The sequence below is a fragment of the Hemiscyllium ocellatum genome, chromosome 44, assembly GCF_020745735.1.
Source record: "Hemiscyllium ocellatum isolate sHemOce1 chromosome 44, sHemOce1.pat.X.cur, whole genome shotgun sequence".
NCBI classification, from domain to species: domain Eukaryota; kingdom Metazoa; phylum Chordata; class Chondrichthyes; order Orectolobiformes; family Hemiscylliidae; genus Hemiscyllium; species Hemiscyllium ocellatum.
Window position 1 is genome coordinate 26,341,919 of NC_083444.1, and position 72,089 is coordinate 26,414,007.

The following is a 72,089-nucleotide window of genomic DNA, read 5'->3' on the forward strand; positions in this document are numbered from 1 at the left end:
CCAGAAAGAAGAATGTCCCATAATCTATCACATCCATTACAGAGAATGCCGGGACCCTTAATTGCGATCCCAAAAACTACATTCGAATGTCACCAATTAATTTTAATCATGCCAAGGGTACCAGAAACCACGAGAAGCTGAACTTCATTAACACCAATCAAACTATGAGAATTTAATGTGTTATGGGGAGTATATATACACGGTATTTTGAAAATTATTGGGAAAATTAGACAAAAAGTTCTATCCCATGTAATTTTTTTTCATGTAAATCCTACTTACAGTAAAAAAAACAGAAAGAAGGTGACCCAGGGAGATCAGTAGCTGGAAGACTGAAGACAGCGGTGAAGACAGAGAGTGTGCAGTGTTGAGATTAAGTTAGTATAACGTTTAATGAGTGTGTTAATGGAATAGCGTATTTCCAGAGTTGTAGTCAGATAGTAAGCAGTTAAGAAAAGGGTATGTTGTACTTGTGAATAGTTGTTATTTAGTGTTTACTGTTCAGGTTCATAAAATATATTGTTATTTTTCTTTGAATGGTGGATTTTGAAAGTTCTGTGTCCCTCATGTTTTAACAGATTACGAGGTTAGGTGAGCTTCTTTTTGGCGTTTGTTTTTTATGAACATAGGTATTCGACATCGATGTCCTAACAGTTTGGGGCTTGTCATTCAGGATTTGGACAGATGTGAACAGATTAGGGGTACAAAAGGTCCCAGCGGATTCCAATACTTGCAATTACTGTCCTAGATCTTCAAATAAAACTTAGGTCAGAAAATTAGTTTCATTTTGGTTACTTATGAATGATTAAATGAAAAGTTAAAGAAATGGTCTTAACATACTAAAGAGGTTTTGGGGTTGGAAAATGATTCCCAATTTGTCAAGAAAGTTTATAAAGACAGAGGAAGGGCATACATTTAGAATTAGCAAATATGTCAGAATTGGGTTTAACCAGGGACAAAAGGGAAGCTGAAATTGCAATGGTGTTGGTCAAGCACTTCAGTGTATCGGAGAAACTGACATTGAGTGTAGCAGAGTTCGAAAAAAAAGACTGCAAATGCAGTAACTGGAGTTAGAAGATTAAAACGTGAGACAAAAAGAAAGAGAGAAGGAAGAAGAAGCGAGGTGGAAGAGAAAGAGAAAGAGAGAGGAAAAAGAGAGAGAGAATTTGAACGTGAGAAGTTGCTCATTTGTCAGTAAATTCAAGTTAACAGCATAGAGATTAAACTAAAATGTAGGGATATATATATATATAATATATATATATATATACATATACACACACACACATACACACACACACACACACACACACACGCACACACAGATGGGTAGACAGATGGAGTGGTCAGAGAACATGTGGGTAATGCTACTTCAGACTAAGCTGGTAGGCAGAGCTAGTGATGTATGTGCAGCATTGTCAGATGAGGGGTCAAAAGATTATGCAGATGTCAAACAGGCTATTTTACATCTGAAACATGTGTTGCTGGAAAAGCGCAGCAGGTCAGGCAACATCCAATGAGCAGGAGAATCGACGTTTCGGGCATAAGCCCTTCTTTTAAATGCCTATGTGTTGGTACCAGAAGTATATAGAGCGAGGTTTAGAAATATAATGATGGAACCAGTCAGAATTATGTTGAGTTTGAAAGAGTTAAACATAGTAATTTTGATAGATGGGCATGGGCCTTAAAAATAGACAAGACATATAAGGCTCTGAGACAGATCATTCTGCTAGAGGAATTTAAAAACTAACTTCCAGAGATGATCAGAGTTCATGCAGATGGACAGGAAGTTCAAGAAATGAGAAGCACGGCAGAGATGGCAGGTCAATATGCAGTGGTGCATGAGCTGCAGTTTCGCTTCTGATAGGATCTCCCTCCTGTGAGGGATAGAAATTGGGAAAAGCGGAGATCCTACTCTACAAAATAAAGATTGAGTACACATTGGGAATACTTTATTTAAGTTAATATTGAACCCAAGAGATTTGAAAGGAGGTGAAAGACCTCAGGTGTTTTCACAATACCGGAGTGGAATATATAGAATTACAGTGCCGGTGGCTTAAGAATGGCACTGGGAAAAGGTATCTTCACTGCCATAAGTGAGATACACAAAGTCACAATGCTAGTCATTGAAGAAAGGCACTGTGGGAAAAGAAGTGATAGAAACGTCTAAGCCAGTGGCATTCGTGTAAGTAGTAAAGGAAACCCCAAGAAAGGTTGAGGAGCTATAGGAGAGTGCAGAGCCTAGGCAGCAGCTGGATATGGAGTTGGTACCTGATCTCTATAAAGAATTCACTTCTGTGGGGAAAATTTAACCAGGATAACAAGGTATAATTTTGCGAGATACGGGATCTGCTCGGTCTCTAATAGTTCAAAAATTCTGGCGCCAGAAAAGCATAATAGGTCAGGCAGCATCTGAACATCGACATATCAGGCACAAGCCCGTCATCTGGAAAGTGGCGAGGAGGGGAGGAGAAGGGGGTAAAGCATAAATAGGAGGAGAGAGATGAGCCACCGAGATCCAGAGGGAAGTGGATGCGATGCTCAATGAAGGTACCATTGAACCTAGTCCAAGTGAGTGGGGTATGCTGATTCTGTTACTTCCCAAACCTGATGGGGCTCAGCGACTTTGTGTGGACTATCAGAAGGTCAACGCTGAAACAAAATCAGGCTCTGATCCAATACCAAGATTCACAGACTGCAAACGTAAAGTTGGACATGCCACACACATCTCAATGTTGGACTTACTGCATGGTTATTGGCATTTAACTTGATCAGAGAAAGTGAAAGACGTTTCTGCATTTGTAACCTTAAATGGGCTACAACAATTCAAAGTGATGTTCTTTGGAATGAATAATGCACCAGCCACATTCCAAACACTCATGAACAGAGTTGTGGCCAGATTAACAAATTGTGCAATTTATCTGTTAGATGCAGTGATCTTTAGCAAGTCATGGAAAGATCACATGTTACAGTTGGCGGAGCTCATGGAAAGATTACAAGAAGGAAAACAGGCAGTAAACGTAAAGAAAACAGAATTTGCGAAAGCAGAGTTGACGTTCTTGGGACATTACATTGGACTTGGAAGATTGACCTGATGGAACACAAAGACGAAGGACATTTAGGAATTTCCACAACCATCCTCGAAAAAAGTGGTGCTTCGATTTTTGGGACTGAGTGGATTCCATTGGAAGTTTGTTCCAGTGTGGAACTGCTGATGGATTTACTGAAGAAGAACACGAAATGTTGGTGTATAGAACAGTTCCAGCAGGCATTTGAGAATGAAAAAGCAGCATTAACTACTGCACCAGTTTTAGCTACACCAAATATTTTGAAAGCCTTCAAAGTTGCGATTGTTGCTCGCAATATAGAAGTTGGAGATGTATTGATGCAGGAACATGAGAATGGAATGGAATGGCCAATTGGCTACCTGTGTCAAAAAAAACTGAACACCTACCGGAAAGAAAATGACCCACTATTTAAAAAGCATTATTGAGTTTGGTACTGGCCTGACAACATTTTTTTGTGTGTGACAAACAGGCTGTCGGAGATGAATGTACCACAATCCCCTTGCATTTTTTGGAAGATTTAAAGACTAATATTTCATTGGAGTCTCATGTATTTTGAGATAACCTGTACATTTTTGGACTGTGCGAGGAAACTGGAGCACCCAGAGCAAAAACACGCAGACACGGGGAGAATGTGCAAACTCCACACAGACTGTTGCCTGAGGCGGGAATTGAACCCGGGTCTCTGGCGCTGTGAGGCATCAGTGCTAACCACCGTGCTGCACTTACAAAATGTGCATGGCGTGAGCCATAAAGATATGACAGCAGATGTGTTATCGCAGATTTAAAGGAAAAAGTTCAGATAAGATTTGCCCCATGAATGTGCACAGTCTATCAGATCTGCTCCATGAATGTTACTGACACTTTAAAAGCACAAGCCTGAATGGTGTCCGGGTCATGCTGCACATGGACACAGACTGGTTCAGGAGCTGAGGGACGGGGAACAAATTATTCTGAACATCGTGGAATCTTCAATGACCATTCCTTCTTCTGATCTTATGGTGGGGAGGATGGGGATGGGGAGGGTGGGGGCGGGGCCACATTGATGAAGCAGCTGAAGATGTTTGTGAAGAGGAAGCTACCCTGAGGATCTCCCACGGAGATGACCCAGGACGGTGATGATTGACATCCACGAACAACAAGCATCTTCCTTTGTGCTATGATTGACTCCAACCAGTGGGGAGTTTACTTGATTCCCACCAAGCCCAGTTTTGTTAAGTACTTTGACGTCAACCTTAGTCAACCACTACCTTGATATCAGGGCCAGTCACTCTTACCTGAACCCTTGTGTTCACATCTTTCGATGGTATCAACAGACCAGGATATAGTAGCAGCAAGTGTTTTCTTCAAGCACATTGTAGTGAATGTAAGGAATTCTCTTATCCCGAGTGTTTGGGGAGCTAGAAGACTAATTACTTAAAGAGGAAGTAGATGGATATTGACCTGCTGGAGAGATAAGGGATATGAAGAATCAGGCATTAAAGAGGATCTGAGACCAAGAGCAGGTCAGCCATGATCTTAGGGCAAGTCAAGCTTGGGGGAGTGGTGAATGAATTAGCCCTGTTTCTGATGTTCTCCCATTCTGTTATTGGAAAGTTAGTTGGCGTTATTTTCCTGAAAGTTCTGTTATTGAATATTGCAGTCAGGGAGACCAGAGGATTCTGTGAGCAATCCCTGGGTGAGGTCTGTGAGCTGTATTCACAGTGAACCTGGGTCTATAACATGACAAACAAATGAAGCATAAGTTGCAGAGGGAAAGCTCTGTAAAGAGAGAGGAGGGGCCTCTTTCATACCCAGCTTGGGTTTTCAAGTCACATTTTCCAAACCACCCCAAACCATGTGGCACAGTCTTGAGGGATTGAATTGTTTCCTCTCTTTCTGTTCACCAGTTTATAGGGGGGAGTAGCCTCTCACTGCTCCCGTCTAGCAGGTTTGAGCGGCTGAACGGAAGACAGAAACCTGGGAATGAGGAGCAGGAATGGGTCATTAGACACTTTGAGCCTTCACTACCAGGCACTAAGATTGTGGCGGATCAGGTTGTGGTCTCAGCCCCACTTTCCTGTCTGTGTCCCATCATCCGTGACTCACTTTTCTGTCAAATATTTAACTCACACAGCTTTGAATCGATGTGAACATAGAGGCACACTAAACTTCCGGTGAAGAGAATTCCCTCTCCAAAGGCCGTTTCAGAATTTCTCCTCACCCCTCTTATAGAATTGGAGAGTCATGCAGAATGGAAACTAACCCGTTAGTCCAATCTGTCCACTCGGAACAGATAATCAAATCTGATCAAGTCCAATTTACTCGTATTTGGTCAATATCCCTCCTGTATCAGACTCATTTTAAATGTGTGATTGTAACCGTCTTCACCACTTCCTCTGACAGCACTTTCCGGACACAAAACTCTCTGAGTGAAACATTTGCTCCTAATGTTTCCTTACTAATCTGCCGTCTAAATCATTCCCCTTCTGCCTTCAGCCTATGCCCTGTTGTTCTAGACTCCCCTATGCTGGGAAGGAAATAGTGGCTATTCACAATATCCATGCCACTGATGATTTTATAAACCTCTATAATGTCACCCCACAGCCTCTGAGTCCAGGGGGAAACACCTCAATCTAATCAGCCTCTCCCTAAAACTGAAACTGTGCAGTCCTGATATATCTTTGTGAATGTTTTCTGGAGAAACCAGAGTTGTACGCAGTATTCTTAAAGTGGCCTTGCCAACTTCCTGTACAGATGCAACATGCCACCACAACTCCTATACTCAATGCTCTGACTGATTAAGGCAAATGTTTCGAATGTGTTCAGCACCACACTGTCTACCTGCGACTCCACTTTCAAGGAACAATGTACCTGCATCCCTAGGTCCCTTTGTTCCACAACACTCACCAGGACCTTACCATTAAGTGTATAATTTCTGCCCTGATTTGCCTTCCCAAAGTACAAAACCTCGTATTTATCTAAATTAAACTTCATTTGTCACTCCTTGCCCCTTTGTCCCATCTATTTGTGGTCTCGTTGTACTCTGAGATAATCCACTACACCACCTTTCTGATGTCATCTGTAAACTTACTAACTATGGCTCCGATGTTCACACTGAAATCCTTGATATCAATGATGAAATGCAGTGAATTCAGTCCTGATACTTGCAGCACACTGCAGGCCACAAGCCTCTTATCCATCTCCCTTCAAGCCAGTTGTGAATCCAATTGACGAGCTTCCTCTGTATCCCATGTAACCTAACCGAACTAATCTGCCTACCAACCGGAATGTCATGAACACCTTGCTGAGGGCCATATAAACAATATCTACCAAACTGCCGCCATCAATCGTCTTTGCCACCTCTTCATAAAACTCAACCAAATTAATGAGACATGATTTTCCATGCAGTCCTTGCCTTCCCAAATGTATGTAAATGCTATCCCTCAGAATCCCCTCCAACAACTTACCCACCACTGACATCAGGCTCACCGGTCTATAGTTCCCCGGCTTTTTGGGTCACTGTTTCCTTTTCTAGTCCCACTTCTCCACTGCTCACAACAAATGTTAAATGTAACCAGGTCGGTGATGTGGCCGATGATATCGGTCTCAGACTGGGTCAGGGTCAGTTTTAGGAACAAGTCAGGCTGGTTTCTTTAATCTGCTCAAATAGCACGTTTATGATCCAGAGCAATGTTATTCAAACTACGAGGGAAAGATGAATGGCAAAGTGTTTGGGTATTGCAAATAAAGAATCGATATTTCCCTTTCTAAAAACACACACACACACACACACACACACACACACACACACACACACACACACACACACACACACACACACACACAATATTAGTGTAACTCATGACAAAGGTAAAAATTGAGAGATTGTCCAAAATGATATTCTGCTTCTGAAAATATTCTACTCACACAAGCTGCTAGCATGACATTTCATCCTGGTAGAGTTAGACTTGGCTGAATTCCCTTCGCATTAGGCAATGAGTAGATTCCAATGAATTCTGGCTCAGAGTCCTTCAATCGTTAGCACAGTGACTCGGTGGCTAGCACTGCTGCCTCACAGCTCTAGGGTCATGGGTTTGATTCCAGCCTCGGGTAACTCTCTGTGTGGGGTTTACATATTCTCCTCTTGTCTGTGTGAGCTTCACATGGGTGCTCCAGGTTCCTACCACAGCTCAAACTGTGTAGGTTAGGTGGATTGGTCACGCTAAATTGTCCAGAGTGTTCGGGGATTTCTAGGTTAGGTGCATTAGTCAGATGTACATGTAGGGGAATGGGCCTGGGAAGGTTGGTATGGACTTGTTAGGTCGAAGGGCCTGTTTCCACACTATGGGGATTCCATAAAAATAAGAATGGTAATGGTGACTATAGGGTTTTTTTGTTTTAGCTCGCACACATTGCTGTGATGAGGAACAATGAAGGAGAGAGAGTGCAATAGGCCGTTCCTACTCAGGCAGATGAGACTTTCTCCCTCTCTGAGTTGAATCACACAATAATGTCATTATCTCCCAAACTGGACCATGTGAGGTCTCCTTGTACATTGTCCAAACTATGTCTCCATCACATTCCCTGTTCCATGTCGGTGCATCATTGCTGCTGTCATACACAGAGCCATACCCTGAGCAGAAAATGGTCTCGGTCGATTTGAAGATATGTTTACTTGTCCCGTCGACATTAAAAAAAAATGTTTAAGGTATTCAGAATGCCTGTGTTAAAATGAATGCATTTTGTAACAAATACAGAAATTGCTGGAAAAGCTCGGCAGCTCTGTCAGCATCCAGATGCCTTTTACATGTTGTAGTTGTACCAGCCTCCACCACTTCCTCTGGCAGCTCATTCCATACACGTACCACCCTCTGTGTGAGAAGATGCCCCTTAGGCCTCTTGAAAATCTTTCCCCTCTCACTTTCCACCAATGGCCTCTAGTTTTTGACGCCCCTAACCTGGTGAATAACCCTGTCTACTCACCCTATCCATGACCGTTCTGATTTAATAAACCTTTGCTGCTGCGAAATGTGACTTCAATCAACACGAATGGCTGTACTTTCAATAATCCCGGGCCGAAATTCTGAAATTCAATACTGACACCTATTCCTTCTCCATCAAGTCACTATTCTAAATCCGTATTAATCAGTTTGTGCAGGTGTATCATGAGACACTTCTGTGGGATTTACACCGAGACCTTTGTGCCCGGAGGTAGGGACATGAGCACCACTCGGCAATACCCATAAAGCTGTAAATTTATTCTCCTGTGGGTTTGTTCATCAGCCTGTTCTGACATGCTGTGACATACCTCTGCAACAGGCAGGAATTGAATTCAGAACTTCCGGTTCAGAGCTAGGAACACTACCACACACGTTCAGGAATTAGACTCAAATCGAGAGCTCTGGCTCAGAGGCAGGGACACTACCACTACACTACCATACCATATGTTAAGTGCCAGCTTTCAGCTTGGTGTGGATTTATTATAATCAGGTTACCATTACTGAACTACACAAAACACTTCGTATTGTTAAACAAATGCAAGATATTTGTCTCAACTGTAGGATGTTGAGTGCATGTGCTGTGCTATCGAAATTAACTATGAACATCTTTAATCGCTATTATCTGTAGTCTGCAATATTAGGGAAAGAAATCCTGCAGGCACACTCTGCCCAATGAAGGGTCTCAAATAGATATTTATTACTGAACATCAGAGACAGAGAAAGAGCATAATTTCTGTTCCCAAAGCACTGACCAGTATTACCCAAGTCTCACGTGTGTCTGCCCTCTGCCTAAAACCATGAAATGATACCAGGCCGCTGATTACTGCCCAGCCTCTCCTCCCCACTGACTGTGTCTGCAATCCGTCCCTCCTCCCTCTAACCACACAAGGCAAACCAAGCTCAGGGTCTCTGTGAAAATCAAGGCCGGAGTGTGCAGGCCTCCTGGAGAGGAGGAAGGAATTTTAATTTGAAGAGGGATGGTGGGGTAGTGGAAATAACACTCACTGGGCTGAGGGGTGGCAGACGGAGTTTAGTTTGGATTAATGCCAGGTATTGGATTTGGTTAATCAAACAAGAGCAAAACCAGTACAATTAAACGTAGGATCTTTGGCGATGTTGTCGAACAGAGAACTCGGCCGTCAGGCAAAATCTTTAAAATTTGCTTCGCATTAAGATAGTGTGGTTAGGAAGGTGTTTTGCACACTTGTCTTCATTGGTCAGACCTTTGAGGAACAAAATTGGGGCGTTATGTTGAGGTTGTACAGGACACTGGTGAGACCTCTTCTGGAATACTGTGTCCAGTCTGGTCATCCTGCCCGCTCATTCCATAGGCACACCACCCTCTGGGTGAAAAAGCTGCCCCTTAGGTCACTTTTAAATATTTCCCCTCTCACCTTGAAACTATTTCCATTAGTTTTGGACTCCTCTACCCTGAGAAAATACCTCCATATCAAATACTTTGATATTTCTGACCTTGATATTATTAAGATGGAGAGGATTGAGAAGAGATTAACCTGGATGTTGATGGGAATGGAGGGATTGAGCTATAAAGAGAGGCTGTGTAGGCTGGGACGTTTTTCACTGGAGATTAAGGGGTAACTTTACAGAGGTTTATAAAATAATGAGGGTACAGATAAGCTGAAGGGCTGATGTCTTTTTCAGAGATTTGGGGATTCAAAACTGAGGGATATTTTAAGGTGTGTGGAAACAAGTCATACAAGGTAAATATTTTAGACAGAAGCTGGGTTGTGTGTGGAATGAACTTCCAGAGGAAGTGGTGAAAGCAGGGACAGTTACAACGTTTAAAGGACATTTAGATCAGTACATGGATAAGACATCAGTTTGGATGGTGCTGGGATCAGCTGCCCTCTCCCTCCCCCTCTCTGAATGAATCCCTGTTGGTTTTCTCCCTCTGCCAATGCCGGTGCAGTGGCGTGGAGAGGCCAGGAGAGGGTGGCATTGCATCACTTTCAGCACCACAGAGACGGCCAGACCTGCCCCACACAGACACACACAGATACACACACGGGAATGGTTAGGAAACGGCGTGAAGCTCATCTTGTATCTTAAACCAAACATAAAGAAACGTTTAATTCGCCTCGCAAACTGTTAAAATATGAGTGACACAGAACTCCCAAATTCCACTGTTAAATAAAAACATCATTTTTTTTTAACTCTGAAAGTGAATGTTTTACATCAACTATTCACAACTCTGAGACCCCATTTCTCTTAACCACTTATTCCCCAATTCTAACTCTATAACAATATACTCTTTCAATAAGATGCTTATTAAAATTTCATCAACTTAATTTCAAAACCACAAGGCACCTGTTTTTTTGTCTCTTTTGCTGTGAGAAGATCTTGCTGGGTCATCTTCTTTCTTTTTACTGTGGATATGTTTCATAGGAAAAGGTACCTTTGATAGAGAGTGTTTCCTAATCTCTTGGATCTGTGTTGCTCTGTCTGCAATTTTCAAAATTCCTGCATTCTTAATATCCATACCATAGGATTATTTCATTGGTTCGATTTTTGAAGAACAATAAATTCAAACTTGATTTGGTTTTAATATTCTGTGTTATTATTTAAACCGATTCAAATTGTTGTCCAAACAGCAACCATCTCAGGGACCTATTTCACAGCCAATTGTGACATATTTTCAGTTGTCCTTGACACTCTGGGTTTGCTATCCTCTCATACACACAGGTACTTGTAAACTCTCAGTTCAGAACAGTTTTCCCTCTCTCTTAAAGGTACAGTACACACTTTCAACTTCATCACATTAATATCCTGATGTCTATACAGATACTTGGAGACAATCCGGATTTCTCTTGCTCGATGGTTTGCCAATATTTCATTCACTCCGTCTGGTTTGTATCAGGAATTTTGTTGCTCCATTGACAGTAAGTCATTATTCAACTCCCTCCGTGGGAATATATCAGTATTTCACTTGCTCACACTCGTGAGTTGGGTAGGATTTCAGTTGTTTCATGGGGACTGTGACTCTATGACTATTTCAATGTTTGTAAATAGCACCAAACCTGGAAGAATTGTAAAGTGTATGGAGGACAGTGCGGAAATCTACCAGAATAATGAGACGTTGGTGTAGTGTTCTGGTGAATGGCAGATGCAGATCAATGCAGAGCAGTGTGAGGTGATGCTCTTTGATAGGAAGGACATTGAAAGACAATATAAAACAGACTGTACCGTTATAAAGGGGTTGCAGGAGCAGGGAGCGCTGCGTGTATATGAGCACAGATTATTGAAGATATCAGGACAGGTGGGGAGAGCAGAAAATTTTACAGATTAATTTCAGTATCTGACCTGTTTACAGAAGGAGGTGTAGGAGGGAGCCTCTGTGCTCCCTTCCTGGGAAGTGGTGGTGACGATGTGTTATGAGCCCACCCTCCTGCCCCCGCGAGACCGTGGGGATTCCATTTGTACCAGCTCGACACAAAAGGGAGATGGCATCAGGGCCACGGCTTCTAAGTTGTGCCGGGGGGGGGGGGGAAACGGAGCTGCCAGTGGGTTTAAAGTGAGAATTGCCCTTCACTGAACATTGCTCCTTACTCGGTCGGTGGGACGTGGATGTTTCAGAATCTCTACACGAGACATCCCGGTCCTCTCCGGCTCATACCAGAGTCCTCCCCACATGGCGGGAGGAGAGTGGGTGAGGGGACTGATTTAGGGCACTCCACCACACGGCTTGGCCCTTTCTGTCCTATTCCAGGCTGTTTCTCCTGGAATAGGAGTAAGAGAGAGAGGGAGGGTGGGGGTGAGTGACTCTGTTGTTGGTGCTGGTGTAGCTGGGGATAGTGGCAAATGGTGAGGGAATCTGTCGACAGTGTTGTATCCATGCAGTGTCATTAATGTGGGGCATAAAGTGGACGGGGTGATAGAGAAAGAGAGAGTGAGAGAAGAGAGAGACCGAGACAGAGAGAGAGAGACAGAGAGAGACAGAGAGAGAGAGACAGAGAGAGATAGAGAGAGAAAGGGGAGAGAGGGAAGGTGCTGCATGCAGCAGTGAGAGTGGTGGAGCAGGAACCAAGTTCGGGGGTAGGTGCTATAACAGATATACAGTGAGTGTGAGGGAGCAGAGAGAATACGGTGACCCTTATCCTGACAGAGCGGGGAAGGTTATTGATGCTTGTCCTGTATTGCTGGACACTTCCTCAGATACTGCACTGAGCTGGGTGGTGAGCTCAGACTATGTGCGGTGGGTCTGGTGGTGTGGCCCCCTCTGGGAAGGGAATGGTTCCCCCTCTGTACTAGCCCATTCACCAGGACCGGTGTGGTGTAATTGTACCTTATACCACATGTTCGGGATAAACTGCACAGGGCAGTTCCAAACTGAGAAAGCTCAACCGTGTGCCCATTGACTTTTAAGTATGGCACCGTGCCAGGGATCACAGAATAACCAGGGGCACCCGGGTGATGGTGAGTCCATCCAGCCATGATGGGTGGGAGAATCGGGCTGGTATTGAATGAGAGGGACACCATGAGTGGGGTGGTTAGTTAATGAGGTGAGCTCAATATGATAGCATCAGGGAACTAGCTCAGCCTAGTGTGGATGATCCCTCTGTTACACTCAATGAAAATGTCACTGAGACAAATTACTGTTAGAATCTGTCCAATGAGTCATAGATTCTGTTGAAACCACTCTCATTTACAAAGCTGTAGAACAAATGCTCATCCAAAACTCGCCACCATCTGGCCTCACACCAGTATATCTTTCCCTAATCTTTCCTGGGAAGACTGGTTCATGTTACAGGATGCTATTGAAGTGTCTACGTTTCGTCATTCTGCAACTTGGGAGCACATCCGTCCATGACACTGTCTCTCAGTCTCCCTCTCTCTGTCCATTTCCCAAACCCTCCCATGTGGTGATATTTAAACTGATTCCCCCGCCATCTCTCTCTGGCAGTGATGTTCACACCCACAGCACCCCCTTGTCATGGCACAATGGAGATATGGAGCTGGAAATGGGTGGGAGCTGTACGGCCTTTCACTTCCAGCATGGGCTGCAACTTTCCTCACACTGGTCAGGGATCTAACACAGTGTTACTGAGCAATGCACTGGGGTGGGGTACACAGTCCTACATGCTGGGAGGGTAACTGCTCCTGGGTTACAGATTAATTCACTGGGGTGGGGTACACAGTCCGATATGCTCTGGGAAGGTAACTGCTCCTGGGGTACAGATTAATTCACGGGTGATTATTGCACAGGTCGCTGTGCTGGTCAGACTGGTTGAGGTTCATAGATAATGCAATGTGTTGTCTGTGCAGCTCCCTGTGCTGGATGGATATTTCTTTCGGATTCACACATTAGTGCCCTGCTGTGGTCTCCACAGCTCCCAGTGCTGGACAGATACCTAGTCTGGGTTTATAGATCAATGCACTGCTGTGGTCTACACAGATAACCGTATTCCTGTGTGGCAGCTTTGAAATGCTGAATGTTCCCTTCCATTTCCTGTGTTACAGGTATGAGAGATGAAAGGATCTGCTCCAATCGCTGAGTGACAGCCTCCAATGGCTGAATGGCCTCATTCTGTTCCTGTTTAAAACTCTTGATGGGCTGAATAGCCTGCCTCAGTATCGGAGCAATTGGGAATGGTGCTGAATATTTTGAAACCATCAGTGAACAGCCCACTTCTGACTTTATAATGCAGGGAAGGCCATTGATGCTGCAGCTGCTGCTAGCCCACAGTCCCTCATGGATGGCCAGCTTCCATGTGCTCGGTCCTTTAGAAGTATGTCCGACTTCACAGGCGGGAGTGCCACATCACACAGTGGGCCGTACATCTAGTATGATTTATCTCTCCATCCCGGAGGGTCTCAGCCTCATTCGTGATGAAGGTCTGCTGCCCGAAACGGTGGTTTTCCTGCTCCTCGGATGCTGCCTGACCTGCTGTGCTTTTCCAGCAGCACACTCATCTTGAGTATGTCAAATATGAGGCTGAGACTGTGTCTCCACCAGGGCTGTGTGCTGGCGACTCCAACAGATACTGTCAGGGACAGATCCCTCTGGGACATGGAGTTTGGTGAGAATGTTTCCCCCAGTCTGGCTGTTGTGTATGTGAGGCCTCTCCGTGCTCAGTCAGCGGGGGGCCCGGGGAGACACAATCCTGGTGATGGACATTGAAGTCCCACACCCAGAGGACGGTCTGTGTCCTTGTCACCCTTAGTGCTTACTCTGATTTGTTTCCAGCATCGAGGGGAACTGAGTTATCTCCGAGAGGTGGGGTGGGGGGCAGGAGTTAACCATCCTCAGGCGTTTCCTTGACCATGTGTGATGCTACCATGAGATTTCCTGGATTCTGGAATCAATGTTGGGGAATTGCAAGGTAACTCCTTCCATGACTGTATCCCAGGGTGCCCCCACCACTGGTGGGCCTGTCCTGCTGGTGGGACAGAGTAACCCCAGGGATGGTGATGGGCCTTTATGAAACATTATGGGTGGCACGGTGGCTCAGTGGTTAGCACTGCTGCCTCAAAGCACCAGAGACCCGGGTTCAATTCCTGCCTCAGGCGACTGTCTGTGTGGAGTTTAAACATTCTCCCTGTGTCTGCGTGAGTTTCCTCCGGGTGCTCCGGTTTCCTCCCACAGTCCAAAGATGTGCAGGTCAAATGGCCAGGCTAAATTGCCCGTAGTGTGAGGTGAAGGAGTAAATGTAGTGGAATGGGTCTGGGTGGGTTGTGCTTCGGGGGGTCGGTGTGGACTTGTTGGGCTGAAGGGCCTGTTTCTCACTGTAAGTAATCTAATCTAATCTAAATTAGCCATCAGGCCTGATCCTGTGATTATGACGGTGTCGGATTGTTTCCTGACTGTGAGTCTGGTGCTGAAGCAGGTCAGGCAGCATCCGACATGCAGGGGAATGAACGTTTCAGGCATAAACCCTTCATCAGGAAGGAGGCTTGTGGGCCGGGAAACTGAGAGATAAATGGGAGGGGGCTGTGCAGGAGCTGGGGCTGGGCGGAAGGGAGCTGGGAATGTGATTGGTAGATGGAGGTGTGGCAGAAGTGATAGGTCAGAGAGGAGAGTGGAGTGGAGATATGTCAGAGAGGAGGGTGGAGTGGATGGGGGCAAAAAGGTGATGGGCAGGTCAAGGTGTTCCCCGGAACGTTCTGTCCCCAACATTCTGTCACTGACATTCCCCGGAACGTTCTGTCCCTGACGTTGTTTGTGAACGGCCGGACGTCAGTGAATTGAACAAACGATAAGATCCCGAGGGAAGAGATCCCGTTCCAGGGAGAAGGAGACACTGTTCCGAAGTCCCCTCAGGCAGTTAAATGGGTGAATAAGTTTTCCCTGCGTTTACATTTCTCCACGACACAGGATCGACCACAATTTAGACCAAAATACAGAAATTCCCAAACTCCGTTTGTCTTCAGGACAGCAACGTTTCCACCCTCCGTATTAGGAACTGGGAAGGAGTGACCTGTGTCTGCTCTCGAGTGATCGAGTGTGTGGGAATGTTCCAGAAACCATCTGTCCTTATGGATGTGTCTCTGTGTGTTTGGGGAGGGATGGTTTCTTGTGGTTTATGTCACATTTTTGTCAGGAGTTCCGACCTTCCCAGTTGTTATTCCAGCTTCAATTATTTTAATAAATCCCTGAATACAGGGACATATTTGAAAATCTCACTGGGTCCCTGATCAAACGGGTCCCTTTGCCTCCAGGCTGATGGATAATGGGTTTGTTTTCCTTCCTCACAGTTAACGTAGTGACCATCTACGTCCTGCTTTATAAAGATTGTGGATTGTCTCCATGCGTCAGACGTTACCTGGGGGCCATGGCAGTGGCGGATCTCCTGGTCATTATCCTCGACCTGATCCTGAGACACATTCCCATTGTTTATTGGGAACAGTTTTATTTCCTGATGGACTCCATCCCCGTGTGTAATATCCACGCCGTCCTGCTTTATGCAGCCACTGACTGCTCTGTCTGGTTCACCGTCACTTTCACCTTTGATCGGTTTGTGGCCATTTGTTGCCAGAAGCTGAAAAGTAAATATTGCAGTGAGAAAACGGCAGCTGTGGTTCTGGGAACAGTGACTGTGCTGAGCTGTTTAAAGAACATTTTCTGGTATCTTATGCTCACGGCTCGGTATTCGCTGGTGAACGTCCCCTGGTTTTGTATTGTAACAGATGCTGTTGCATTCTCCATTGTCTGGGCCACAATCGAGTTCCTCCACCACATTCTAACCCCGTGTGTCCCATTTCTCCTGATTCTGCTGCTCAATGTTCTCACCATCAGACACATTTTAGTGACTAGTAGAGCCCGCAGGAGACTCCGCGCTCACACCAATGGGGACGCTCAGTCTGACACAGAAATGAGAAACCGAAAAAAATCCATCATTTTACTGTTTGTGATCTCGGCCAATTTCATCCTGTTATGGTCAACGTTAATGCTGCTTTCTATATGGTACCGGATGTGGTATATTGGGTATCAGTCTGTGTATCTCAATCCCTTTGTGGGGGAATTGGGCTTCATGCTGCAGCTCCTCAGTTGCTGCACAAACACCGCGATTTATGCTGTGACCCAGACTAAGTTCAGGCAGCAGCTGAAGAATGTGCTGAAATATCCCTTCACCCAAATCCATTCATCCATCAAATTCCCTCATTAATCACACCATCCGGGATTTTCTCATTTCAGTTCAGTGTTTCAGAGATGGAGCAGCCTGTCGCTATGGTAACAGACTGAGGGGAGCGCTGGTTTGTCCATTCCTATCCCACAGTGGTGTTTACAGGGAAACATTTCAATGTTTCTCACAACTCAGGGGCCAGTGAGAAAAGGCACCATCCCACTGACTGTATCCATCACTTCCATTTGTAACCAATAAAAATGCTGATTAAAGCGTGCCGAGCAGCAGAGGGACCGATGTTGTTGTGTGTCTTTGTGTTGGAGAAGCTGAGCTGGACAGAGACAGACTCAGCCCCAAGTCCTGGTCCTCAGGGAAGGGGAGGGCACCGCGCCCTGAGCTCAGGAGCTGGGATTAACTCCCTCTGTCACCCCCACTGCAGTCTGGCCTCCCCATTACCTCTTCCCTAATCTTTCTCCTCAACTCTCTCTCTCTCTCTCTCTCTCTCTCTCTCACACACACACACACACACACACACTCACCAACCTCGGTTTCTCCACCTGCCTCCACTCTTCTCTCTCCCCCTCTCTCTCATGCCGTCTCTGTCTCCCTCCCACAATTCCATGTCTACCCCATTTTCCTCACCTCCCACATCTCACCCCCAACCCCACATGCAGCTTCACCCCCAGACACCACCAGTCTCTGGGTCAGAGGGAGAGGGAAGGACCAGGGTGACAGATTATGTCAGAGAGAGAGGGAGGGAGGGAGGGACAGGAGGAAGAGAGGTTCAGTCAGAGGGAAAGAGAGGGAGGTGGGAAGAGAGAGACACCAAGGGAGGTGGAGAGCGAGATGGGGGAGAGAGAGAATGCGATAGGGTGAGGGAGAGAGAGAGAGAGAGAGAGAGAGAGAGAGAGAGAGAGAGAGAGACACGAAAGGATATAATGAGAGAGAGGGGCGAGAGAGACAGTGAGACTGAGAGACGGGCAAGGGAGGCGGCAAGAGACAGATAGAGAGAGGGGCGATGAGAGAGAGAAAGGGGGCAAGAGAGATAGGGGATGTGAGAAAGAGAGAAAAAGACAGGGCAGAGAGAGAGTATCGGGGGTGAGAGTGAGACAGGGTATGGGAGGAGGGGGCAAGAGAAAGCGGGGTGGCTAGAGTGAGATAGAGGAGGGAAGAGAGAGAGATAGAGGTGCGAAGAGAGAGGGAGGGTCAAGAGAGGGAGGTGAGAGAGAGAGAGGGAGAGAGTGATGGTGAGAGAGAGAAAGGGCACAAAGGAGAGAGGGGTGAGTGAAAAGGTGACAGAGCGAGGGAGGGTAGAGAGAGAGAGAGGGAGAGAGAGAGAGACTGGATGAGTGAGAGCAAGGGAGAGAGAGAGATGGTGAGAGAGAGGAAGGGCACAAATGAGAGAGGGGTGTGTGAGAGGGCGAGAGAGCGAGGGAGGGGGCGAGAGAGAGAGAGAGGGGGGGGGTGAGAGAGGGAAAGGGGCGAGAGAAAGAGAGTGAGGGGGCTGGCGAGAGAGAGAGGGAGGGAGTGAAAGAGAAAGTGAGGGGAGAATGAGAGTGAGAGGGTAGGGGAGAGAGTGAGAGTGGGGAGGGGGCAAGAGAGAGATAGGTCGAGGTAGAGAGAGAGGGGGAGCGATCGAGAGAGAGATAGGGAGGGGTCGAGAGAGAGAGGGAGGGTCGAGAGAGAGAGAGAGAGGGATGGGGCGAGAGAGAAAGAGAAAGGGGAGGCGAGAGAGAGTGCGAGGGGGAGGGAGCGGGTGAGAGAGAGGGAGGGGAGGAAAGAGAGAGGGAGGGAAGTGGCGAGAGACAGAGGGAGGGGGCAAGAGAGAGAGAGAGGGAGGGAGGGGTGGAGAGAGAAAGGGAAAGTGGAGGTAAGAGAGAGTGCAAAGGGTATGAGAGAGTGGGAGGAAGGGGGCGAGAGAGAGATGGAGTGGTGCGAGAAAGAGAGCGAGGGGGCGGGAGAGAAAGATGGAGGGGGGCGAGAGAGAGAGAGGGAGGAGAGGCGAGAAAGAGAGAGGGGGGCGAGAGACAGAGGGAGGGGGCGAGAGAGAGAGAGAGAGAGAGAGGGGCAAAGTAGAGAGAGGGACGGAGCGAGAGAGAAGAGAAAGGGAAGGCGAAAGAGAGTGCGAGGGGGACGAGAGAGAGGGAGGGAGGTGTCGAGAGAGAGAGGGAAGGGGCGAGCAAGAGATGGAGGGGTGTGAAAGAGGGGGGCGAGAGAGAAAAATGGGGATGGTCGAGAGAGACAGACCGACAGGGCGAGAGAGAGAGTGTGGGAGAGAGAGAGAGAGAGAGAGAGAGTGAGAGGGCGAGAGAGAGAGAAAGGGGGGGCAAGAGAGAGAGCGAGAGAGGGGGTGAGAGAGAGAGGGGAGGGGGCGAGAGTGCGAGAGAGGGAGGGGGCGTGAGAGAGGGAGGGAGGTGGCGAGAGAGAGAGGGAGGGGGCGCGAGCGAGAGATGGAGGGGTGCGAGAGAGAGAGGGAGGGGGAGAGAAAAAGACGGAGGGGTGCGAGAGAGAAAGGGGCAAGAGAGAGAGGGGGAGAGAGAGAGAGAGAGAGAGAGGGAGGGAGGGGGAGAGAGAGAGAGAGAGGGAGGAGAGGCGAGAAAGAGGGAGGGGGGCGAGAGAGAGAGGGAGGGGCAAGAGAGAAAGATGGAGGGGTGCGAGAGAGACAGAGCGACGGGGCGAGAGAGAGAGAGAGGGGGGGGACAAGGTTGAGAGAGGGACGGAGCGAGAGAGAAAGAGAAAGGGGAGGCGAAAGAGAGTGCAAGGGGGACGAGAGAGAGGGAGGGAGGTGGCGAGAGAGAGAGGGAAGGGGCGAGCAAGAGATGGAGGGGGGTGAAAGGGGGGGCGAGAGAGAAAAATGGAGAGGGTCGAGAGAGACATAACGACAGGGCGAGAGAGAGAGAGAGGGGGAGAGAGAGAGAGGGAGGGGGAAAGAGAGAGAGCGAGGGGGCGAGAGAGAGGGAGGGAAGGGGGGAGAGAGAGAGAGGGAGGGGGCGAGAGTGAGACGGAGGGGGTGAGAGAGAGAGGGGGGGAGACGAGAGAGAGGGAGGGAAGGGGGGAGAGACAGAGGGAGGGGGCAAGATAGTAAAAAGAGGGAGGGGATGACAGAGAGAGAGAGGGAGGGGTGGAGAGAGAAAGGGAAAGGGTAGGCAAGAGAGAGTGCGAAGGGGATGAGAGAGAGGAAGGGAGGGGGTGAGAGAGAGAGAGGGAGGGGGCGAGAGAGAGATGGAGGGGGCTAGAGAGAAAGATGGAGGGGGCGACAGAGAGAGAGAGCGAGAGAGAGAGAGAGAGAAAGAGAGAGAGAGGGGCAAGTTAGAGAGAGGGACGGAGTGAGAGAGAAAGAGAAAGGGCAGGTGAAAGAGAGTGCGAGAGGGACGAGAGAGAGGGAGGGAGGTGGCGAGAGAGAGTGGGAGGGGCCAAGCGAGAGATGGAGGGGTGTGAGAGAGAGAGGGAGGGGGAGAGAGAAAGACTGAAGGGTGCGAGAGAGACGGGGGCGAGACAGAGAGGGAGAGAGTGAGGGGCGGGAGAGAGAGAGAGCGAGGGACAAGGTAGAGAGAGGGACGGAGCGAGAGAGAAAGAGAAAGGGGAGGCGAAAGAGAGTGCAAGGGGGACGAGAGAGAGGGAGGGAGGGGGCGAGAGAGAGAGAGGGAAGGGGCGAGCAAGAGATGGAGGGGTGTGAATGTGGGGGGCGAGAGAGAAAAATGGAGAGGGTCGAGAGAGACAGACCGACAGGGCGAGAGAGAGAGAGGGGGGGAGAGAGAGAGGGAGGGGGGAAAGAGAGAGAGCGAGGGGGCGAGAGAGAGGGAGGGAAGGGGTGAGAGAGAGAGAGAGGGAGGGGGCGAGAGTGAGACGGAGAGGGTGAGAGAGAGAGGGAGGGGAGATGAGAGAGAGGGAGGGAAGGGGGAGAGACAGAGGGAGGGGGCAAGATAGAAAGAGAGGGAGGGGGCGACAGAGAGAGAGAGAGGGAGGGGTGGAGAGAGAAAGGGAAAGGGGAGGCAAGAGAGAGTGCGAAGGGGATGAGAGAGAGGAAGGGAGGGGGTGAGAGAGAGGGAGGGAGGGGGCGAGAGAGAGATGGAGTAGTGCGAGAGAGAGAGAGAGGGGGTTAGAGAGAAAGATGGAGGGGGTGAGAGAGAGAGGGAGGAGAGGCAAGAAAGAGGGGGGTGCGAGAGACAGAGGGAGGGGGCGACAGAGAGAGAGAGCGAGAAAGAGAGAGAGAGAGAGGGACAAGGTAGAGAGAGGGACAGAGTGAGAGAGAAAGAGAAAGGGCAGGTGAAAGAGTGCGAGAGGGACGAGAGAGAGGGAGGGAGGTGGCGAGAGAGAGAGGGAGGGGCCAAGCGAGAGATGGAGGGGTGCGAGAGAGAGGGAGGGCGAGAGAGAAAAATGGAGGGGGGCGAGAGAGACAGACCGACAGGGGGAGAGAGGGAGGGGGGAAAGAGAGAGAGCGAGGGGGCGAGAGAGAGAGGGAGGGGACGAGAGAGAGAGGGAGGGGCAAGAGAGAAAGATGGAGGGGTGTGAGAGAGAGGGAGGGGCGAGAGAGAATGATGGAAGGGTGCGAGAGAGACAGAGCGACGGGGCGAGAGAGAGAGAGGGAGAGAGAGAAAGGGAGGGACGGGAGAGAGAGAAGGAGGGAGGGGGCGAGAGAGAGGGAGCGGGCAAGCGAGAGAGAGAGGAAGGGGGCGAGAGAGAGGAAGGGGGCGAGAGAGAGGAAGGGGACGAGAGAAAGAGAAAGACGGAGGGGACGAGAGAGACAGAGTGACGCGGCTAGAAAGAGAGAGGCGGGAGAGAGAGAGGGAGGGGGCGAGAGAAAGAGGGAGGGGGAGAGAGAGAGTGTGGGAGGGGGCGGAAGAGAAGGGGAGGCGAGAAAGAGAGGAAGGGGCGAGAGAGAGAGATGGAGGGGGCAAGAGTGTGAGAAAGATGGAGGGGGCGAGAGAGACAGAGTGACGGGGCAAGAGAGAGAGAGAGAGAGAGAGTGGGCGAGAGAGGGAGAGGAAGGGGCCAGAGGGAGAGAGAGAAGGGGTGAGAGAGAGAAGGAGGATGCGTGAGAGAGAGAGAGTGAGGGGGCGAGAGAGAGACAGAGAGAGAAGGAGGGGGCGAGAGAGAGAGGGGGAGGGGGTGTGAGAGAGAGATGGAGGGGGGTGCGAGAGAGGGATGGGGAGAGAGAGAGAAAGCATACGAGAGAGAGAGGAAGGGGGTGAGAGAGAGAGGGAGGGGGTGGGCGAGAGAGAGGGGGGCAAGAGAGAGAGAGGGAGGGGGCAGAGAGAGAGGGAGGGGGTCAGTGAAAGAGGGAGGGGGCAGAGAGAGAGGGAGGGGCGCGAGAGAGGGTGGGGGACGAGAGAGAAAGGGGAGGGGGATGAGTACGAGGGAGGAAGGGGGCGAGAGGGAGACAGAGAGAAAGGGGGAGCGAGAGAGTGAGGGAGGGTAGAGAGAGAGGGGGGCCGAGAGAGAGAGAAATTGGGAACAAGAGAGAGTGGAGGGAGAGAGAGAGGGGGGTCTAAGAGAGAGGGGGTGAGAGAGAGAGAAGGAGGGGGCGCGAGAGAAAGAGAGTGAGGGGGCGAGAGAGAGAGACAGAGAGAGAGAAAGGGGGAGGGGGCGAGAGAGAGTGAGGCGGGGGGCGAGATAGAAAGAGGTATCGGGGCGAGAGAGAGAGAGGGGTATTGAGAGAGAGAGTGAGAGGGACGAGAGACAGAGAGAGGCACGAGAAAGAAGGAGGGGCACAAGGGAGCGGGAGGGGACGAGAGAGAGATGGAGGGGCGAGAGAGAGAGGAGGGGGCGAGAGAGAGAGGGAGGGGGCGAGAGAGAGAGAGGGAGAAGGGCGAGAGAAAAAGGGAGAGGGGCGTGAAAGAGAGGGAGTGGGACGAGAGAGAGAGAAGGAGGGTGTGTGTGAGAGAGAGAGGGAGGGGGTGAGAAAGACAAAGGGAGGGGGCTGAGAGAGAGGGGGAGGGGGACGAGAGGGAGGGGGAGGGGGATGAGAGTTGGGGGAGGGGGTTGAGAGAGAGGCAGCGAGTGGGGGCAAGAGAGAGAGGGAGGTGGACGAGAGGGAGGGAGGGGGACGAGAGAGAGGAAGGGGACGAGAGATAGAGAGGGAGAGGGTGAGAGAGAGAGAGGGAGGGGGTGAAAGAGAGAGGGAGGGGGCGAGAGAGAGATGGAGTGGGGCGAGAGAGACGGGGGGGTGCGAGAGAGACAGAGAGGGAGGGTGGCGAGAGATATGCAGGGGAGCAACAGAGAGGGAGGGGGCGGGATAGAGTGCGGGGCGAGAGTGAGTGGGGAAGGGGGTGAGAGAGACAGTGAGATAGAAAGAGAAAGGGGGCAAGAGAGTGAGGAAAGGGGCGAGAGAGAGAGGCGGGCGAGAGAGAGAGAGAGGGATGGGGCGAGAGAGAGAAGGAGGAGGTGAGAGAGAAAGGGAGGGAGGGGGCAAGAGAGAGAGAGAGGAAGGGGGCCGAGAGAGATGGAGGGGAGGTGAGAGAGAGAGAGAGAGAGACAGAGACAGAGAGAGAGAGGGTGAGAGACAGAGGGAGTGGGCGAGAGAGAGAGTGGGGGGGAGACAGAAAGAGAAAGGGGAGGCGAGAGAGTGTGTGAATGCGACAAGAGAGAGGGAGGGAGGGCTGAGAGAGAGGGAGGAGGGGACGAGAGAGAGAGAGAGAAGGGGCGAGAGAGAGAGTGGGGGGCGAGAGCGAGTGGGGGAGGGGACGAGAGAGAGAGAAAGGTGGGCAGGAGAGAGAGAAAGGGGAAGCGAGAGAGAGAGGGAGGGGGTGAGAGAGAGGGGGCGAGAGAGATAGAGAAAATGGGGCGAGAGAGAGTGAGTGAGGGATGAGAGAGAAAAAGATAGGGGTTGAGAGAGTGTGGGAGGGGGCAAGAGAGAGGGTGGGAGGGGTGAGAGGGAGAGGGAGGGAGGGGGCGAGAGAGAGTGAGGCAGGGGGCAAGATATAGAGAGGGATGGGGGCGAGAGAGAGGGGTATTGAGAGAGAGTGAGGGGGACGAGAGACAGAGGGAGGGGCACGAGAAAGAAGGAGGGGTACAAGGGAGCGGGAGGTGACGAGAGAGAGGGAACAGCAGCGAGAGAGAGAGAGAGGCGAGAGAGAAAGGGAGAGGGGCGAGAAAGAGAGGGAGTGGGAAGAGAGAGAGAGAGAGGGCGCGGGGCGAGGGAGAGAGAGGGAGGAGCAAGAGAGAAAGAGAAAGGGGAGGTGAGAGAGAGTGCGAGGGGGACGAGAGAGAGGGAGGGGGCGAGAGAGAGAGAGGGATGGGGGCGAGAGAGAGAGTGAGAAGGAGGGGGTGAGAGAGAAAGGGAGGGAGGGGGCAAGAGAGAGAGAGGGAGGGGGACCTGAGAGAGGGAGGTGGAGCCGAGAGAGAGAGAAGGAGGGCACGAGAGAGAGTGGGAGTGGGACGAGAGAGAGAGGGGGAGGGTGGGCGAGAGAGAGAGGGGGAAGGGGACGAGAGGGAGGGGGAGTGGGACGAGAGTGGGGGGAGGGGGTAGAGAGAGAGGGAGGGAGGGGGGCAAGAGAGAGAGGGAGGTGGACGAGAAAGAGGGACGGGAGGCGAGAGAGAGAGAGGGGGAGAGAGAAAGAGAAAGTGGAGGCGAGAGAATGTGTGAGTGGGACAAGAGAGAGGGAGGGAGGGTGAGAATGGCAGAGGGAGGGGTGTGAGAGAAAGGGGCGTGAGACAGAGAGAAGGAGGGGGACAAGAGAGAGAGGGAAGGGATGAAAGAGGGAGGGAGGGTGGGCGGTAGAGAGAGAGGGAAGGGGACGAGAGGGTGGGGGAGGGGGACGAGAGTGAGGGGGAGGGGGTAGAGAGAGAGGGAGGGAGGGGGCGAAAGAGAGAAGGAGGTGGATGAGAGAGAGGGAGGTAGGGGGACGAGTGAGAGAGGGAGGGGTTTGAGAGAGAGAGAGGGAGGGGGCGAAAGAGAGAGGGAGGTGGACTAGAGAGAGGGAGGTAGGGGGACGAGTGAGAGAGGGAGGGGTTTGAGAGAGAGAGGGAGGGGGACGAGAGAGAGGGAGGGGACAAGAGAGAGAGGGACGGGGCGAGAGATAGAGAGGGAGGGGCGAGAGAGAGGGAGGGAGGGGGTGAGAGAGAGGGAGGGAGTGGGCGAGAGAGAGAGGGAGGGGCGAGAGAGTGGTTGGGAGGGGACGAGAGAGAGAGGGAGGGAGGGGGCAAGAGGGATAGAGGCTGGGGGTGAGGCAGAGAGAGGGACGGGCAAGAGAGAAAGTGAAAGGGGAGGCGAGAGAGAGTGTGAGGGGGACGAGAGAGGGCGGGGGCGAGAGACAGAGGGAAGGGGCTAGTGAGACGGGGGAGAGAGAAAGAGAAAGGGGAGGCGAGAGTGTGTGACTGGGACAAGAGTGAGGGAGGGAGGGGGTGAGAGAGAGATGTAGGGGGGCGAGAGAGACAGGGAGGGGGAGAGAGAGATGCAGGGGGCGAGAGAGAGGGAGGGGGTGAGAGAGAGGTGGGGAGAGAGAGAGAGAGGGGGAGGGGGTGCGAGAGAGAGTGAGTGAGGGGCGAGGGAGAAAGAGAAAGGGGTCGAGAGAGAGTGGGAGGGGGCAAGAGAGAGGGTGGGTGGGTGCGAGAGAGGGAGGGATGGGGCGAGAGAGAGAGAGGCAGGGGGCGAGATAGAGAGAGGGAGGGGGCGAGAGAGAGAGATAGTGAGAGAGAGAGGGAGGGTGACAAGAGACAGAGGGAGGGGTATGAGAAAGAAGGAGGGGCACAAGGGAGAGGGAGGGGACGTGAGAGAGAGGGAGGGGGTGAGAGAGAGAGGGAGAGGGGCGAGAGAGAGATAGGGAGTGGGACGAGAGAGGGAGAGGGAGGGGGTGTGAGAGAGAGAGAGGGAAGGGGTTGAGAGAGACAGAGGGAGGGTGTTTGTGAGAGAGAGAGAGAGAGAGGGAAGCGGGCGAGAGAGAGAGGGAGGTGGACGAGATAGAGGGAGGGACAATGCCCAGCTCTACCTCCCCATCATCCCTCTTCATTACTCCACTGTTACTCAGTTATCAAACCACTTAGCTCCCGCCCACGACTCGATTAGCAGCAATTTCCTCCAATGAAACATTGTAATGGTTAAACCCAATGCCTTCAGATGCTATGACAAAAACCTTTCCCTTCCTCCTGGGACCCTCCCTCTCACTGGGAAATGCCTGAAGAAGCACTACACTCTTCACAATATTGTTGTCATATCTGACCCCAAGGTGACATTCTTATCAAATATCTACAAATCACAGACACAAGGAATTCCAGTCTCTACAATGTTGCTTGTCTCCACCTCGTCTCAGCTCCATTGCTGCAGAAACCCGTTATCCGTGTATGTGTTGCCTTAAACTTGACAAATCCAATACAGAACCTTTGATTTCATGACTGACACAGAATCTGGTCCAAGGCTCCCCTCTCAGTATTTACCATCAGACACAATCTCACAGTATTTATTCTGTAAAGCTCCTTAGGAATCCCATATGTTTCAATGAGATCACTTCTCATTCTCCAGAATCCAGTCAAGAGAGTCTCAACCTGTTCATCCTTTGCTTAAGAGATAATTCCTGCAAAACAGGGATCGTCTCAGTGATTCTTCCCTGAAATGCCTCCAATAAAGTGACATTTCCTTATATAAAGGGACCAAAACGGCTCCCATTACTCCAGGTATGGTGGTCTCACCAGCATTTCCTCACCTTACTCTCAGGTATCTGCTCCAAAGTCTCAGACTGAAAACCCTTGAAACAAAACATTCCAATTCCTTTCCTGATTCCCTGTTGTAACTGTGTGCGCGCTTTCTGTGTTTCCTGCATAATTACCCACACTCCCTTTAGGATGCAGCTTTCTCCAGTTTCCACCATGTGAACAATACTCGGTTCTTTATCTCCTCCAAAATAAACAACTTGCCATTTTACCAAATTACACTCCATCTGGCAACCTGTTGCCTGCTTCTTCTGTGCATCTCTCTCTCTTTTCACGGTCCTCTTAGATCTTTACAGGAGGTTGTCTCTCCCCCCGCACGACCGCCCCCCCCCCCCCACCACTCATTCTTCGAAATGTTTCCTGGAAGCACTGGGCAGTGGTAACCATGCAGAGTTGCTCTGCTTTTAGTGATACTCTGTGGAATGACTGGGATGAGCTTGCTGCCGATTGGTCAGAATGGAGACAACTTGCCCATCAAGCTGCATCAGCCTTTCACCCCCCCCCCCCCATGTCTTATTGATGAGGCACAGCAGCAGCACGGAAGGAAAGAAAATGAAGCAAATCCTGCGCTCCGCATCTCACTGACTCTTGGAACATCCTGTCCTGGGTGTCAAAGATCTGCCTTGTTCACTCAAATGAAGTCCCAAGGTGGAAACTCACAGAAACCCACATAGATTTCCCCTTGAATTGACTGCTGGTCTCCACAAGGGGTAATGTGTCCAGCCATCCTGGACCAGGAGGAGGGGCTAGTATGAGTTTCTACCAGAACTGACAGTGATAGATTTTATCAACTTGTATTACAGGATATTACAGGTGGGCATTCAGATGGTCATCTCAGTCATCGTAACGCCAACCCCTGACAGAATTACTCAACTCATCAGGACCTGGATATTAGCATTGTGTGTTAGTATTGTATTCCATCTGAAACCCATTTGCTGCATAAAGGTCGTCTTTTGAATCTCAACCCTTCAATGTGTGTCCTGTAATCATTGTATAATGAGCTGATGGGTTTAAGGTTCATTATTATAACGTGTAACTTTTGTAAACACCTCTGTCACAGTGCACCCACAATTTCCTCTGCTACTAGGAGAACAATCACAGTTTCCCCAAACCCCTGATTCCCCAGTGTCTGTTTGCTCTCTATAAGGTACACATCACAGGATTGTGTTGGAACATTCTCCACTTGCCTACATCAGTGCAGCCCCCAACAATATTAAAGAAAGTGAACATGCTCCAGAACAAAGCACTGTGCCTGAGTGGTATCCCATCTACCACCTTCAGCGTTCCCTCTTCCCTCCCCACCCAACCCCCACCCCCACCGGTTACAGTGGTATCACTGTGAAAAATGTAAAGTCAGCATTGTTATACCAGACCATAGGGCTGCTCTCTCATTAGGGAGAGATGGCTGCTGGTGGTTTAACCTGAAGGTTACCACAACCCAGGCAAGAGGAGAGGTTGAGAAGGAGAGTCCATCTATTGTAGATTGATATTCTCTATGTATCAGCAACACCTATATCATACCAATTAATCATGTAAAAAAAAATCCAAAACACTCTACTAATATCTCCCATTCCTTGAACCATCCTGGTAAATCTCCTGTGCCCCGTCTCAGGGACCCTGCCATCCTTCACAATGTGTGGGTGATCTATGATTTGCACAGACTCAGCTGATCTGTGTTCCTGTGGGTGATGTCATCATTGAGCAACAGATGAACTAAATCTCACTTTCTCTAAGAGGGGAGACACAGAAGTCCCAATAGCATTTAAGACATATTTCGGTGCATACTTGATAAGCCAAGACAGGAAACGCAATGGACCAAGTGTTGGAAAATGGATTAAGATAGTTAGGAGGTAGTTTTGTTTACTGGCACAGACTGAATGGCCCACAGAACCTTTTTCTGTGCTGTAAACCTCTAGACACTTAATATAGGAATTTGGTAGGCCACTTTTGAAATCAGGTCAGATAAGGTGATATTAGAAAAGGACTGGCCACACTACCATACATCAGAAGTGTTTCAGAACTGACAGCCAGACCACTGCGACCCCTAGGACTCATAACGGCACACAAACCAACAGCCACGCTCAGACAACAACTTACTAGAACAAAGGAGCCAATACCCAACATGAGCAAAACTAATATAGTTTATAAAATACCATGCAAGGACTGCACAAAACACTATATAGGACAAACAGGAAGACAGCTAATAATCCGCATACATGAACACCAACTAGCCACGAAACGACACGACCAGCTATCCCTAGTAGCCACACACTCAGACAACAAGCAACATGAATTCGACTGGGAAAACACTACTATCATAGGGCAAGCCAGACAGAGAACAGCCAGGGAATTCCTAGAGGCATGGCATTCATCCACAAACTCCATCAACAGACACATCGACCTGGATCCAATATACCAACCACTACAGCGGACAGCTGAAACTGACACCCGGAAGCGGCAAGGACAGACTACTATAAATGCCAGAAGAAACATCAAAGAAGCGCTTCGCAGGAGGCTCCAGAGCACTGATGATGTCTCCTAGCCAGGGGACGAAACGTTTGCAACAAAAACTTCCAGCTCGGCGAACAGAATCACTACAACAAGCACCTGAGCTACAAAACTTCGCACAAACTTTGAATATTAGAATAAAATACACATGATTGGTCAATATGTTTGGGAGGAAAGTGAGATGGAGAGGTTTAGCAGGAAATTCTGGAGCTCAGTGCAGGAATCTGAAAGGACGGTCATCAAGTGAGAAATAAAAATGAGGTATCCCAAAGGCTGGAATCAAAGAAAGGCACATGTAGCTGAGCTTTGAGAGACTGGAGGGGATTACAGTTAGGAAGGGTTCTGGGGCTGTCGAGGAATTATTACAGATAAGTAAGAGTGGTGAGGCTGGATGAGGTGACAGTGATAGGGAGAGTTGTGAAGAGGGAGGAATGTAGAGCTAGCAAGAATTAGAGTCGTAATGTTATATAACACGGAAACAGGCCCTCTGGTCCAATCAATCCATGTCGACTATAATTCCAAACCGAGTTAATCTCACCTGCTTCCCATTGGTCCACATGCATCCAAACATTTCCTAGTATGTACCTGTCCAAATGACTGCCTCGTAGAATCACTGCAGTGCGGAAACAGGCCATTTAGAGTCAGAGTCATAGAGATGTATATCACGGAAACAGACCCTTCAGTCCAACACATCCATGCTGAACAGATATTGACTGGGAGAGCTATAGCTCGAGTTCATTAGATGGGTCGGTGTTTGTACAATGTGTGCAGGAGGGTTTCCTGACACAATATGTCGACAGGCCAACAAGAGGGGAGGCTATATTGGATTTGGTTCTAGGTAATGAACCAGGCCAGGTGTTAGACTTGGAGGTAGGTGAGCACTTCGGGGACAGTGACCACAACTCGGTGACTTTTACTTTAGTGATGGAGAGGGATAATCGTGCGCCGCAGGGCAAGAGCTATAGCTGGGGGCAGGGAAATTATGATGCAGTGAGGCATGACTTAGGTTGTGTGGATTGGAAAAGCAGGCTTCAAGAGAAGAACACTAATGAGATGTGGGGATTGTTCAAGGAGCAGCTACTGCGTGTCCTCGATAGGTATGTACCAGTCAGGCATGGTGTAAAGGGCCTTGTGAGGCAGCCGTGGTTTAGTAAGGAATTGGAGTCCCTTGTGAAAGGGAAGAAGGCGGCATATGTAAAGATGAGGCGTGAAGGTTCAGTAGGGGCGATTGAGAGTTATAAGGTAGCCAGGAAGGAGCTAACGAGGGAGCTAAGAAAAGCGAGAAGGGGACATGAAAAGTCTTTAGCTGGTAGGATTAGGGAAAACCCAAAGGCTTTCTTTAGGTATGTCAAGAATAAAAGGATGACTAGGGTAGGTATCGGTCCAGTCAAGGATAGTAGTGGGAAGTTGTGTGTGGAGGCGGAGGAGATTGGAGAGACATTAAATCAGTACTTTTCATCAGTATTCACTCAGGAACAGGACACTGTTGCTGATGTGAATATGGAATCACAAATAATTAGAATGGATGCCCTGGAAATATGCAGGGAAGAGGTTTTGGGAATATTGGAAAGGATGAATATAGATAAGTCTCCTGGGCCTGATGGCATTTACCCCAGGATCCTATGGGAAGCTAGGGAGGAGATAGCAGAGCCATTGGCCTGGATTTTTATGTCGTCATTGTCAACGGGAATAGTACCAGAGGACTGGAGGATAGCGAATGTGGTCCCATTGTTCAAGAAAGGGAGTAGGGATAGCCCTAGTAACTATAGGCCAGTGAGTCTGACTTCAGTGGTGGGCAAAGTCTTAGAGAGAATGGTAAGGGATAAGATTTATGAACATCTGGGTTGGAATAACGTGATCAGGGATAGCCAGCATGGTTTTGTGAAGGGCAGGTCGTGCCTCACAAACCTTATTGAGTTCTTTGAGAAGGTGACTAAGGAAGTGGATGAGGGTAAAGCAGTAGATGTTGTGCATATGGATTTTAGTAAGGCGTTCGATAAGCTTCCCCATGGTAGGCTAATGCTAAAACTTCGGAGGTATGGCATTGAGGATACATTAGAGGTTTGGATTAGGAATTGGCTGGCTGGAAGGAGACAGAGGGTAGTAGTTGATGGATTGTGTTCATCTTGGAGCGCAGTTACTAGCGGTGTACCACAAGGATCTGTTTTGGGACCATTGCTTTTTGTTATCTTTATAAATGATCTAGAGGAAGGACTTGAAAGCTGGGTAAGCAAGTTTGCGGATGACACGAAAGTCGGTGGAGTTGTGGATAGTGAGGAAGGAAGTGGTAGGTTACAGCGGGATATAGATAAGTTGCAGAGCTGGGCGGAAATGTGGCAAATGGAATTCAATGTAGCTAAGTGCGAAGTCGTTCACTTTGGTAGGAATAACAAGATGATGGATTACTGGGCTAATGGTAGGCTACTTGGTAGTGTGGATGAGCAGAGGGATCTTGGTGTCTATGTACACAGATCTCTGAAAGTTGCCACCCAGGTAAATAGTGCTGTGAGGAAGGCATATGGTGTACTGGGCTTTATTGGCAGAGGAATTGAGTTCCGGAGTCCTGAGGTCATGTTGCAGTTGTATAAGACTCTGGTGAGGCCTCATCTGGAGTATTGTGTGCAGTTTTGGTCGCCATACTATAGGAAGGATGTGGAAACTTTAGAACGAGTGCAGAGGAGGTTTACCAGGATGTTGCCTGGAATGGTAGGAAAATCTTATGAGGAAAGGCTGAGGCACTTGGGGCTGTTCTCATTGGAGAAGAGAAGGTTTAGGGGAGATCTGATAGAAGTGTATAAGATGATTAGGGGTTTAGATAGGGTAGATACTAAGAACCTTTTACCGCTAATGGAGTCAGGTGTTACTAGGGGACATAGCTTTAAATTAAGGGGTGGTAGGTATAGGACAGATGTTAGGGGTAGATTCTTCACACAGCGGGTTGTGAGTTCATGGAATGCCCTGCCCGTATTAGTGGTGAACTCTCCTTCTTTATGTTCATTTAAGCGGGCATTGGATAGGCATTTGGAAGTTATTGGGCTAGTATAGGTTAGGTAGGACTCGGTCGGCGCAACATCGAGGGCCGAAGGGCCTGTACTGCGCTGTATCCTTCTATGTTCTATGTTCTATGTTCTATATCCCAACCCAATCTAGTCCCACCCGCCCGCACCCGACCCATATCCCTCCAAATACTTCCTATTTATATATCCATCCAGATGCCTCTTAAATGTTGCAATTGTAGCAGCCTCCACCACTTCCTCTGCCAGCTCATTCCATGCACATACCACCTTCTGTGTGAAAAAGTTGCCCCTTCAGTCTCTTTTACATGTTTCCCCTCTCACCCTAAAACTTTGCCCTCTAGTTCTGGACTCCCCGACTCCAGGGAAAAGACTTTGCCTATTTACCCTATTCATGTCCCTCATAATTTTGTAAACCTCTATAAGGTCACTGCTCAGCATCTGACGCTCCAGGGAAAACAGCCTCTACCTATAGCTCAAATTCTCCAACCCTGGCAACATCCTTGTAAATCTTTTCAGAACCATTTCAAGTTTCACAACATCTTTCTGATAGGAAGGAGACCAGAATTGCACGCAATATTCCAACAGTGGCGTAAACAATGTCGCAACATGACCACCCAATTCCTGTACTCGGTACTCTGCCCAATAAAGGAAAGTATACAAAACGCCTTCTTCACTATCCTATCTACCTGCGACTCCAAGGTGCTATGAACCTGCACCCAAGGTCTCTTTGTTCAGCAACACTCCCTAGGACCTTACCATTAAGTGTATAAATCCTGCTAAGACTTGCTTTCCCAAACTGCAGCACCTCACATTTATCTGAATTAGACTCTATCTGCCACTTCTAAGTCCATTGGCCCATCTGGTCCAGATCCTGTTGTAATCTGAGATAACCCTCTTCGCTGTCCACTACACCTCCAATTTTGGTGTCATCTGCAAACTTACTGACTGTACCTCTTATGCTCACATCCAAATCATTTATGTAAATGAGAAAAGGTAGAGGGCCCAGCACCGATCCTTGTGGCACTCCACTCGTCATTACCCAACAAATCCACCCAGACCAATTCACCTACATTTACTCCACACTAATGCAACAAAACATATACATCCTGGAACAGTGTGGGCAATTTAACATGACCAGTTTACTTGTGGGAAGATACCCACACAGACACGGGGAGAATGTGCAAAGTCCACACAGACAGTCGCTGGAGGCTGGAATTGAACCCGAGTCCCTGGTACTATGATGCGGCAGTGTGAACCACTGAGCCACTGTACTCCACAGCAGTTGCAATTGCATTCACAGCTCCAACACCTCTGGAGGTTCATTCATTATTTTAACCAACCCAGAGTAAAAAATTAATAAAAATTCCCAAATGTCTTTTTAAAGCCTTTTCTCCCCTAACCTGTAAAATTATGAAGCCCTCTCTTGAATCACGTCCCCTCTTGGAATGGACACCTGCTGTTCACATTACCTCAAACGCCTCATGAATTTATAAACCTCTAATAAGTTCACCCTTCAATCTCCTACATTCCATTGAAAAAAGACCCAGCTTATCCAGCCTCTCCTTATAACTGAAACCAACCATTACCATCACCATCCTGGGAAATCTCTTTTGAACCCGCTCCAAGTTAATGATATCCTTCCTATAACAGCACAAACAGAACTAGGCACAGTATTCCAAAAGAGGCCTCCCCAACATCCTGTACAGCCTCAACATAATGTCCCAATTCCTGTACTCAAATGTCTGAGCAATGAAGGCAAATATGCTAAGCACCTGCCTAACCACCCTGGCTACATGTGACACAAACTTCAAAGCCCTGAACCCCTAGGTCACTTTGTTCTATGTCACTTCTCAAGGCCCGAATTTTAAGTCCTGTCCTTGTTTGTTTAATGAAAATGTAGTATCTTGCATTTATTCAGATTGAACTCCATCTGTCACTGTTCAGCCATCCACCCAATTGATCAAGACCCCTTTGGAATCGTACATAATCTTTGTTGCTGTCCACATTAACACCACTTTTAGGGTCATCCGCAAACTTACAAACCAAACTTCCTATTTTCTCATTGAAATCATTGTTATGAATGGCAAACAAAAGTGGACCCAGCACTGATCCCTGGGGAACACCGCTGGTCACAGGCCTTGAGTCTGAAAAAAAAACAACCCTCCACTATTACTCTCTCGACTATTGTTTCAATGCTGACTGTCAGTAATCATTCCACATCGCACCAAATACTGGTAAATTCTGTTCTTCAGAATCACCTGCAGCAACTTACCCATCACTGAAGTCAGACTCTGAGGCCTGTTGTTCCCAGGCATCCCCTTATATCCCTTCACAGACAAAGGTACAACATTAGCCACTCTCCAGTCATCAGACACCTCACCCATCATTATTGATTATACAAATATCCCACCCAAAACGTTCCATTACTATCACTTCAGTCACTTGCCCTGTCTTATTATCCCAGGAATAAGTCATGATTGCTCCTTCTCTGATAAAAAAAATTACATATTGATAAAGAAAATATTCTTGAACTCATTTAACAAATTCTTCACCAACTAAATCTTTCACATTATATTAGTTCCAGTCATTGTACAGAAAATTGAATTACCTACTATTAGAACCTTATTATTCTGCTGTATACCTGTGATCTCTTTGTACATTATTCCTCAGGTTGCCTCTGGTTATTGCAGCGTCTATAGGGCCATCGAACAAGGTGATGTTTGTTTATTTGAAAACCTCTGTTAGCACAACTTTTCAAAATAAGGCTGTCCGCCACAATTTCAAGTTTTCCTTATGTGTTCATACAGAGGATGTGGGTATTACTGACCAGGCCAACATTCATTGCCTATCCCCAATTACCCAGAGGGCAGTGAGAGTCAACTGCATTGCTGTGGGTCTGGAGTCACGTGCAGGCCAGACCAGGTAAGGATGGCAGTTTCCTTCCCTTAAGAAGTTTAGTCAATCAAATGGGTTTTTCCATAACAATCGACAATGGTTTCATGGCCACCATTAGAGTTTTCATTCCAGATTTTATTGAATTGAATTGCCGACATTTGCCATGGTGGGATTTAAATCCTAGTCCCCAGAACATTATCTGGGTCTCCAGATTACTCCTCCAGTGACAATACCTCATCGGCGATTGCTTCCCCTTCTAGTAATGTTAAAAAATGAAAGCTCTCCTTCTACGCTTGTAGTTTAAGGAAATGAACTGAGACATCTCCAAAGACTTCTTCAAAAGGAAACAAATCATACTTTTTTGAGTTTTTAAAAACATTTTCGAGATAAATGAACAAGAAATTAATTAAATAAAAGGTCTGAAACCACAGACATGTATGTTCTGAGGCTGGAGGGGGATCACAGAGATAGCTTTGTCTGGAGCTTACTCAAGATGTTACCTATTATGGTGACGACATCTCTGAACATGGGCCTTCCAGCTCAGCATGCAAATCTACATCCAAAACCCCAATCTCAGCTACTAATCTTCTCAGAGCTCATTAGGAAGGGTTGTGAGGCTGGAAGCAAATCCCAGTGAATAAAATGGAGCAGGGAACTCTCCCAGCTGTCTGGCTGTGAAGATATTAACCTCCCTGGAAATCGGACAGAAAAGTGAAACAAACAATGAAATTTCACAGCTGACCTCAGAAATACCTCACTCTCCAATGACTCACATCTGGGGATCAACTCAGTGGGTTTCATTCTCTTCAAAGATAAATCTTTGTTTTATTTTCATAAATCTACAATAGTGAGTAAGGTGAGGGTTTCATTTTAATATGTCTTACGGTCTGTTTATTAGTTTTTGTAAATATAAAACATTGGTATTAAGTTACTCTAGGGCAGTATTTTGTTGAACAGTAAGACTGTGCCTTTGTCTGGGTCTGTGAAATGTTAATTTACAGAAATAGCCATTCTTTGAGTGATGTGCCCTTCCTTTCTGATGTGGGAGATTAGGGAGCATTTCAATGATTCTGATGATGATGTCTGCAGGAAGTGTGGTTGCAGATCCTATCGATCGTGTAGATTTGTTGGAGTGACAGCTAAAGGCAGTGAGGAATTCAAAGGAGCTAGGAAGAGTGATCGGTGACAGTTTCAGGTAGAAAAACTGCTGATACAATCAGGTAGATGGGTTACCTCCAGGAAAGGTAAGAGAGAGAGGCAGGTAGTGCAGGAGTCTCTTTTGTCTATTCCCACTCTCAAACAAATATACTGCTTTGGAAAATGTAGGGGGTCAGACACTCAGGGGAATGTAGCAGTTGCAGCCAAGCTACTGGTGCTGAGACTGGCTCTAACGTAATGTGAAGTATATCCAGTTCCACGTGATCGATGGTGATAGGGGACTCTCTCGTCAGGGGCACATACTACAGTTTCTGCAGCAGACAGTGAGACATCAGAATGGGGTGGTACTTCCTTGGTGCCAAGGTCAAGGGTGTCCGCAGAGGGTGCAGAACATTCTCAAAGGGGAGAATAACCCTGTAAGGGGACGCCGTTGTACATTGGTACCAATGACATAGGAATAGAAAACGATGATGCCCTGATGAGAGGACATGGGAAGTTAGGCTGGAGGGTAAAAAATAGGTCATCCAGGATAGTTAGATCTGGATTCTCTCTGTGCCACATGCTGATGAGAGTAGGAATAGCAGGATAGAGCAGATAAATGCGTGGCAAAGCATCTGGTGTAGGGGAGAAGGATTCACATTTTTGGGTCATTAGATCTCTTGTTGGGTAGGGTTGATCCACATGAGAAGGATGGATTGTACCTACGTTGGAAGGGAAGATTTGTTAGTGCTACTCGGGAGGCATTAAACCGGTGAGGGAGTGGGGAGGGGGGTAACCCCAAAGTGACTGGAAGGAAAGATTTAAGTCGAAGGCTGGTACAGTTCAAAAGTCAAACATTCAAGACAGGCAAGGGCAAGGCACAGAATGAGGTAGGATTGAGCAAATACACTGCATTTATTTCAGTGCAAGAGGCCTAACAGGTCAGGCAGGTGGACTCAGGGTATGGTTTTGAACATAGCACTGGGATATTATGGCAATAACAGAGGTATCACTCAGAGATGGATAGGCTAGCAGCTTAATGTTCCAGGGTATAGATTGTATAATAAGGATAGAAAGGGGGTAATAGAGCAGGGGGAGTGGTGGTTTTGATGAGGGATAACATTATGGCTGGGCTTCAGGAGGGTATTCCTGGGAATATATCCAGGGAACTGAGAAATTAGAAATGAATGATCACTTCTTAGGATTGTACGATCGACACCCACCCCCTTCCCCAATAATCAGCGGGGAATTGAGAAGCAAATATCCGAGGAGATCACTGTTATCTGTAAGAATAGTATGGCTGTACACAAGACGTGACATTTATTTTTCTTTGTTCATTTACAGGATGAGGGTGTCACTGGCTGGGCCCAGGGGGCAGTTAAGAGTCGACCATATTGCTGTGGGTCTGGAGTGACTTGTAGGCCAGACCAGGTAAGGATGGAAGATTCCTTCCCTAAAGGATATTAGTGATCCAGGTGGGTTTTTTTTCCAACAATTGACAGTGGATTCACTGTCGTCACTAGATTCCTAATTGCAGATTTTGATTGAATTCACATTCCACTATCTTCCGTGACTGGATTCAAACCCAGGTCCCCCGATGGTTATCTGGGTCTCTGGATTAACTGGCGAGCAATAATATCACAAGGCCATCACCGCCTCTTCTCTTGGGAAATGAGGCAGGGTGAGTGACTGAGGTATCAGTGGGGCAGCACATCAGCACCAAAGATCCCACAGTATTGTGACTCAGTGGTTAGCACTGCTGCCTCAGCACCAGGGACCTGGGTTTGATTCCAGCCTCAGGCTACTATTTGTGAGGAATTTGCACATTCTCCCAGTGTCTGCCTGTGTATCCTCACACACTCCAAAGGTGTGCAGATTCGCTGCATTACCCATGTTAGTTTGCCCAAGGTATCTAGATGCAATAGGTGAGCTGTTTGGATGTGAAGGAAAATCTCTGCCTGGTGTGAAAAGATCCTTTGGGGCATTGGACAGAGGTGAGGTGGGGAGGTGTGGGGGCATATTTTACATCTTCCCTGGCAGTAAGGGAGGGTGAAGGGTTGGTTGGTGGGGGGTGGGGGTAGACCTAATGAGGGCATCACGGCAGAGACTGGTCTCTGCAGAACACAGATAGGGCTGGGGAGGGAAATTTGTCCCTGGTGGTGGGATCTGACGAGGTAACGGAAATGGCAGAGATTAATGGGCTGTATCTGGAGATAAGTGGGGTGGCAGGTGGGGACCAGAGGATTATATTCTTATTGAAGTTGGGAGGGGTGGTATACAGGCAAAGAGGCAGGAAGTTAAGGATATGCATTGGAGGGCATTGCTGATCAAGTGTGAGGGAAATTGTGGTCCTTGAAATAGGAAAATGTTCTGGGATGTCCCGGAGTGCAATTGCTTTTCCGGGCAGCTGATATGGCAGAGGCGGAGGAATTGACAGCACAGTTTTTTCTGGACTATACTCGAGGGAAATCGGGAGGGCCAAAAGGGGACGTTACATAACTTCAGGAAATGGTTTAAGGATAATCCAAAGAAATTCTACAAAGACATCACAGATAAAAGAATAACCAGACAGAGAACAGGACTCCTTAAAGATCAACAAGGCCATCTGTGGAACAACAGGAGGTGGGAGAGATACTTTACTATTCTAGTACTTCAACCCGTTTTTTCTTACTGGAGAAGGATATGGAAAGTAATGAGTTTCCAGAAATAAACAGTGATAACTTTAGAAGTATCCATGTTACGGAGGAGGTGGTACTGGATGGCTCAAATCGCATCAAGGTGGATAAATCCCTGGGTCCTGAGCAGGTGCATCCCAGAAATTTGTGGCAAGCTAGGGAAGCAATCGCTGGGCCCCTCCCTGAGATATTTACATCATCGTTTGCGACAGGTGAAGTGCAGGAAGACGGGTGTCATTATTTTTAAAAAATGGTGGTAAGGAAAGGCCAAGGAACAAGAGAACAGTGAGCCTGAAGTCAGTGCCAGGCAAGGTTTTGGAAGGGGTTCTGAGGGACAGGATGTACATGTATTTGGAAAGACAAGTAATTATTAGGGATAGTCAACATGGCTTTGTGCATGGGAAATTGTCTCTCTAACCTGATTGAGTTTTTTTTGAACAAGTGCTAGGAAGATTGATGAATTCAGACTGTGGACGTTGTCTACATGGGCATCGAACAAGGTTCCACATAGCAGACTGGTTAGCAAGGTTAGATAACATGGAATGCTGGGAGAGCAAGCCATTGGGAAACAAAACTGGCTTGAAGGTAGGATACAGAGTTGGATGGAGGGTTGCTTTGTGGACTGGAGACCTGTAAACAGCAGTGTGCTGCAGGAATGAATATTGGGTCCTTAATAAATGACTTGGATGTGAATATATGAGGTGGGTTTACAGAAGAGGGCGGCACGGTGGCACAGTGGTTAGCACTGCTGCCTCACAGCACCAGGGACCTGGGTTCAATTCCCACCTCAGGCGACTGACTGTGTGGAGTTTGCACGTTCTCCCCGTGTCTGCGTGGGTTTCCTCCGGGTGCTCCGGTTTCCTCCCACAGTCCAAAGATGTGCGGGTCAGGTGAATTGGCCATGCTAAATTGCCCATAGTGTTAGGTAAGGGGTATATGTAGGGGTAGGGGTGGGTTGCGCTTCAGCGGGTCGGTGTGGACTTGTTGGGCCGAAGGGCCTGTTTCCACACTGTAAGTAATCTAAAAAGACACCAAAATTGTAGGTGTAGTGAACAGTGAAGAAGGTTAGTTCAGAATACAACAGGATCTTGATCAGATGGGCCAATGGAACAAGGAATGGCAGACGGAGTTCAATTTAGAGGAATGTGAGTTGTTGAATTTTGGAAAGGCAAATCAGGGCAGGACTCATGCACTTAAGGTGAGGCCCTGGGGAGTGTTGCTGAACAAAGAGACCATTGTTATAAGTGAATTCTGTCTAGGTATTCTAAATCTCCGGAGAATAGTCCCTGACACTCGGCTAACTACTCTACACTAGGGCTATGGTTCAGATCAACCGAGTTCTGCCTCCACACTCTGCCGACCGCGGACTGTCCTTTAACCCTTGACTTCAAGGGAGACTGTCCACAAGGTCCCGTCCTAGGAGGCGAACTCCAAGCTGACAGCACCAGCCCTCATCCCCTCCGGCTACTGCTTTTCCCGTGGCAAATCGAAATGCTGCGAGACACACAAATGAGCAATTGATGTTTATTTCAAACTTGCAAGTTTGGGCGGCTTCCAAAAGGAGCTTCGGAAGAATTGCGACGGAAGATTTTACAGCACTAATAGTTATACATTATTTTTACATGTAAAAATATTAGTGATAATTCCATTGGTTAAAACATCTCACGCTATACATTTTTCTTACATTCAAAATTATTAATGACAATTCCATTGGTTAAAACATTTCACGCTTTTCTCTGCCAATTCTTTAATTAAATGTTATATTATTTTAACAATTTTGCTGAATTAAATGTTATTTTTTTTTAACAATTCTGCTGGTTAAAGCATTTATCTGCTAAAGCATTCCTTGGAATCTTGCCCAAGTTTACCATGTTCCTGACATAACAGAGGTGACTTCTGGTTCATGTTCTCATGTGGCCTAGTTGCTCATAATTAGCCTTTACTTATTAAACCTCAGTTTTAATACAGAAATTACCTTACCCATACCAAAAGAATGTGTGTGGTGTGAGTGTGTGTGTGTGTGTGTGTATGTGAGAATGTGTGACTCCTGTAAAAGAGAGAGAGTGTGTGAAACTGCAGAAATTACATTACCCATATCAATTCCCCCTGTCTTTTTATACAGTCTGTAATTTCTGCAGCATAATCATGGCCTCTCTATCCCAATCAGCCTCAGGATCATCAGCATCAGTCTGTAGGTGAATGCCCACTACTGTATGCGGGTCGTGCTTCATCAGGGCCGTTTCAATAAGGCGGGTAATCAGGCCCCGTAGACAGGGAATTATACAACAGCCCAAAGCGATTAAGACCCCTGTTACCACTAGAAGTGTAACCATTACTGAGACCATCACCCCCTTCCATTTACCGAACCACCGCTCTAGCCAGCCAGTCCAATCAGTATTAACTCCTGAATTTTCAGCTATTTCCTCTGCCAGTGACTGAAGTCCCTCCAAGGCACGGGTGACCGAGCCATCAGGGGCTGCATTGTTAGGAATAAAAGTGCAACATTGAGAGCCGATCATGGCACAAACACCCCCCTTTTCAGCCAGGAGCATATCTAAGGCCAATCTATTTTCCCAAGTCATACGACTGGTAGCATCCAGTTGTTCCACCAGCCCCTTGACTGCATCTCTAGTATGGTTAATAAATCGTGTATAATAAATGTAGTTTATCCAATCGACATTCTTGTTTATAGTGACCCACCAGAACAGGGACGACTCAAAGCCTGCTGCAATTTAGTTACGAGCTTTGAACTCATCAGGCACCCCCCTAGGGACCCCTATTGAGTCAAGATAAATCTTATCATCAAAAGAAGTGGGCAACAGCGATCTCCTATCCCTTCCCTTTCTTCCGACTATCTGTTCTCCCTCAAATGCCAAGGTGCATGGAATTGCCAATTGTACAATCGCACATATCCCCTTCCAATCTGGGGACAGGGTGGGTCTCAGTAGTTTGCCTCCACAGTACCACCACAAATCCGCACGGGGAACATTTAAAGCTGAGTAGTTTCTTCCTTCCTCCGCTTCAGTAACGTTTTTAATTGCTGAACACAATCTCAGCTCCCCCAAATCGCTAGATCCACCTTGTCTATGCACACACGATGTATGGTTTCCAGCAGCAGCCGAAAATACAGGGGGAGCTTGTGTCTTTCGTTTCTCCAAAGGAGGGAACATCAAACATCAAAGACAGGGAGGTACAATTCGGATTATTCTATGCAGTCTCATCCTGATATAGGGCTATCATACATTCCATGCCCTGTTTGCTTCGCTCCCACCCGAGCGGAAAGGGAACCACCTGAGACACTGCCCTACCGGAGGCACATGCATAGCAATTGCTTTTGTTCAGGCTTTTTACAGTATATTTTACCCATTCAACCCAGGCATTTGCATCTCCGTATCCCATTTCTATTTCAAGAGTCTGTCTCAAGTCTTTTACCTCTATAATTTTTTAGTGATTTCGGATCAGTGGAAGGGGTTAAAGGTTGCAATTTAGAATCAAGGAATCACAAAGGCTGTCTCTGTCCGACGCCAATTCGAAAATAGCAGCCCACAAAACGCTTCCCATAGTTGGGACCCATTTTTACGGGGAAATGAGTCTTCAGAGGAAGCATTTTTAATGGTGAGATATATCGGATGACACTTCCTGTCAAAACAGTTTAGGGCTGGGCTAAAGGGGGCTCTATGGATCGTGATGCCAGGCGGTGGCTTTTGCGACCCAAACCTTGTGTTCGGTAGGGTGTGAAGAAATATCTTGGAGGAAAGATATTCCCTTTGAATCTCTACATCTGGGCATTCTACTAGGCTGCAAGCATTGACCTTTATAACTTGTGGAAATTCCGAAACAGAAATCATTAACACAACATCTGAAAAAGATATATGAGCAAAACTCAGAAGTAACAGGAATAGCAGCATAATTCTGACTAGTGCTAAGAACTTAAACAATATATCAAAGCACAAAACAAGGTTAAATAATCCCGCGCTTGCGTCGCCACTGTATAATCAGTTACTCAAAGTCTGTTCAGTCTGAGTTTCAGTGGGTCACGTCTTGATTCGGCTGTCCAGACTCCTTTCTTAACTGGAGAGGGTACTGGCCCTTTGCCAGCCTTTCTCCGCCGTTCAGTGGTGAGGAGTACTAGGAACGGGCCGTCCCACACAAATTCAAGAGTTTGCTGTTGCCAATGTTTGATCAAAACCCCTTCACCGGGTTCAATAGTGTGCACAGCGAAATCCAGAGGTGGTGTCTGAGTCAGGAGTCCCCGGTGAAGTAAACGAGAAACAGCGAAGCCCAGGGTCTCAACATATTTACATATACACATATCTCGTGACTCAAGCTCTAGGTGATAAACACTCAAACATTCATGCACTAACGAACAGATGACTTTCAGCCAGAAACACAACAAAATGTAATAGCTTCTGTTCTCTCTCTGTAGGTCCTCTCACACAGCCGATCGCTCTCTCTCTCTCTCTCTCTCTCATACGGTGTTGGTCTCTCTGTCTATGTCTGCCTGTCACTGTCTCCTGTGTCTGCGCGTCAGAGCTCATAGCGACCTCCCCTCGACCACCAGGTCTTCAAGTGCTAACTCTTTTCCCCAACTATCTCCACTCCCAGTCTCCAGTACTGCTGCCTGGGCAGTCCCCATGTGGCAGATCTTCCCCCCCACTTTCCCGGAAGTCACTGCTCTACATATGGAACTGTTCAGGGTCTGTTGTCAGTAACATTTTTAATTATGTTTCCCATCCTTTCATCTTGCATCTTTAAAACTCCACTTCTCAGCGCAATACAGTCTACTTACTGTCTCAACGTCCTGAAACTCACTCTCAAGTTACCCATATTAATTCGCATCTGCTCTCAGAGTTTCTGTTCCCCCCTGCCTTATCGGCAGCCTATATACCTCATTTTCCTGAAGGTGAATACCACCCCTTATGTGAATTTGCAATTGTTCTAACTTATTACTACCTCGTCCTTAATCTCATGAATGGTCCTCCTTTCCCTCCTTAAGTTCTAATAAAATCATATCATGAAAGAAAATAACGTTAAGCATTCATAAAATTACAATCAAAAATAGCACACTGAATCAAATGACAAACAACAAGTTTCAAACATAAAACCATTAACAAACAGATGAATTCAAGCCAGAGCACAAAGTGTTAAACTGCTTGTTAGCTGAGAAGCCTTCTGCCAGATTCTCTCTCACAGACACCATGATAAAGCTTGCAGCATTTCTTACTTGCACTTTTCCACACAGATTTTCGCAGAGAATTTCACACAAAAAGATCCATACACAAACAGAAATTCTCACATCCACAGAGACTACTTTATTTTTCACAATCAAATTTACACACAGAGATCCTATCGGGGCCGGCCCATCTCTTTCACACATACATAAATATTCAGATTTAGATATCCGCCTTATTTATCCGACTCCTTTCCCTATTCACATTCCACTTCTCTTCACCACCCTTCCGCGACTTCCTTTTGTCCTTCATTCATCCTCCCGGGGGACTCACAGTCCTCCCTTACTACTGCTACCATTATCTTAGCCTTCCGTTCCTCCGCCATTATGTCTCTCTATACAAATACCTCTGAACCTCCTGTAACAACTGCGACTCATTTCTACTGCTCCCGTCCTCTATCTTCTGTAACTTCTTCTGGATATCAGGCCATGCTTTTACCACGAAGTGAACCTTTACCATCCCTCATCCTATTTCCCCATCTGGGTCTATACCCGAACATTTCCTAACCGACTCCCTTAATCTGTGTAAGAACGCACAGGGAGACTCGTCCTTTCCCTGCCTCAGGTCAAAAACCTTGGCTAAATTTTGCTGTTTGGGGATGCAAGTTTGTATCTCTTGGATTATCAAATTTCGCAAGTCTGACGTATTATCCCTTCTATATTGTGGTGGTCCCAGTGAGGGTTCTGAAGGGGATATTTGTCCTCACCCCTAACCATCCCCCTCTCATGCCAAATTGTCCGGCAAGCTCAATACTGGCGCTGCTACTAGTTTTTTAAAAAAATCTCAATTAACACTTTCCCTATCCAGTATCCCCATATAAGTCTCCTTTCTCCCGCAGTAAATAGTATATTCAAAAATAGACATTAACTCAGCCCACATATACAGACCGGGCCTCAAAAATAAATTAATTTGTTCTGACAATCCTATCGGATTCTCAATCAGGACCGTCATTTCCTTTTAAATGTTCCGACCTCCCCACTGGTGAGGGGGTCATACACAAACCCAATCTCCTTGTCCCCTATCGGCACTTTAGTCGTTACGTTCTTCCTTTTTTTTAAGAAATATTGCAATGTTCCTAGCTTCTTATATCCTCAGACACCAATTTATTAATTCATGCTTGACTAACTTTAAAGCCTGTTCCTAACTTGTAAACATATTTATATATTTACGTCCATTTATTCAGTATTTAATATTTAAAATGTAAAATGCATACAGTTCCCAATTTTGAAATCACCCAGATTTAGTACCCTAATTTAGATCCAAAATTAGTTTTCTTATGTACTCCTGACCAATCATTTCTCAATTACAATACTTTAGGTCGTAAAATAATCAGAGCAGTCTTACAATAATTTGTCAATTCAAGTTAAAAAAAATTCTAATGGCCGAATCCAAGGTCTCAGATAATAACCATGGAAGTTATCGTCTTTTTTTTCGACAGCCGACTGTTGAACTAAAACTTCAACTGTACTTCACATATTGAAAAAAAATCATGTTAAGTTTACATAAAAATCACATTTAAAACAATCCTGGAACTCAAGCTCCAGTGGATAAAACTTCCTCATTCAATCACCAACAAACAAATGTGCATTCAAACCAAATCACAAAGGGTTAAATGTTTTGCTTGCTGTTCTCGCACTCTGTCTCTCTCTCTCTCTCTCTCTGCCGGTCTTACTGCAAGCTGCTGGTAAAAATAAACTTCAGTTGTCCCCCTTATACGGCTTCTATGTAAGGATAATAGAGACCATCCAGAAACGGGGTTCAACACTATCAGTTTGTAACTAATCTCTTCCGCCCTCCACAATCTCTGCAGAATCTATCAGAGGGAATTTTCGGGGTTTCGTCTTCCCGTTCCTTTTTCGACCCGGAACATTGGCCACCCATGGTTGGTCTTCAGGCTAACCTGTTTTCTATACTCTGGCTACTTCGTCAACCCTTTTATCCCGGTTACCAAGTTAACCCTTAATTTCCCGGTTACCTGTCACAACCACAGAGTTGACAAGGCAGTGTACACTTCTCAATTCCGCGAAAACCCCAAATACCAGAGAAGGTTCTTACCTTGATCCGTGCACGGAGTTGTCCGACTCAAGATAACACTTCAACCTGTTACCTTATCAAAACTTCAACCTTTTACTTTATTATAAGCGCTTCCTATTCACATCGTTTGCTCAAATATCTGTGTGTGTCACAGTGTCCCGGAATCATTCAGAGCCTCCCGTGGGAGTTCTTTTTAGTATCCCGGACACGAGCCCCCAAATTTGTTATAAGTGAATTCTGTCTCGGTATTCTAAATCTCCGGAGAATAGTCCCTGACACTCGGCTAACTACTCTACACTAGGGCTATGGTTCAGATCAACCGAGTTCTGCCTCCACACTCTGCCGACCGCGGACTGTCCTTTAGCCCTTGACTTCAAGGGAGACTGTCCACAAGGTCCCGTCCTAGGAGGCGAACTCCAAGCTGACAGCACCAGCCCTCATCCCCTCCGGCAACCGCTTTTCCCGTGGCAAATCGAAATGCTGCGAGACACACAAATGAGCAATTGATGTTTATTTCAAACTTGCAAGTTTGGATGGCTTCCAAAAAAAAAGGGCTTCGGAAGAGTCGCGACGGAAGATTTTACAGCACTAATATTTATACATTATTTTTACATGTAAAAACATTAGTGATAATTCCATTGGTTAAAACATTTCACGCTTTTCTCTGCCAATTCTTTAATTAAATGTTATATTGTTTTTAACAATTCTGCTGGTTAAAGCATTTATCTGCTAAAGCATTCCTTGGAATCTTGCCCAAGGTTACCATGTTCCTGACATAACAGAGGTGACTTCTGGTTCATGTTCTCATGTGGCCTAGTTGCTTATAATTAGCCTTTACATATTAAACCTCAGTTTTAATACAGAAATCACATTACCCATACCAAAAGAATATGTGTGGTGTGAGTGTGTGTGTGTGTGAGTGTATGTTTGTGTGTGAGCGTGTGTGTGTGTGTGTGTGTGTGTGTGTGTGTGTGAGTGTGTGTGTGTGTGTATGTGAGAATGCGTGACTCCTGCGTGAGAGAGAGAGTGTGTGAAACTGCAGAAATTACATTACCCATATCACAAGGAATAGGAAATTCGACGTTTCGGGCATAAGCCCTTCATCAGGAACCCGAAACGTCGAATTTCCTATTCCTTGGATGCTGCCTACCAGCTGTGCTTTAACCAGCAACACATTTTCAACTGTCTTGTTACCGACACACAGAGCAACCTGCATCTCCCTCAACCAAACCCCTCGAATCCTGTTACCCCAGCCACCAACGGTGAATAAAATTCAAAGAACTGCAGATGGAGCAACGCAAGAATATAGGAATTTGGAATGGCGATAGGAAATTCAACTTTGGACTTATCCAAATTAAACACCATCTGCAGGGATAGCAATCTGCCCCATTTTCCAAGCTTATCAATATTCATCTGTAAACTCTTTAGCTCCTCATTACAGCTTGTTTTTCCACCTAGTTTAGTACCATTTGTTAATTTAGTTGCTACACTCTGTCTCTCCTTCCAGGTCATTTGGATAGATTGCCAACAGTTGGGGTGGCATGCTGGCACAGTGGTTAGCACTGCTGCCTCACAACAACAGAGACCCATATTCAATTCCAGCCTCAGGCAACTGTCTGTGTGGAGTTTGCACATTCTCCTCGTGACTTCGTGGGTTTCCTGCGGGTGCTCCAGTTTCCTCCCACAGTCCAAAGAGGTGCAGGTTAGGTGAATTGGCCATGCTAAATTACCCGTAGTGTTAGGTGTAGGGGAATGGGCCTGGGTGGGTTGCTCTTTGGAGGGTCGGTGTGCACTTGTTGGGCCGAAGGGCCTGTTTCCACACTGTAGGTAATCTAACCTATTCTAGAGTTTTGAGAACTGAGCCCTGCAGAAAGTCACTAGTTTCAGTTCGCCAGAGAAAGACTATTTATCCCAATGCTCTGCTTTCTGTCAGTCAGCCAATTCTCGATCCAAGTCAATTCTTTACCCTGAACGCGCGGGATCTAACCGTCTACATCCAGCACCTTGTCAAATGCCTTCTGAAATGTAGATGTGCAGCAGTTGCTGCATCCCAATAATCCACATTGTTGATTACATTCCCAAAGAACTCCAGCAGGTTTGACAGGCACAACCTGTCCTTCATAAAACCGTGCTGACACGGGTCAATTGATCTTTGTTTTTCCAAATATTCAGTTATTTCCTACTTTAAGATTAACCGAAGGAACTTCCCCAATACAGAGGTTACATTCACCGGTCTATAGTTTGTGAATTTTTGCCTATCTCCTGTTTTGAATACGAGTGCCACATTATTAATTTTCTAATACTCCGGCACCGTTCCAGAATCTAATGATTTTTTAATGAATATCGTAACGAACACATCCAGTACTTCTGCTGTTACCTCCTGTAATCCGATAGAGTGCAGGTCGACGGCCTGATCTGCCTTTAATCCCATCAATGTATTCAATATCTTCTTCCCCATCATCGTACTCCCATCACGATCATTTGCACTTGTTGTAAATTTTTATGATGAAATTATCTTCCACTGTGAAATGAGGAAATGCTGGTTTTGCCTCTGCCATGTCTGAGTTTCCCTTTATTACCTCGCCATTTTCATCCTCTAAAAGGCCAACATTTACTTTCAGCATTATTTACTTTTTGTCTACTCAGAGAAGTGTTCTTCGTCAATTCTTATGTTTTCTCCTCATTTTCCTTCGTAACCATTGTGATTTTGTTTTTAGTAACTGCTGACATTTAAAGCGTTTTTCTTTCATTCGTTCATCGGATGAGAGCATCACTGGTTAGACAGCCCTCATTGTCTGTCCCGAATTGTCCAGAGGTCATGTAAACGTCAATCAAATTGGTTTGGGTTTGAAGTCACATGTCGGTCAGAACAGGTAAGAATGGAAGGACATTTCATGAAACATATGGGTTTTTCGAACAGTGAACAATGGATTCATTATCATCAATAAACTCTTAATTCCACCATCTGCCGTGGCGACATTTAAACCTGAGTCCCCAGAGCATTATTTGAATAAGCCGTCAGCGATAATACCACCAGGCCAGCACTTTCATGTTATTATTGACTTCCTTGTTAAGACATGGATCACTTTTCATTTTTTTCAAAATTCCTCTTCCACTCAGGATTATACTTTAATGGAGGGGTTTTGCCTATTTCCCCGAGTCGTTGCCACTGTTTTTCAACTGTTTTACCCTTTAATCTTTTTGCCAATCCACTCAGTCCAATCCCTTCCTCAGGCCAATAAAGTTATCATTGCCCAACACTAAACCTCTCCAATGTGACTCTGTCTTCGCTGTTACAGTCTGAATGTGAAACGACAGCATGTTGTGGTCACTCTTTCTCAGATGATCATGTACTACAATATGATTTATAGCTCCTTCCTCATTACGTAATACCAAAGGCAGTTCTCTGATTGGTTCCACAAGATGATAATTGAAGAAATGATCCCACATACATTTGACGAATTGTTCTTTGAGGTTCTACTTGCTAAATTGATTAATCCAGTCAATATGCATTTTCAAATTACCCATAATCACTCTTGTGCCTTTGTCTCAAGCTGTCGTTATTCCCTGGTTCATGTTATTCCCTATTTTCAAAATAGTTTGTGGGCGGGAGGGAGTTGTGGGCTGAAAATGCTCCTACCAAAGGATTTCTTTCCATATGTTTTATTTCAAACCAGACTGATTCATCATTCTTCTCCCACGTGCTAATGCCGTTTTTTAATACAGCTTTGATATCATCCTTCACCAAAGGCTACGATAACGGATGAATGGGCACCGCACAACAATCAACAGATAGGAGGGTTCCCTCCCAGGTGGGGGACACTTCAGTGGTCCAGGACATTCAGCCTCGGACCTTCGGGTGACCATCCTCCAAGGTGGACTTCGGGACAGGCAGCAGAGGAAAGTGGCCGAGCAGGAGCTGATAGCTAAGTTCAGTACCCATAGGGAGGGCCTCAACCGGGACCTTGGGTTCATGTCACATTACAGGTGATCACCACTGCACTACACAACACACACATTTACTCCTATACACACACACTCTTACATACACACAGGCACTCCTATACACACATACACATGGACACGGGTATACACAGACACGCACACAGACACCCACACACATCCTTATAGACACACACACTCCCACGCTCACACATGCACCCCCTCACAGACTTAAGACACACACACACACACAACACCCCAGACAGACAGACAGACAAAGACCCACATGCACACATATATTGTGTGTGGTGAATTTGTACTTGCAGAGTTACATTGCACGTTGCTCAAAAACTGCATACATTCATGGAGAACTCTGAGCTCAAAAACTGCAGGAATTTATGTAAAACACTGTTATCTCACTTAGCAGATTAGAATCAATCTAACATCAGTTCATAGACAGAGAACACAGGGGGCTAACACCTGCAACATATTGTCTAGCTATCACCATTGTTAGCAGCTAACCCAAGAATGCAACTTTAAAAAGAAGGGTTTTGTGATTTACACATGAAAGAAGTGAAACTATCACTGGATTCTAATAGACGAAAGGCTTAACAGACAATCAATTTTTCAATGTATAATTTCAGTTACACCATACTGCAAATTTTTGCTTTAAATTCTGTGTTACGATCGAGTCCTCCACAATCACCTGATGAAGGAGCGTCGCTCCGAAAGCTAGTGTGCTTCCAATTAAACCTGTTGGACTATAACCTGGTGTGTGTGATTTTGAACTGTGTACCTCCATCACCAATGCAGACACTCCACCTGCTGATCCTTCTTGTCTGAATACTGAGTACCCTTGGACATTTAACACTCTACTCCTGACCTCCCTGCAACCACGTTTCCGTAATCCCCAACATGCCATGCCTATTTATCTTTGTTTGCACTATTAGCTCATTCATTTTATTCAAAATACTGCACACATTTAGTTAAAAGGTTTTACATAAGTTCTATTGATTTGTCTTTCTCTTTTAATAATTTTGCGTGCAGGCTCTCCATCCTAATTTATTAATCCCCGATAATACTGAGCCTCAGCTTTCCACTCACATTTTTTAATTTGTTATGATTCCTTCCCTCAGCATTTTCATTACACTGGCTCTGCCTGTTTATTTGACAAATCTTTACTTTCTGCTCAGGTTCTGACCTGCTGCTTTGGTTCCCAGCTTCCTGTAATATGAGCTTAAACCGACTGGAGTTGCACGATCACACCTCCTTTCCAGGAGGTTGGGGCCCCCCGAGTTCAGGTGCACACTTCCCTTTTTGTACAGTTCCCACCTGCACTAGAAGCACTCCCAATCATCCAAAAATCAGAAACCCTCCTTCCAAACTAGCTCTTTGCCACATATTCAACTTGACTATCTTCCTCTTCCTTGTCTCACTTCCAGGTGCACGGGAAGTAATCTAAATAATGCAACCCTGGAGATCCTGCTTTTAAACTCACTTCTCACTCCCTCAATTTTCTTTGCAGAACCTTTCACTCTTCTTACTTATGTCATTGGTATCAATGTGGACCATGACCGCTGGCAGTTTACCCTCCCACTTCAGAATGCCCTAAGCTTGATCCTGGCAACTACAGCCCTTTTCATGAAGAAATCATAGAATGTCTACAGTGGGGAAACAGGCCATTTCACACTGCACGCCCACACTGACTCTCCTAAGTGTAACCTGCCCTGTACCAATCCCCTATTCTATTATGCTGCATTTACCTCTGACTAATGCACCTAACCTGCACATCACTGAACACTATTGGTTAAACGTAAACAATCCAGCCCCATTCCTCTACACAACATTGAATCTGCTTTCTCACAACAGATATTGCCAGAACTGCTGCACATGTCCAGCAACGTCTGGTTTTGTCAGCGATAATGATTGCATGTTGATAAAAACGCACGCAACACAGAATTGCAAAAAAAAAAGCTGAATTCAGACTCTCAAGAGTAAACTAAATATTTGGTCGTTCAATGATCCCAATAAAGGTTCATTGCATCACTGCTGTTCAGTCCATGAACGTCATTTATTCACTTTCCTAATCCATGAATAAAGGAGAGTTTTACATCTTTTTTGCTATCATAAAGCTTGGAAAAGTTGCACATTTACTCCTTCATACGGGAATGTGATTACATCTCATTCTTTCATCTTACACACAATGTATTACTTTCTCGAAGAATACCGGTAACATTGTAAGTAATTGGAAAGAAGGATTTAGGTAAAGGAAGGGTGAGATAAAATGGGTCTTCTTTTTGGAACAGAAAAGACTGTTATGTGAACTTACTGAGTTGATCAAATTTATGGAAAGCTACGCAGGGCAGATTAATGATATTGTTATGAACGTGGAGAGATATATGTTACGTTTAAGAGAGACTGGAAGCTGGCATAAAGTGTTCTGAAAAAAAGTTAAAATGTTACATTTTACTGTGAAATCAATAGCGAAGCTGCCTTGCCACGGAACACAAACCAATTCAAATTCAGCCAGTCGAGTTAACTTATGCCCCAACAGATTAAAATCAAATTGAGTTTGAAATATAATGTATTTGATGACATCAAAATCAATGAAATGATCCGATGTTTTGAAATTTAAAACTGGACATTTTGAACATTTAGGGGGAGAACTGCCAAGGGCATCCACAAATATAGACTGCTAGCTGAAGTGCTTTCTGAAAGGTACGTGTCTATAAGAGATTTCCACAGCAGAACATCGAAGCCAACCGAGAGGAAAATCTATAGAGAAAAATCTACAAAGGAAAGTCGACAAAGTTGACTGGTCTTGAAACGTGATAACTTTTTCTGTAAATCTTAATCAAGGTATTTTATCGGACCAGTATTGTAGAGACGGAGGTAAAAGATACATTTAACCGAAGGGAGTTCAATATAGTTGTTCGTTTTATGATTCTCTGTTGGACTTAAATAATAAAATTGTTAATTTTACTTTAAATAGTGACCTCTGTATATGGATCTTTACCTCTCGAAATTTAACAGCATGAGGTGAACTTTTTCTGTGTGCCCAGTTTAAATTAGGAGAGGGGTTAACCCTGTGTCGTAACAGCTTGGGGGTTTTCGTCCACGATTTGAACAGGTTTAGGAAGATCCAGTCTGAGATTTGAGCAGATTTGAGGTATGAAAAAAAACACAGTATATTTAAACATTTGCACGTTTGTGTCCAAGATCTTAAAATAAAACATCAGTGAGACAACTTGTACAATTTCGATGGCTTGTGGTTAGTTAAATTAAAAGTGAGATAAATGGCTGTTTAAAATATTATGAGAGGTTTGAAGATGATTCTCAAATTTGCGAAGAAAGTTTAGGCGGAAAGATTAAGGCCAAACTTTTAGAATTAGCAAAGATGTTAGATTTGGATTTGACCAAGGACAAAAGTGAAGCTGAAATTGTCAGGGAATTTCACAGAAGTGTGTCAGAGAAACAGACTTAGAACATTCCAGCACAGTACAGGCCCTTCGGCCCTCGATGTTGTGCAGCCCTGTCATACCAATCTGAAGCCCATCCCACCTACACTATTCCATGTACGTCCACATGCCTGTCTAATGACGAATTAAATGCACATAAACTTGGTGAATCTACTACCGTTGCAGGCAAAGCATTCCGTACCCTTACTATTCTCTGAGTAAGGAGAAAGTGAGGACTGCAAATGCTGGAGATCAGAGCTGAAAATGTGTTGCTGGAAAAGCACAGCAGGTCAGGCAGCATCCAAGGTACAGGAGAATCTCAAAACATCGATTCTCCTGCTCCTTGGATGCTGCCTGACCTGCTGCGCCTTTCCAGCAACACATTTTCAGTGCTACTCTCTGAGTAAAGAAACTACCTCTGGCATCTGTCTTATACCTATCTGCCCTCACTTTAAAGTTGTGTCCCCTCGTGTTTGCTGTTCCCATACTTGGAAAAAGGCTCTCCCTGTCCACCCTATCTAACCTTCTGATTACCTTGTATGTCTCTGTTAAGTCACCTTTCAATCTTCTTCTCTCGAATGAGAATAGCCTAAAAGCCCTCAGCCTTTCCTCGTAAGACATTTCTTCCATACCAGGCAACATCCTAGTAAATCTCCTCTGCACCCTTTCCAAAGCTGCCACATCCTTATATAATGCGATGACCAGAACTGTACACAATACTCCAAGTGTGGCCGTACCAGAGCTTTGTACAGCTGCAGCATAACCTCCTAATGCCGGAACTCAATCCCTCTATTAATAAAGGCCAAAACACTGTATGCCTTCTTAACAACCCTGTCAATCTGGGTGGCAACTTTCAGAGATCTGTGTACATGGACACCAAGATCTCTCTGCTCATCTGCACTCCTAAGAATCTTACCATTAGTACTTTGCATTCTGATTACTCTGTCCAAAGTGTATCACCTCACACTTGTCCACATTAAACTCCACTTGCCACCTCTCAGCCCAGCTCTGCATTCTATCTATGTCTCTCTGCAACCTACTACATCCTTCATCACTATCCACAACTCCACAGCCCTTAGTGTTGTCCACAAATTTACTAACCCACCCTTCTAAGCTCTTCTCCAGGTTAATTACAAAAGTGATGAACAGCAGTGGACCCAACACCCACCCTTGCAGTATGCCGCTAGTTACTGGACACCAAGATGAGCATGTTCAATCAACTACAACCCTCTGTTTTCTTTCAGCAACCAATTACTGATCCAAACTGCTATGTCTCCCACAATCCCATTGATCCACATTTTTTATAATAAGACAAGTGCAGTAAAGTGAGAAAGAACTTAAATGACAATTGATGAAAATGGAGTTTGATGATAAACAAAGGGAGAGAGAAAGAGAGAGTGAGAAAACAGAAAGCAAGAGAGAAATGAGTGAGAGGTGAAAAGAGAGAATGGGAAGGATCTTAGCTGAGAAAAGAGAGAGAGAAAAGAGCGAAAAAGAGAGAGAACGCTCTTATCTGAGCAAAGAGAGAGAGAATTTGAACATAAGAATGTTATCGCAGATATGTTATCATGGATTTAACTGATAAAATGGAGGTGAGACTTCATGTATCCAATGTTATGTACAGGTATATGGGGAGCAGTTAAGGTTAAATTAGATCTAAGTTATCTGCATGTTATAGTAATGTGTCTAAAGAATAGAAAAAGAAATGAAACCATGTTTTCATTAGGATGGTTCTTCCTTTTAGAGGGGAAGGGTGTTATGAGCCTGTAAACGGTACTGTGCCTTTAATAGAATTGAAGGATTGAGCAAGCACAGCGAGTTGTGGAAAATTTACGATGTTACATTTGGTCCAGTAGCTGGCAGTACCTGGCTTGGTATGAGACAAACAAAAACAAATTCAACCTATCAGTTTACATTATGCCCCAAGATACAAAACACCAATCGAGTATGAATATTGACAACATTTTAAAAAAATGAAAGGATTCAATGTTTTGAGGTATAAAGCCGTAAAAAAATGAACAGTTGGGAGACAGCTGCCAAGCCACCACCATCTGCAGACTGCCCGGAGAATAGCTATCTTAAATTCACCTTTATTTATCACTGACCTGTTCAACAGAAACATTAAGGAGAAGAAAAGAGGACAGGGGAAGAGAAGAGAAGATCTGACAGCTGGCTCGTTCTGAAATTTGAATTTTTTGGTCAATCTTTATCGGGGTTTTTTATTGGGAGTAGTGTGGAAGAGAAAGTAAAAGATAGGTCAGAGAAAGGAGTTGCAAATAGTTGTTAGTTAATTATTCCCTGTTAGACATTAAAAATAAAGTTGTTAATTTTTACTTTAATTAATGACCTTTAGGATAGTTCTCGGCCTTTCGAATTTTAACAGATTACAGCCTGGTTTAAATTTGCACGGGTGGGGGTTTGCCCCTGTCCTAACACATTAACTCTGATATCTCTGCACAAATGCTGGCAGACTTGCTGAGCTTTTCCAGCACGTTCTGTCTTTGTTTCTGGTTTACAAAATTTCTCTTGATTTTCTTATGTGTATCATTGACAGCTACGGTTGAGGTGCTGGAGGACAGGAAGACAGCTAATGTTGTTACATTATTTGTAACAAGACTACAAGGAAAAGCCAGGGAACTACAGACCGGTGATTCTGATGTCAAGGGGGACAGACAGGATGCACATGCGTTTCGAAAGGCAAGGACTGGTTCGGAATAGACAGCACGGTTTTGTATCTGGGAAAACCTGTCTCAAAAACTAGATTGCGGTTTTTGAAGAGGTGATCGGGAAGATAGATGAAGGTAAAGCAGCATACGTTGTCTGCGTGGAACTTAGTGAATCCAAACAAAATTCCACATGGGAGCCTGGTAAAGTTTGATCTGAAAATGTGTTGCTGGAAAAGCGCAGCAGGTCAGGCAGTATCCAAGGAACAGGAGATTCGACGGTTCTGGCATAAGCCCATCTTCAGGAATGAGGAAGGAAGAGAGCTTCTTCAAGGAAGGCATCTTTACAAGAGGATTCGCAGGAGGTTAAAATCTTCGAGGAGAAAGTGAGGTCTGCAGATGCTGGAGATCAGGGGAGAAAGTGAGGTCTGCAGATGCTGGAGATCAGACCTCCAGCATCTGCAGACCTCACTTTTTCCTAGTAAGGTTTGATCACAGGGGATCAGGGAGAACAAGCCATTTAGAAAGAAAGTTAGCTTGACAGTAGGAAACAGAGCATGCTGGGAAAGAGTTCTTGTTCAAAATGAAGGTCTGTGATCAGTGGTGTGCCACAAGGACCCGGCTGCTGTTGTTCATTGCTTTTGTAATTCATTTGGATGAGAATATAGGAACCACGGATAGTAAGTTTGTAGACGAAAAACCCCAAATTGATGTTATAGTGGACAGTGTCGAAGTTTATCTTGGAGAGCAATGAGATCTTGATGTACTGTGCAAGTGGGCCGAGAATTGGCAGATGGAGGATCATGCAGATAAATGTGAGGTGTTGCATTTTGTTAGACTGACCTGTGGCAGGATTTACACAGTAAACAGTCGGGCACTGGGGAGTGGTGTCAACAGAGAGAGTCATTGTGCAGGGAGGAAATTCCTTGAAAGTGGAGTCGCAGGTGGACAGGGCAGTGTAGAAAGCGTTAGGCACGCTAACCTTCATCAGTGTAGGAATTGGAACATGATGTTGTGGCTGTACAAGAGAATGGTGAGGCCACATTTGGAGTTCTGAGAACAATTATTGTCACCCTGCTACAGGAAGTATACTATAAACTGGAAAGGGTGCAAAAATATTTTAAATGTTGTGACGTGGATGGGTGGTTCTGAGATATATGGAGAGGCTGGGATTTTGTTCCCTTTGTGTTGGGAGCTGAGGGATGACCTTATAGAAGTTTATTAAGTCATGAGGGACATGGATAGGATGAATAACCAAGCTCTTTTCCCCTAGGGTGGTGCTGTCCAAAATCAGAGAGGGTAGGTTCAAGGTGAGAGGGAAGAGATTGAAGTGAGATCTATGCAGCAGCTGTTTCTTAAAGAGGGTGGTGTGTGTATGGAGCGAGGTATCAGAGGAAGTGGTGTTGGTCAATACAATTACAACATTTGAAAGACAATTTGATGGTACATGAATGGGAAAGGACGAGAGGGGTATGTGCCAAAAGAAGAAAAAACGATCTCGTCCAGTTTAGGAAACTTGGTGAGCTTGGACAGGTTGTCCAAATGGTCTGTTTGCATATTGAATGGCTCTAAGAGTCGATGACTTTATAACTCCTCTTTCATCACTAATTCTTCATTGCCCTCAATTCATTCCCAAGTCAAAACTCCTCTGTAAATGCTTTCAACGATCTAACTTCCCGAAATTTCTTAAACAGTGAATTCCTAACATTGATGAGGTGCTGTCGAACACAGCAGCAGCAATAGCAGAATTATATCTAACTACAATCTGTAACGTTTTGCCTGGGATAATCCCTCAGTCTACCATTACCCCCAAGCTGATCAATGGCTCAGTCACGTATGAGTGAACATACCAGTGTCAGAACCATGTGTACCTAAACCTGATGACAAACCACTAAAGCTCCCACAACTGACTGCTCGTATTCCGAACAGTCGAATTGACATCTGATAGACAGGGTGCAATGCTCCCAAGACCAACAGACCAACAGTCCTGCCACATTCAGTCATAAATGGCAAGGGATCATGAAACAACTCACTGTAGGAAAGGTCTCCACAAATATCCCCATCCTGAATAACGAACAGTCCTGTACATCAGTGCAAAAAACAAAGATGTAGTATTTGCACCATCCTCAGCCAGAATTGTTCAGTGAATGATCCACTCACCCTCGCCATGTGCCCACAGAATCACAGATGCCAGTCTTCAATCAATTCGTTTCGCTGCCCGTGACATGAAGAACCAGCCGAACACAATTGATACGACAAAGGCAATGGGCCCTGATGCCATTCCTGCAATGGGACTGAAGACTTGTGCTGCACAACAAGCCGTGTCCCTGGGGAAGCTGCTTCCTTCCAAATCCAAGTCTGCCATCTCCCTGGTAAAGCAGAAAAGTGCTCAGCTATGTGCGGCTTCCTAAGAGGGGGAGACTTGCAATCTGACCAATTACCACCCTCTCAGTCCCATCACGATAGCCAAGTTGGTGGGAGTTATTTTTGGCAGAGCTGTCAAGCAGCACAGAAATACCCAGCTCAGTGTGGTTTCTGATAGGTCCCCACGTGGAGATGGTGCCGTTCTGCAAATGTTACTGGATTGCTGACCCAGACCAGGCTAATTCTCTGGCAGCTGGTGGAAGTTAATAACAATTAATAAAATACTGAGATCTAACTCTGGTGTCAGTCACAGTGACCCTGAAATCAATGTCGATTGCAAACTTCAATTTGCTTCCCCAACGTACTTTCAAGAAGTGCATTCCGGTCTGGTGAATTCCATGCATTCCTGGTCTGGCCTAAAGGTGATTACAGACACACAGGCATGTGGTAAACTTTTCAATGGTCTCTAAACCGGTCAAGCAAGACAATAAATTGTATTTATGTTCTCCGAGTTTAGACTGATAAATTCAACAGAACACCCGGCTGCAGCCTCAGTATTGGAAAAGGGAACGAGAAACACTGTCCTGTTGACCCCACAGAGACCTCCTTCCTAAAATCTATGAGCTTGTGACAGCCATACTCCCGCTGTCTCCCGATCCCTTTAGTGTCTAGAAATCCATATTTATATTCAGTGTCCTGTCTTCCACAGCCTTATGTGGGAGAGATTTCCCCACGGTCAGCAGTCTCTGATTGCAGACATTTATTCTCATCTCAACACAGAGTGACCTGCCTGTACCTAATATTGTGGCCCTTTGTTTCAGATATCCCAGCCAGGGGAATTATTGTTCCTGTTTCCAATCTGTCTTGCCCTTTCAGAGTTTATGTATGTCACTGAGATCTCCACTCATTTTTCTAAACCCCATTAAATACAGTCCAAGTCTCCCCAAACTCCGCTCCCACACCAAGCCTGTCATCCCAGAGATCAGTCTGGTCATCCTTCATGGTACTGCCTCAATGTCCGGTTTGTCCATCATTCGGTAATGAAACCAAAACTACACACAATACTGCACAATGTTTGAGATGGGGTCTCACTAAGGCCCTGTACAATTTCAGTAAGACCCCCTTACTCCTGGACTCAAATCCTCGAGAAATATTGCTGAACACACTAATTATCTTCCTACCAACTTTGCATTCCTGCAATATTGCTTTCATGACTGATGTACAGGGAGATTCAGGACCATTTGAATGTTACAGCTACCCACTTGTTGGGTCTGTGTTCTCTGGTCAGTGTGCTTATGCCATTTCCAGTATTGAATTCTGGCTTCAGAACTCACTGCCCTGCACTGACTTTAGAGATCTGCGCAGAAGAAACATAAATCTCTTTAAAGATCAAAATGTTTCAAATAATCCCTTTTCAAATGTTATGTTGCTGTTCTATTGTTCCCACCAAAGTACACCCCGACACATCTACCTTCATTGCTCTTCATCTGCCACACGTTTGCACATTCACTCTACTTTTCTCAATCTTGCAGCTTTTACAATATCCTCCTCACTCACTCACAATCCAAGATCGTTTAGTGCTGTCAACAGACTGGGACATACTGCATTTGACTGGGATATACTCAACCAAATGTTTGAGTTATATTGAGAATAGCTGGGGCCCAAGCACTGATCCCTGTGATACCCAATGATCCTTGTACTTTAAAACAGAGTATTTTATTCACGTTCACTGTTTCCTGTCAGCTCTCCTATTCTATAAAAAATCATATTTTAACCCCAATTCCATAAGATTTGATTTTGATTACTAGGCCAGAGTCTTCACCAAAATCTTTCTGAAAATTCCAAATGTATGGCATCCTTTGCTTCTCCATATGTATCAACCAGTTAGTTTATAGAATATAGAACAATATAGCACAGAACAGGCCCTTCGGCCCATGTTGTTGTGCCGAACATTTGTCCTAGCTAAAGCACCTATCCATGTACCTGTCCGATTGCCACTTAAAGGTCACCAATGATTCTGACATTCCCACAGGCAGCGCATTCCATGCCCCCACCACTCTCTGGGTAAAGAACCTACCCCTGACATTCCCCCTTTCCCTTCCACCCTTCACCTTAAATTTATGTCCCCTTGTTTGTCCCCTCTGTTGTACCCGGGGAAAAAGTCTCTGACTGTCTACTCTATCTATTCCCCTGATCATCTTATAAACCTTTATCAAGTCACCCCTCATCCTTCGCCGTTCCAGTGAGAAAAGGCCTAGCACTCTCAACCTATCCTCGTATGACCTATTCTCCATTCCAGGCAACATCCTGGTAAATCTCCTCTGCACCCTCTCCAAAGATTCCACATCTTTCCTAAAATGAGGGGACCAGAACTGCACACAGTACTCAAAATTTGGCCTTACCAAAGTCCTGTACAGCTGCAACATCACCTCACGACTCTTGAATTCAATCCCTCTGCTTAGGGATTTCGAGTATGATTCCCATTTCATGTTGACCCATTACACAATAACGAAAGAACTAGCAGCATCAATAAGATCATGGCTGATCATTTCATGGCCTCAGCTCCAGTAACCAGCCCGCTCCCCATAACCCTTATTACCTTTACTGTTCAAATAATTATTTATCTGCGCTTCAAAAACATTCAATGACAAAGCCTCAACTACTTCACTGGGCAGGGAATCCCACAGAGTCACAACCTTCTTGGTCAATAAGTTCCTTCTCAATTCAGTCCTAAATCTGCTCCATCTCATTTGGAGGCTTTGCCCTCTCGTCCTAGTTTCACCTGCTACTGGAAATACCCTCTCTCTTTCTATCTTATCGATTCACGTTTAGGTATATATGTTTCGATCAGATCTTTCCTCATTCTTTCAAATTCCAATCAATATATAATTCTTTCGACTCAGTCCAAACCCCTCAACTCTGGAACCAAGCTAGTGAACCTCCTCTGTGTCCACAGTAGTGCCAGGACATCCGTGGGGCGGCACGGTGGCACAGTGGTTAGCACTGCTGCCTCACAGCGCCAGAGACCTGGGTTCAATTCCCGACTCAGGCGAGTCGGTTCAATTCCCGACTGTGTGGAGTTTGCACATTCTCCCCGTGTCTGCGTGGGTTTCCTCCGGGTGCTCCGGTTTTCTCCCACAGTCCAAAGGTGTGCGGGTCAGGTGAATTGGCCATGGGAAATTGCCCATAGTGTTAGGTAAGGGGTAAATGTAGGGGTATGGGTGGGTTGCGCATCGGTGTGGACTTGTTGGGCTGAAGGGCCTGTTTCCACACTGTAAGTAATCTAATCCTTTCTCATAACTGCACACAGAACTCCAAGCGTGGTCTCACCACCACCTTGTACAGCTGCTACATTACCTCCCTGTATTTAAAATCAATCTCTTTCGCAATGAAGAACAAAATTCTATTTGCCTTGTTAATTAGTTGTTGTACCTACAGCCCAACTTCTGTGATTCATACGCAAGGACCCACAGGTCCCTCTGCACAGAGATACGCTCTATCTTTACCATGTCAAAACCATCCTTTTTACTGTTATCCCTACCAAAATGGATGGCTTCACATTTATTGTAATTGTACTCCATCTGCTAGACCTTTGCCCACTCACTTAAACTATTTATGTCCTTTGCAAAGTTTAACAGTCTTAGGCATTATTTGCTCTGCCACTCATTTTAGTATCATCTGCAATGTTTGAGACCTGGTCCCCAAATCCATATCATCTATGGAAGCTGTGAATAATTGCAGTCCCTGAACTGATCCCTGAGGCACGCCACTAGTCAATGATCAGCAACCATAAACGCACTCATTTATTCCAACTCTTTGCTTCCTGTTAGTTAACCAAACCACTACGCATGTTAATATATTACCCATAACGCCATGCATCATTACCTTAGGCACGAACCTTTTTAGCATCACTGTGTCGAATACCTTGTGGAAGTCTCAGTATACCACATCTACTGGGTCTCCGTAGTCATAATGTCTTCATAGATTTCCAGTAAATTAGTTAAGCATGGCCTGCCTTTCATGAACTGATGCTGTGTCTGCCCAGTGGGACAATTTCTATCAAGATGTATGTTACTTATTCCTTGATTACAAACTGAAGTATTTTCCCCACTACACATGTTAGGCTAACCGGTCTACAATTCCCCACTCTGTGTCTACCTCTCCATTTCAACAGTTTTCTCTGCTTTCCTGTTTTATAATCTGCTGGAACTGCAGCAGAGACCAGTGAATTTAGAAAAAAGCCCACAAACGTGTTTGATATTTCTCTCCCCACCTCTGTTAGTACCCTGGGATGCATTCCATCAGGGCTACGAGACTTATCTAACTTTACCTCCATGAGCTTGCCCAACACTATCTGTCTCGTGGAAATGTATGCTTCCAGGTCCTCAGCTACCTTCCTCGATTGGACAATTATTGGCTTGTTATTAGCATCCGCCAATGTGAAGACCAACAAAATATCTGTACAATTCATCAGCTATTTCCTCATATCCTATTAGGGAATCGCCCTTCTCACCCTCTGAAGGACCCAGGCTTACCTTCGCCACTCTTCTTGTTTTATATATTTATTGAATCTTTTGCTCTCTGTCTTTCCTCTCACAAGCTAACTATCTGATGTTTCTTGATAACTTTATTGTTGTGTTCTTTTCACCTTTAAAGTTTTCCCAATCTTTTAGTTTCAAACTGGTCTTTGGCATTATTTATGCAATTTATTTTATCTTGATAGTCTCCATTATTTCCTGAGACATCATAGCAGGTTACCTTTTGTTTTCCTACAGTCCTTCCGTTTCCCTGTTACATATTGTTGCTGAGCACTTGGAAAAATTGCCATGAAAGCCATCCACTATTCATCAACAGTTTCAGCGGAAAGTATTTGCTTTTAGCCAATCTTAACCAACTCCTCCCTCTCCTATTGTTGTCTCCTTTGTTTAAGCACAGGACCCTGGTATTGGATTTTACCCTCTCACCTTCCATCTGTAGTCTAAATGCAACCATGCTGTCAGTCCCAATAATTCCTCTTAAAGCATTTATTTACTAATTTCATTCTTTTTCTCTCGAGACTTAGGCTTGCCAGTCTTCTTGGGAAGATTTGATTTGTAGAAAATCAAATAGGATGATGACAACTTGTCACAAAGTGGTCTCCCATTGTTATGTCAATCACCCGCTCCCACTGCCTTCTTTCCCAAGGGTAGGTCATGTTTATCTCCTTCTCTGTATTAGACAAGCTGCAGCTTTGTAACTGGGAATGGGCTTAGCAGAGTCTTCGCCTCATTGGGCTGAATCTAACAGTAATTTGTCTCTGTGTAATTTTCATTGAGTATGAGAGAGGGATCATCTGCATGAGGCCGAGATCGTTTGCTTTTGCTGTCTTATCGCACCCACCACATTAACCACTTACACCACCCCATGGTATCCTTCTCATTGAATATCAGCCCAATTCTCCCACCCATCATGACTGGAGGTACTCACCATCGCTCGGGTGCACCTGGATGTTCCGTTATCCCTGGCACTGGTGCCATCTTTAAAGACCAATGGGCACACAGTTAAGTTTTCTCAGTTTGGAGCTGCCCTGCACAGCTTAACCCGAGAATGGCAGATAAGGGGCAATTACACCACGGTTTGTTAACAGGGGCACGAAGGTCCTGGTGGATGGGCTGGTCAAGAGGGGGACTATTCTCTTCCCTGAGTGAGCCACACCACTGGACCCACCGAGCATGGACTGAGCTCCCCACCCAGCTCAGTGCAGTATCTGTGGTCTGAAGAAATGTCCAGCAATACAGGACAAGCATCAATAACCTTCTCCGCTCTGTCAGCATTAGGGTCACCACATTCTCTCTGCTCCCTGTATATCTGTTATAGCACCGACCCCTGAACAAGGCTCATGCTCCAACACTCTTATTGGTGTAAGAAGCACCTTCCCTCTCGCTCGCTCTCTTTCCCCACTGCTATATCTCCCTCACTAATAACACTGCATGGATGCAACACTGTGGACTGACTCCTTCTGGACAGGTCACCATCTCCCTCCCAACTACATCAGCGCTAACACCATTAATACCACCTACTCCCACCTACACTCCCTCCCTCCCGTTCTCAAATTCCAGGAGAAACAGCTTGGAATAGGACAGAAAGAAAACAGTGAGGACTGCAGATGCTGGAGATCAGAGCTGAAAAATGTGTTGCTGGAAAGGCACAGCAGGCCAGGCAGCATCCAAGGAGCAGAAGAATCAACGTTTTAGGCATAAGCCCTTCTTCAGGAATGAGGCTGGTGTGCCAAGCGGGCTGAGATAAAAAGTGTGGGGGTGGGGGTGGGTGGAATTTGGGGCAGGGGCACTGGGAATACGATAGGTGGATGGAGGTGAGGGTGAGGGTGATAAGCTGGAGAGGGCGTGGGGGCAGAGAGGTCGGGAAGAAAATTGCAGGTCAAGAGGGCGGTGCTGAATCCGGGGTTTGAGACTGAGATAAGGTGGGGGGGAGGGCAAATGAGGAAGCTGGAGAAATCTACATTCATCCCTTGTGGTTGGAGGCTTCCTAGGCGGAAGATGAGGCGCTCTTCCTCCAGGCGTCGTGTGGCCATGGTCTGGCGATGGAGGAGGCCAAGGACCTGCATGTCCTTCGTGGAGTGGGAGGGGGAGTTAAAGTGTTCAGCCACAGGGTGGTTGGGTTGGTTGGTCCGGGTGTCCCAGAGGTGTTCTCTGAAAGGTTCCGCAAGTCAACGGCCTGTCTCCCCAATATAGAGGAGGCCACATCGGGTGCAGCGGATACAGTAAATGATGTGTGTGGAGGTGCAGATGAATTTTCGGCAGATATGGAAGGATCCATTGGGGCCTTGGAGGGAGGTGAAGGGGAGGTGTGGGCACATGTTTTACATTTCCTGCGGTTGCAGGGGAAGGTGCCGGGAGTGGAGGTTGGGTTGGTGGGGGGTGTGGACCTGACGAGGGATTCGCAGAGGGAGTAGTCTCTCCTGAACGCTGATAGGGGAGGGGAGGGAAATATATCCCTGGTGGTGGGTTCTGTTTGGAGGTAGGGGAAATGATGGAGGATGATGCGATGTATCTGGAGGTTGGTGGGGTGGTAGGTGAGGACCAGTGGGGTTCTATCCTGGTGGCAACTGGAGGGGAGTGTCCAATCACACGGGATGAATGTAGATTTCTCCAGCTTCCTCATTTCCCCTCCCCCCACATTATCTCAGTCCCACCCCCGGATTCAGCACCGCCCTCTCGAACTGCAATCTTCTTCCCGATCTCTCCGCCCCCACCCACTCTCCAGCCTAGCACCCTCACCCTCTCCTCCTTCCATTTATCATATTCCCATCGACCCTCCCCAATTCCCGACCCACCCCCACATTTTATCTCAGCCCGCTTGGCACACCAGCCTCATTCCTGAAGAAGGGCTTATGCCCGAAACGTCAATTCTCCTGCTCCTCAGATGCTGCCTGGCCTGCTGCGCTTTTCCAGCACCACACTTTACAATTCTGGTCTCCAGCATCTGCAGTCCTCACTTTCTCCAACAGTCAGTATTGTGCTGTTAAAGTGTCAGTAACATTCATGTAACTGTGCTGCTGGACACTGTGCATTTCCACAGTAAAGGGAGGAGCTTATTCTGCAGCTCAAGCTCACTTCACAGGAATGTGAGGAGGTCATTCAGCCCATGAACATTATTGGATAAGAGTAGCGATAGCCCGTTCACTCCCCTTTGCTATTACACAGGAAGAGAAGGAGCCCAGTCAAACACATTGAGCTGTTTAACAGGAAACACGGGTTGCCCAGTCAGGCCCTTGAGCCTCCCTCATGAGATTAGAAGGCGGCCACTCAGCTGCTTGAGCTACTTGTTCAGAAATAGGAGGATGTTATCGACATCCCAACATGAAAAACCCAATGAAGTAGAGACAGCACAGATAGACTGCTCCGGGTTGTTCCTCCTGGCTCCATTGCTAATGGTACACAATTGCTGCATAAACGTGGTTTGTTGACGATGAAGGGGGAAGACCAATGTTTTGTGTGAAGGCTCAAGGAGGCAGCTTCCATCTCCGAGAAGGTAGACCGGTGCTCTCTAGGCTGGACAGAAGCTAGTGGGAATGGCTAACTCCTTCAGAGCGAAAGCATTGTTCACAAATCTGTCAGCAGTTGCAATGTGACGTTCAGTGCAGTGTCACACACTAACTGGACATTGAGGTGCTGAGAGGTCATTCAGAGCCTGAAGCTCTCTCTCAACCAACACAGAGGTACATAAACTAGCAAGAAGCACATATTGTGGGGAAAATGCATTTTTTCATGATCCCAATGTCTTTCAATGGAAATAATGTGTGTTAGTTCATAATCTTCAAGTTTCCATGAAGTCAGCTCTTATTTGCTCACGGTGCTACAATTTGAACAGCCATTTCCTTCACACACGCCTCGTGGTGCCATCATCCCAGAGATTATTCTGGTCAAACTCCTTTGCACTGTCTCTGTGACAAGGAGATCATTGCTTATCAAGGAGAAAATGTCAGTCTACGATCGGCGACATACTGCCTCAACAACACTTCACAACTCTTACACAGGATTCATTTTGTAATGTAGGATGGCATTTCATTTCCTGCCCTGATTAATAGATGCCCTGAATGAACTCTGCTCATGGCTTATGACCAAGGACATCCAGGTCCTTTTTGCCAGAAGCACGTCCCAAGCTCTCACCTTCCAATAAATATAAAATGAAAAGGAATGGATATGTTGTTCACATTAAAATCATTTCTCTGCATTACCAATAGCGGTGCTCAAGCACTGATGCATGTGGTACACAATGTGTAGTGGTCTTCTGTCCAAAGGAGGACCATAGTCTCTGTATTCTCTCCATCATCCAATTCCTTATCCATGTTAGATATCCCCCCCATTACCCAAGGACTGTAACTTCCTTCTCTCACCTGCGTCCAACTGTGTCAACCTTCTTCTGAAAATTCAAACACACCATCCCCATTGGTTCTCATTCATCGATGTCATAACCTCCGAAAACTCCAATACGTTTTTCAAAGAGAGTTTTCCTGCTCTGAATCTAGATTGATGCTGCTAAATCATATCATTAATCTACAATGATCTATTTATGATTAATTACAAAAATTGCTAACATTTTCCTCACAAATGACATCAATTTATCCACCAGATGGTTTGTACTTTCAATCTCCGCCCTGTTTTAAATGCGTGTGGTCACAATAGATACTTTCCAGTCTGCAAGATCCTTTTCATAATCTAAACAGATTTGACCTCCTGATGTAATTAAGGAAAAGGCAGTACAGTGGGAGGCCATTGCTCCATTGTGTCTGCACCTGCTCTGAAAGGGTTATCCAGCCAGCTCACTTTTCCAATCCTATCTCTGTAACCCTCTGACATCATCACCCATCTGGTTCAGTAGCTCACCAACCTTAAACACAATGAGTTTTTCTGCTACTTCAAACTTAGTCATTCCAATTTCTTAACTTTCTCACTTTCACCAATCACTCTGTTCTCCAGCATTTCCAAGACGATTTTCTGTTGCTTCGTCTGTCGAGACAGAACCAACATATTCACCTCTGTCACCTCGTGAATACATGAGGGGATGGGACTCCAACATAATGCATACGTCACCCACTCATGCCTGGCAAGTTCCAGAATCAAAACAGTTGATGGGCATCTTGAGATCAGTCCTCTCCCTGGAGTGAGATTACAGGTTATGGTGGAGGGGTTTACATCGCCCTGTGACCAACTCATTGTTGAAATAAACTGACTTCACACTTTGCACCTGGGAAGGGTACAGCCTTGTGAAATATTTGTGGAAATCTCTGGAAGGATAGTGCAGTGCCTACTCCTCCCTGTGCAGTTGCTACAGACCCAGATGCACTGTAAAATCTGTCCCCATACTTTATCCACAGCAGGGACACTGGGACCTCAGGTCTCCATGAATGAATGCAGCAGCTGACAACACAAATCTGAGGAAACCATCCAGAGAATGTCCACTGATTTTCCAATGACAGGAGCAAGTATAAATGGCACAACAACTCACTGCTAAAAATGCCCAACTCTCTTTCGTTTCTATTCCTGGCGGATAAACTGTTACATCTCTGTGCAGTCCCAGTGACCTGAAATATGAATAGTTATGCTCTTCTTGGAAGCAGTTGACAATGTAAATGAACAATTTTCTGTACCTCAGTCAGGATAATGGCAGCACTGCTTTTGCTGGTGGAGATGCTGGGGGAGGTGATGGTCTCGTCGTATTTTCTCCAGACTATTAATCCAAAGACCCAGGTAATGACCCAAACACCGGACTTCAATCCTGCACCAGCTGATGGTGAATTCAATCAGTACAATATTTGAAAAGAGCAATCTAATGAAATACTGATGGTTTTTAAAACTAAAAACCCCTGGTTCACTAGTGTCCTTCGGCCAATGCAATTTGAAATGGCCAAGCCAGCCAATCAGCGATAACACCACAAAGTCTCAATGAAGTGAAAACAGGACAGACCTATGCACTGGCAGCAGACAGCACAGGTTCAGAAAGGCTGTTCCCCAACACCTTATCAACAGCAACTCGGAAAGGGAAATAATTGCTGGCCCAGCCAACAACACCCAGGTCCCATTAATGAAGAAAAGAAGATGACCACTCTCAGGAAAGAGAGATCGAGGGGACAGAAGTCTCTTCAAACAGAGACTGGAATACATACCTACACGCACATGGTACTCAGGGATATGGGAAAAGGTGAAAAATAAATGAAAATATTCTCCCATCTTAATTCCATCCCCGCTGGATATCAATAATCCCTTTGTTTATTATTTCTATCTCCCTATTTCTCTACATATTAATCTCCCCGCCCTCCCTCCCGACCCCCACCACCAATGCACATTACACTATTTCCCTGCTGCATTCAGATCTGATATATGGTGAGTGGACTCAAAATGTTAACTCGGTTTGTCTCTCAACAGGGGCAGCCGAATCTGTTCCATTTCCCCAGCTCTCTGTTTCTAGTTCAATCTTTCCAGAATCTTTCTTCAGAACATAGAACATAGAACAATACAGCGCAGTACAGGCCCTTCGGCCCGCGATGTTGCGCCGATCCAAGCCCACCTAACCTACACTAGCCCACTATCCTCCATATGCCTATCCAATGCCCGTTTAAATGCCCATAAATAGGGAGAGTCCACCACTGTTACTGGCAGGGCATTCCATGAACTCACGACCCGCTGAGTAAAGAATCTACCCCTAAAATCTGTCCTATACCGACCACCCCTTAATTTAAAGCTATGCCCCCTCGTAATATCTGACTCCATACGTGGAAAAAGGTTCTCATTGTCAACCCTATCTAAACCCCTAATCATCTTGTACACCTCTATCAAGCCACCCCTAAACCTTCTTTTCTCCAATGAAACAGCGCTAAGTGCCTCAGCCTTTCCTCATACGATCTTCCTACCATACCAGGCAACATCCTGGTAAACCTCCTCTGCACCCGTTCCAGTGCCTCCACATCCTTCCTATAGTATGGCGGCCAAAACTGCACACAATACTCCAGATGAGGCCGCACCAGAGTCTTATACAACTGCAACATGACCTCAGGACTCTGGAACTCAATTCCCCTACCAATAAAACCAGTACACCATATGCCTTCTTCACAACACTATTTACCTGGGTGGCAACTTTCAGAGATCTGTGTACATGGACACCAAGATCCCTCTGCTCATCTACATTACCAAGTATCCAACCATTAGCCCAGTACTCCATCTTCTTGTTACTCTTACCAAAGTGAATCACTTCACACTTAGCTCCATTGAACTCCATTTGCCACCTTTCTGCTCAGCTCTGCAGCTTATCTATATCCCGCTGTAACCTGCCACATCCTTCCTTACTGTCAACAACTCCATCGACTTTCGTATCATCTGCAAACTTGCTCACCCAACCTTCTAGCCCCTCCTCCAGGTCATTTATAAAAATGACAAACAGCAATGGTCCCAAAACAGATCCTTGCGGAACACCGCTAGTAACTGCACTCCAAGATGAACCTTTACCATCAACTACTACCCTCTGTCTTCTTCCAGCCAGCCAATTCCTAATCCAAACTTCCAACTCACCCTCAATGCCATACCTCTGTATTTTTTGCAGTAGCCTACCATGGGGAACCTTATCAAATGCCTTACTAAAATCCATATACACCACATCTATCATTTTACTCTCATTCACCTCCTTAGTCACCTTCTCAAAGAATTCAATAAGGTTTGTGAGGCACGACCTGCCCTTCACAAAACCATGCTGACTATCCTTGATCACATTATTCCTATCCAGATGTTCATAAATCCTACCCTTTACAATTCTCTCTAAGACTTTGCCCACAACAGAAGTGAGACTCACCGGCCTATAGTTACTAGGGTTATCCCTACTCCCCTTCTTGAACAAGGGGACCACATTTGCTATCCTCCAGTCTTCTGACACTATTCCTGTAGACAACGAGGACATAAAAATCAAGGCCAATGGCTCTGCAATCTCCGCCCTTGCTTCCCAGAGAATCCTAGGATAATGCCATCAGGCCCAGGGGACTTATCTATTTTCACCCTTTCCAGAATTCCCAACACCTCTTCCCTACATACCTTAAAGCCATCCATTCCAATTAATTGTGACTCAATATTCACATCGGCAACAATGTCCTGTTCCTGAGTGAATACTGACGAAAAGTATTCATTCAGTGTCTCTCTGATCTCTTCAGCCTCCACGCACAACTTCCCATTACTATCCTTGACTGGATCTATTCCTATAGTAAAAAGTGAGGTCTGCAGATGCTGGAGATCACAGCTGAAAATGTGTTGCTGGTTAAAGCACAGCAGGTCAGGCAGCATCCAAGGAACAGGAAATTCGATGTTTCGGGCCAGAGCCCTTCATCTGGATCTATTCCTACCCTAGTCATTCTTTTATTCCTGACATACCTATAGAAAACCTTTGGGTTTTCCCTAATCCTACCAACCAAGGACTTTTCATGTCCCCTCCTTGCTGCTTTTAGCTCTCTCTTTAGATCATTCCTGGCTACCTTATAACTCTCAATCGCCCCAATTGAACCTTCACGCCTCATCTTTACATAGGCCGCCATCTTCCCTTTAACAAGGGATTCCAATTCCTTATTAAACCACGGCTCCCTCACAAGACCCTTTCCTCCCTGCCTGACTGGTACATACTTATCAAGGACACTCAATAGCTGTTCCTTGAACAAGCTCCACATATCGATTGTGCCCTTCCCTTGAAGCTTACTTTTCTAAGCCACGCATCCTAAGTCATGCCTCACCGCATCATAATTTCCCTGCCCCCAGCTATAACTCTTGCCCTGCAGTGCACACTTATCCCTCTCCATCACGAGAGTAAAAGTCACCGACTTGTGGTCACTGTCCCCAAAGTGCTCACCTACCCCCAATTCTAACACCTGGCCTGGTTCATTACCCAGAACCAAATCCAGTATGGCCTCACCTCTTGTTGGCCTGTCTACATATTGTGTCAGGAAACTCTCCTGCACACATTAGACAAACACCGACCTATCTAACGACCTTGAGCTATAGCTTTCCCAGTCAATATCTGGGAAGTTAAAGTCCCCCATAACAACCACCCTATTACTTTCACTCTTCTCCTGAATCATCCTCGCAATCCTTTCTTCTACGTCTCTGGGACTATTAGGAGGCCTGTACAAAACTCCTAATAGGGTGACCTCACCTTTCCTATTTCTAAGCTCAGCCCAAACTACCTCAGATGGCGAGTCTTCATCCATCACCCTTTCCACCGCTGTAATACTATCCTTGACAAGCAATGCCACACCTCCCCCTCTTTTACCCCCACCTCTGACCCTACTAAAGCATTTAAACCCTGGAACCTGCAACAGCCAATCCTGTCCCTGTTCTACCCATGTTTCCATAATAGCCGCAAC